Source organism: Solanum dulcamara, chromosome 9 (genome assembly GCF_947179165.1).
Source record: "Solanum dulcamara chromosome 9, daSolDulc1.2, whole genome shotgun sequence".
NCBI lineage: Eukaryota > Viridiplantae > Streptophyta > Magnoliopsida > Solanales > Solanaceae > Solanum > Solanum dulcamara.
This window is the reverse complement of record NC_077245.1, coordinates 53,615,718-53,687,806: the sequence shown is the minus strand read 5'-3', so window position 1 is coordinate 53,687,806 and position 72,089 is coordinate 53,615,718. Positions and strand designations below refer to the sequence as shown.

General features: G+C 33.8%; 2 protein-coding genes across 2 annotated transcripts; one reads left to right on the top strand and one right to left on the bottom strand.

Annotated features, from left to right (window-relative positions):
- Nucleotides 1-6,001: 6,001 nt before the first annotated feature.
- On the bottom strand, nt 6,002-10,300 carry LOC129903694 (uncharacterized). Its single transcript, XM_055979241.1, has 10 exons — nt 10,114-10,300; nt 9,833-10,020; nt 9,701-9,761; nt 9,088-9,274; nt 8,182-8,377; nt 7,830-8,021; nt 7,582-7,719; nt 7,192-7,362; nt 6,279-6,332; nt 6,002-6,175 (listed from the first exon to the last, which is right to left on the bottom strand). The coding sequence occupies exons 1-10, from the start codon at nt 10,298-10,300 to the stop codon at nt 6,002-6,004; spliced, it is 1,548 nt and encodes a 515-aa protein (XP_055835216.1).
- A 46,691-nt stretch (nt 10,301-56,991) lies between these two features.
- On the top strand, nt 56,992-60,258 carry LOC129904470 (protein LATERAL ROOT PRIMORDIUM 1-like). Its single transcript, XM_055980037.1, has 2 exons — nt 56,992-58,557; nt 59,771-60,258. Exons 1-2 carry the CDS (start codon nt 57,807-57,809, stop codon nt 60,112-60,114), a joined length of 1,095 nt encoding a protein of 364 aa, XP_055836012.1. The 5' UTR covers nt 56,992-57,806; the 3' UTR covers nt 60,115-60,258.
- Nucleotides 60,259-72,089: the final 11,831 nt, after the last annotated feature.

Sequence of the window (72,089 nt, the reverse complement as noted above, 5' to 3'; positions counted from 1 at the left end):
ATTTTTATCCGAGTTTGCTCTCCAAAGTCATTTCCAATTACTAGTAATAGTAGTTTTTCGTATACAAATCAATGGTATTTTTCTTTTGTTTTCTTCCTTGTTTTTCGAATTCATATTAGTTGTATTCATTGTCATAATTTTTCACGAAACATGTTCATTATAAAATGATAATACAAACTTATGGGTAGTTTTAATAGTTTTTAGAACTGATAGGTATAAAGCATATTTTTTAAAAAAATTAAATATTTCTTTCAAAATCTATGATAAAACGCATGGTGAAACATGACACAAAACTTGAACCAAAAATAACTTGCAAATATATTTGAAAATTTATGGCAAACTCTAGCTTAATTTCAATTTTTCACGTGACATGTTTAAGACGATAAGATCAAACGATATTTTGATACATTTGGCATCTTTAATTTAAGATCATAAAAATTAAAAGTCTTATCTAATTTTTTAAATTTCACGCCAAGTCAAAAAAAGACAAAAAATTGAAATGGTGGAAGTCTAATTTTTTACCTTTGGTATTCTTACTATTTTACTGTCATTATTTTCATTATAGCTTTTTACTCCTATATCTTTTTCAAATTAATTTCGAAAAATGACTTTTTTGAGTCGGTGGTCTATCAAAATTATAATAGTATATCTACTCCACAAATTAGAAATAAGATTTGTGTATGTCTCACTTTATCCAGACTTCATTTGTAAGATTTTACTAAATATATTTATTTTATATTGATGCAATAAGAGTTTAGTTCCGGGGGGCCTAGTGAAATTCCACTTAAATTGAAAACGTTAAGCTAAATAAAGGAGCCCGTGCAATATATGTTATTTTCTTTGTTTTAATTTATGTAACATAAATGAAATTTGGAGTTAACTTAATTTTTATATTTTAAAAAATATTTAAGTTGTTAATTATTGTGAGTTATAGTATTTTTTTTACGTAATCTTCAAATAATTATGTTAATCCTTCTGTCCCGATTTATAAGGCACATATCAAATTTGAAGAGTCAACCAAATTTTTATATTTTTTCTAAATATTCTAAATTATTATTTATTTTGATTTATAGTACTTTTTACGTAGTTTAAAAAAAATGTTAGTTCATCTTCTCAATTTATAGTGGAGTATTGTCTTGTTTGTTAGTGTTGGTCATTGTACTAACCGTATTCTTGTAGTTCTACTTTTCGATATCTATCATCATCTATTTACTAGGTTTCTATTTCTGCACTATTTTGTTGTTATTCACATTCTTTCTTCGAAAAAGGGTCAAAAATATCCTCAATTTATTCAAAATAGCTCACATTTATCCTCCGTTTGTATTGGATATCAAAAATGCTCTTCTCACTATTTTTTGGACCACAAATACCTTATGACGTTAGTCTTGCCACATAAGACATTTAGATGTTGATATAGCAGTCCAACATGGCAAAAAAAGGGATAAATTTTGCCCTTGAACTATCAGAAATAGCTCAATTTTACCCGTTGTTTAATTTTTCTTTCAAAAATACCTCTGTCTTTAAGGGGTCATTTGGTACAAAGATTAATAACGTACGGATTAGTAACACATGAATTAGTAATACAAGTATTATTTTTTATCAAGTGTTTGGTTCATTACGTCCAACCCAATCTTGTGTTTGGTTTAAAATTTTACAAAAAGCTTTTTTCTAATTATACCCTTAAATTATTATGAGATTTTCTATTTCATATAATTGGATCAAGGTAGGTAATTGTCGGACAACATTTTTTTTTTGGCCGTCTAACTAGGTAGGAGAAGAATAATTTTGTCTCCATGTTTGTTATTTGATCACTTGAATTATTTAAGGGTAAATAATTGTCATCTTAATAAATTGATCACTTACAAAACGTTAATTTTCAATTTAATAAAGCTAGACCATCTATTTTAAAATTGAAAAGACGGTAAACAAGAGTGAAATCGACTAAACCATGTACATTTACACATAAAAATTGCAAGTTATAATTTTAATATGGAGTTAATATCTTAAAGATCATTCAACTTTGATAATTTATCTAGCAAAGTCAATGAACTTTGTTTTGTATCAACAAAATCACTCAATTAGACCTCTATATCAACAAAATCACTCAACTAAATTAATTATCAAAAATAATTTAACATGACAAAATATTTTTTTACATTATGTAAATATGAACCCATAAATAAATAAAACTTGTAGGCTAATTTTTTAAAATAAATTTACTAGTACAAAACTACCAATATAAAACATAAAACCAAAAAAAGAAAAAAATGATTAAAAAGATTTGAGGGGATTGAGGGATAGTTTAGTCATTTAGGGTTTGTTTGGAAAGCTACATGGTAATTGGAATTGGTGTAATTACTAGCATAGTAATTACACAGTCTAGTAATTACTATGACTCGTTTGCTTGCCACAGTGTAATTCAAATGTAATTAAAATTGTTCTGTTTGGTTGCACAAGTGTAATTACAAGATTATATTAAATTTTAAAAATAAAAGTTAATTTTCTAAATTTAAAATTTATATTAGACAAATAAGGATCTTTATAAATGACTTTAAATTAAATATTGATAAACATAAGTTCTTAACTAATATTATAAAAAAATAATTTATTTATATTTTTTAAATTAGTATATTTTAAATAATTTAATCAAATAAACTAAAAGTATAAGATTTTCATAAATATCGTGAAATGTATGTTTGGAAAAAATGTTAATATTATAAATATAATGTCATAAAATTATTAAAATATTTGACAAAAAAATCTATCAAGTTTAACTAAAAAATCAATATTTTGCAATGTGAAATATCAAGTCAATAGGACTAAAACAAATAAAATTGAAAATATGACATAAATCCTAAATTCAAGACAAAAAAATTAACATAATGCTCTTATATCAAATTTTAACTTAACGTACATAAATATGATTTTAAAAGTTAGAATACTAACAAAATTATTTTAAAAAATAAATAGAATAATAAATAAATAAATAATATGAAAAATTGCATGGAATGAAAAAGTAAATTTAAATAAAATATAATAAAAATAATATATATATATATATATATATATATATATATAGAAAATATTATAATTGTTTTTAAAAATAGTAGAAATAAAAAATAAATTAAAATAAAAAAATATAAATATAAATTAAAAAATAATTAAAAAGCTTCATATAATTATATGATGTAATAACACCAATTCTTTACCGTCCCTTAGGAATTGAAGAGTGTTATTACTCCCTTCAATTACACCCAATTCCTCTCTTATCAATTAATTACTTGGTCTATCAAACATGTCAAAGAATGTAATTGCGCCAAATTACACCAAATTTTAATTACATTATGACTTTTCAAACATGCTCTTAGAAAACTTATTCAAGGACTGTTAAACCTCGGATTAGTTATCCCTCCATTTTCTAGGAATAAAATAAAACCTCACATGGTGTATAACTAATTCATGAATTAAGTTAAATAAAGTAACCAAACAATGAATTTGTTGGACTAACTTTTAATTCAGGGACTATTCTTATTAATACTGACTACCAAACAGATCCGAACTGTTTGGTGCATTTTATGGAATCATTTTCTTTTGTTAGATTTTTTTGTCAGTTTAATAGGATTATTTTTTAATGCCAATACTAGAATCTAATTTTACAATTATAGGTTCAACTAAAACTTTTCAAGTTAAAATGAATTCAAGTATTAGGAAAATAAAAATTATTTAAAATTAAGACATATTTTTAAACCATCACAAATTAAGTTCGAGTTCAAAATTATCTCAAATTTTATAGGATGAAACTTATCATGAAAATAAAGTAAGATTGTTTGCATGTTGCTCAATAAGTTAAGTTGCATGCAGCAGAAGATGACACTTAAAAGTGTATTTTTGACACCAAAAAGTAAAAAAAAAAAAGGAAGATAAAATTGAGCTATTTCTGATAGTTCGAATGTAATTTTACCCCTTTTTGCCATGTTGACTACCATGTCAACATCTAAATGTCATGACCCCAACCAATTGTGATTGACACTCATACTAACCCTTCGGTAGGAAAATTATTTTTTACAGTCCACACAAACACACTGAAAAGATATAACAGTTAAAGGTTGCAGAAGCAGGATTAAATTAAGGAATAATATTAAGTCCCTATAAACTCAGAAAATATTCTAACATATTAAAAATGCGAAAATATCCTAGAAACTGAAAGTCATCATACCAAAACTCTAACTAAACAAGTCTAGAAAGGGGAATGCAATTCCCAAAAGAAATCATTAAGAATAGCAATTGTTAGAACATGTAAGTCCCAAAAGAAGGACTAGAACGGATGAGAGAGTCCATAGTAGCATGACAGAATAGCTCACCCTTGGACTCGAGAAAGATCACTAATCCTCTAGGTGAGGTCTTTCCGCAACTGGCTGAATATACCTTGTACTCAACAAAAGACAGAGCAAGTATAGGATCAGTTTACAAAAATAATGGTACTGGTAGGATCACACAGTTAGCCAGTAAGCGGATTATCGACAAGTAAACTCAACATAACAAACATACATATACAAAATAAGTTAGCCAATATCATCCCCAACGATATTCAGCAAGATCACAGTTCAATAGCATCAACATGATATAACTTCACATAAGGGTCCTCTCATGGGACCTACAAACATTCAACTTTATGTCGAAATGTGACACCCGATCCAAGGTTTGTATCAGAATGTGACACCCGATCTAATTATGTGTTGGAATGTGACACTCGATCCAATTTATGTATCAAAATATGACACCCGATCCCAGCATACAAACAACCACAATTTCATTCACTATTCAACATTATATCCCCAAGAACATGTTCATCATACAACAGGTCAGCAAGTGATCATTTCACACATAATCTAGCACTTTTCCCTATTCATATACGCATATGCATATCATGAAGCAATTTAACAAGTATATGAAACACATACGGGAAACAAAACCATCACCTACCTCGATTACAAGCTTCAACAACTCTAGGATGCAAGAGCTTTTCCTTTTCAGGTTCTTTCTGCTAATTCTTGGTCTAGAAACAAGTCACATACACACAAGGATCAATAAAATAGCCTAATTTACAAGAATTATAACATAGTCCCTTCCTAGGCCAAAACCCATGATCCTAACCCCACCCTAGAGCTATTTCCCTCCATTAGTTTCAGTTTCAACCCTCCACCAAATGATTACCAACCATAGTTTCTAGGTTCTAAGAATCAAATGATGAGTTTAGGGAGTAAAATCCTTACCTTAACCGTGGAATTCCATGAAAACTTGATGAAAATCTCCCTAGGTCGCCTCCTGTCATTTTAGAAACTGTTTTTGCAGAACTGGACTATTTTTGAGGTTTTTTCTAACTTAAGTCGCAACTGTGCCATTCTTATGGGACCATCTCACTTTGGTGAGAGAAATCCTGATCTAGAGGGTTGTATGGAAACAGTGAGCTCAGATTTTGTGCTCCAAGCCCCCATTTCACAACACACCCCTTCCAAAGACGTATTGAAATATACCCTTTACGCTAAGTACAATTTTGGGAGTTTTACATGCTCGAATACATTTTACGAAGACATAAATGCTCTGCATCGTCTTGTCTATCATATTACCTAATAAAATTAGAGATTTGATCCCCTATCATTCACAGGGTCACTCTAGACCTTATCTGACTCAAAATTCATCCAAGTTTGGCCTAGGCTAAATTTTTTCGAAGTTACTACCCAAAGTTTTTTGGCCCAAAATTATTTCCCACTAGCCTATCCATAACAACGGGGATAGGTCATTATAATAGATATCAATTTACCCATCACTCATCCTCGAGTGACTAACTAGGAAAAATAGGGCTAAAGTAGAGATAGAGTAGTACCTATTTCGACGAACAGTTGATGATACTTGTCTCCCATGTCTTTTTCAGTCTCCCAAGTAGTTTCTTCTTTCGAGCGATGTTTTCATTACACTTTAACCATATTGATCTCTTTAGTCCTCAATTCCAGATATCACGATCAGGGATTGCAACTGGTTCTTCCTCATACTGAAGGTCCTTGTCTAATAACACCAAGTCCCAATATCTATGGTACTTTTTCAGCATCAATACATAAAGCACCGGGTATCCTTTTAGACAAGCTAGGTGGTAAGGCCAATCTGTACGCCACTGGCCCTATACAGTCAAGAATTTCAAAAGGGTCAATATAGCGAGGACTGAGTTTTCCATTCTTGCCAAACCTAATTACCACTTTAATTGGTGAAACCTTTAGAAATACCTGCTCACCAGCCTCAAAATTCACATCCCTCTCCTTACAGTCAGCAGATTCTTTCTAATGACTTTGAGCTGTTAGAAGCTTAGCTTGGATGGTCCTTACCTTATCATGAGCATCCCTCACTTAGTCTACCCCTAATGTCTCCACTTCTCTAGCTTCAAACCACCCTATGGGAGACTTGTATCCCCTTCCAAAAAGAAATTCAAATGGTGATATTTCAATGCTCGAATGGTAGCTATTATTGTAGGAGAACTCACGCAAGAGCAAGAAAATTTCCTAATGCCCCACAAAGTCAATCACACATGCCCTCAACATGTCTTCCAACACTTGTATAGTGCTTTCTGATTTACTATCTTTCCGCGGATAAAAGCGGTGATGAAAGTGAGTTGAGTAGCCAACTCTTCATACAACTTCCCCCAAAACTTAAAGGTGAACTGTGTGCCATGGTCTAAAATGATAGAAAGGGGAACCCCGTGCAGCCTTACTATCTCTTTCACATAAATCTTGGCCAGCTATTGTGCATTGTAGTCCACTCTAACCGGAATGAAGTGTGCTGACTTTGTCAACCTTTCCACCACCACCCAAGTGGAGTCATACTTTACCAAGGTCTTGGGAAGTCCCACCACGAAGTCCATGGCTATTCTCTCCCATTTCCATTCGAGAATGAGCATTTTTTGTAATAAACTTGTAGGTCTTTGGTGCTCATATTTCAACTGCTGATAATTCTGAAACTTGGCTATATATTCAACTATTTCTTTCTTCATACCATACCAACCAATATAGATGTTTCAATTCTTGATACATCTTAGTCACTCCGGAGTAAATAGAGTATCGTGAACCATGAGACTCAAACAAAATTTTCTGAATTAAGCCATCTACCTAGAGAAAAATAATCCTCCCCCCCAAAGTGGAGCACCCCACCTGCATCAAGTGTTGAATCTTGAGCCTTGCCCATCAACACATTTCCTCTAATTTCATTCAAAGTCTCATCCTCAAATTGCTTGGCTTTGATCTCTTCTATCTCAATATTGGCCATTACCCCACTTTTCTCTGAGATGCCTAGTCTCATGAACCTGGCCTCTAGGGCCTGAATTTCCTATCTAGGGGTAGCTTTAGGCTCCCAAACAGGTTAGACTTCCCATACTAACCATTTTCTGGCTCAATGCTCTACTACCACATTCGCCTTACCTAGATGATACTAGATGGTGACATCATAGTCTTTGAGCAACTCCATCCACCTTCGTTGTCTCAAATGCAAGTCATTCTAGGTGAACACATGTTGTAAGATGCAGTGATCAGTAAATACCTCACACTTGACTCCATAGAAATAATGCCTCCAGATTTTCAGTGCAAACACTACCGCTGTCAACTCTAAATCATGAGTTGGGTAGTTCCTCTCATGCACCTTCAAATGTTGCGAAGCATAAGCTACAACATTCTTATACTACATCACCACAACACCCAGACCTAAATGTGAAGCATCACAATAAACAATGAAGTCTATACCTTTGCCAGCAGGGTCAAAATTAGTATTGTGTTCAAAAGAGTTTTAACCTTTTGCAAGCTCTCTTCGCACTTGTCAGTCCACTCGAATGGCACCTCATTTTTAGTCAGCCTAGTCAAATGAGCAGCAATAGAAGCAAATTTCTTCAAGAACCGGCGATAATAACTGGCCAGTCTCACAAAACTTCTAACCTCAGTCACGGAACTAGGCCAAGCCCAGTTCTGCTTCAATCTTTTGCGGGTCTAACATTACTCCTTTCTTTGAAATCACATGACCTAAGAAGGGAACTGAAGGCAGTCAGAATTCACACTTAGACAATTTTGCATACAACCTTTGTCTCCCTAAAACACCTAAGATAATCTAGAGATGGTCTGTATATTCCTGCTCACTCTTAGAATAGACCAATAAATCATCTATAAACACGATCACAAAAGAATCCAGGAATGGATTGAACACCCCATTTATAAAACTCATAAAAGCGGCAGGTGGATTAGTCAACTCAGAAGACATCACCAAAAATTCATAGTGTTCAAACTTGGTTCTAAAAGTTGTTTTGGGCACATTCTCAGGCCTAATTTTCAACTGGTGATATCCAGACCTGAGATCAATCTTTGAGAAGATTGATGCACCTTGCAACTTTCAAAAAGGTCATCAATATGAGGCAAAGGGTATTTATTTTTGATGGTAACCTTATTCAGTTGTCAGTAGTCAATGCACATTCTCATACTACCATCCTTTTTCCTAACGAACAACATCGGAGCACCCCAAAGGGAAGCATTGGGATGAATAAATCCCTTTTCAAGAAGCTCCTGGATCTAAGCCTTAAGCTCTCTCAATTCTTCCTGATTCATACGGTAGGGATGAATAGAAATTGGATGAGTTCCTGACTCTAAGTCCATGCAGAAATCTATATCTCAATCAGGAGGAATACTAGGCAAGTCTAAGGGAACACTTCTGAAATTTTACACACTATCGGGATAGACTCAATAGAATGATACTCTACATCCACATTTTGAATATGGGCCAAATAGGCCAAACATCCCTGCCCACCATTTTTCTAGCCTAGAGAAAAGATATGACCTTAGTTAGCTTAGGCTTGTACACCCCTTTCCACTCTAAACTTTTTCTTCCCCAGATCTCTAGAGTCACAGTTTTTGCATTACAATTAAGTACTGCAAAATAAGGGGATAGCCAAGTCATACCTAAGATTACATTAAAATCTGTCATATTTAAAATCACTAAGTCAAAAAAAGTCTGGTATCCCATAAATACTACAGAACAAGCATGATAAACATGGGCATGACTGACTCTCCAACATGGGTATAAAAAAGGACAGGGGCATCTAGTATATCACACAATGCATCAAAATCCAAGACATATTTCACAGACACATAAGAATAAGTAGAACCTGAATCAAACAACACAGTAGCTATCCGATCACAAACAAGAATAGTATATATGATTACTGCGTTAAATGCCTCTGCCTCGTTCTTGCCTGAAAATACATAAAACTGAGCCGATCATCTTGACGGGCTACCTCCCTACCTAACTGAGCTTCTCTTCACCTACACTACCATTACCTCGTTCCTCATGACCTCTTAGATTTCCTCATCGCCCAACCTGTGAACGTCCTCTACCATTGCTTTCCCTAGCTGCTGGTACCACTGCTCGGGCCTACTGGGTTGCTGAAATTATCTCGTGGGGGTGATCCCTTCATATATTCCTAGGCTCTCCACAATTAAAGCATACGTGATCAAAAGATAGCTGCTACCTAGGAATGATGCTCTCTGACCCTCACAGGACAGATGTTGTTATAGAGTACCCGAAAAACTGCTAGTAGAAGCGGGTAGTGCTGACTGAATTGGCCAGGCTGCAATTACCGGCCTGCCTGACCCTCTAGAATCGGATCACTAAAAATTACCTGTGCTTTTGGGCTTCTTGGCCAAAGCTTTGGCCTGTTCATCTCTTCTCACACCTTCTACCTTTTAATTTTCACAAAGTCAGTGACTTCGTTGAAACTCCTGCCTGAAGTCATCATATGAATTGACAGCACCTGCAACTCGGGGTTCAACCCTTTCATAAAAAACTTGATTCTCTCCTCCTTTGTAGTGATTAGCTGGGTAGCATACCTGGACAACGCATAAAACTTGGCCTCATAAGCAGCCACTAATAATCCTCCCTGCTCTAATGCCATAAAGTCATCCTTGTTTCTGTCCCTTAAGGAACAGGGCACATACTTTTCTAGGAACAGGGCATGAAATTAAACCCAAGTAAGTGAGGACAATACTGGCGAACGACACTCCACATAGTGCCTCCACTATTGATTGGCTTTACCTTGCAGCTGAAATGTCACAAACTCTACTCCATATTGGTGCACTATACCCAGCTTGTGCAACCTCTCATAGCAGTCAAGGCTGAACTCATAGGCATCCTTATTCTTAGTGCCATGAAAGACCAGCGGCTTAAGCATTAGGAACTTGGTAAGCATGTCATGCTTAGTACCAATCATCACAGGACCCATTAGTGGTCTAAAAAAGGCATTTGTGCCTACCACCTCATCTTCTTATAGAGCTATAGCAGAAAAATGATGAGCAACAGGAACTGGTGCTACGGGCATAGTGGGAATGACTTTTGTACCAGCAAGCCCACTCAAAAAGGCCATAACCTGCTGTGCAAGAGTAGGGTCCAAAGAGGGAATACTAACAACCCAGTCTGGATGTCTTCCTCTTGTTCAACATTCTCCTCTTCTTCTCCAACCTCTACATCATCCTCTAGCTCATTCTGGGGAGAAGGAGGGGCCTCACCTACTGGCACCTCTTCAATCAAAATCTCCACCCTGGCGGGTGCTCCTTTCCCTCTGCCCCTATCGCGTCTCCCTCTTTTTCTCCTACCTCGGCCTCTTCCTCGAACAATAGGCTTTTCCTCTAGACCACTGGAGCTATGGGACGTACATCATTATAGCGTATATTAACTATCTGCGGACAAGAGAGTGAAAGAGATTAGATACCAATTTGGATTACTAGATACCAATTGGAATCAAGTTATAGCACGGAGAAAGGAAGACAACAAAACTTTTCCTAAAATTCGGTAGACTCTCAAAGAAAAGTACAGATGTCTTTGTACCTTTTCGCAAGACTCTACAAGACTCATTTTGGTACAATGAGATCACGGAATCTAGGATCTAATACCAACTTTGTCATGACCCCGACCCGCTATGACTGGCCCCCACTCTAACCCTCCGGTGGGAGAACCATTTTCATAGCCAAGACTAACACACTGAGAAGATATAAAAGTTAAAGGATTGTGGAAGCAGGATTAAATTAAAGAATAATATTGAGTCCCTATAAACTTAGAAAACATTCTAAAAACAAACTAAAGATGTGAAAACATCCTAGGAACTGAAAGTCATTATACCTAAACTCTAACTAAACTAGTCTAGAAAGCGGAATGCAATTCCCCAAGAAAATCATTAATAATGGCAATTTTCTGAACTTCTAAGTCTCGAAAGAAGGACTAGAACGGATGAGAGAGTCCATGACAGCATGACAGAATACCTCAACCTTGGACTCGAGCAAGATCACTACTCCTCTAGGTGAGGTCTCTCCGCAATGCCTGAATATACCCTGTACTCAACAAAAGACAGTAAATGTAGTATTCATACACAAAAATAATGGTACACTGGTAGGATCACATGGTTAGTCAATAAGCAAATCATAGACAAGTAAACTCAACATAACAAGCATACATATACAAAATAAGTTAGCCAATCTCATCTCCAACGATATAAATAAGCAAAATCACAATTCAATAACTTCAACATGATAAAACTTCATATAAGGGTCCTCTCATTGGACCTACAAACATTCAACTTTGTGTCGAAACGTGACACCCAATCTAAGATTTTTGTCGAAAGTGAAACACGTTCCGATTATGTGTTGAAATTTGACACCCAATTTAATTTAAGTATCGGAATGTGACACCCGATCCCAGCAGACAAACAACCATAATTTCATTCATTATTCAACATTATATCACCAAGAACAGGTTCATCACACAACAAGCCAGCAAGTGATCATTTCACACATAATCTAGCATGTTTATCTATTCATATACACATATACATATTATGAAGTGATTTAATAAGTATATGAAATACGTACGGGAAACAAAATTATCACCTACCTTGAATTCAAGTTTCAATAACTCTAGAATGCAAGAACTTTCCCTTTATGGGTTTTTTCTGCTAGTTTTTGGTCTAAAAATAAGTCACAAATACACAAGGATCAATAAAATAACCTAATTTACAAGAATTATAATATAATCCCATCCTAGGCCAAAACTCATGATCCTAACCCCACCCTAGGGCTATTTCCCGTCATAAGTTTCAGTTCCAACCTTCCGCCAAATGATTACCAACCATAGTTTCTAGGTTCTAGGAATCAAAGAAAGAGTTTATGGAGTAAAATCCTTATCTTAAGTGTGGAATTCTGTGGGAAATTGATGAAAATCTCCCTAGGTTACCTCCTGTTCATTTTAGAAACTATATTTGCATAATTGGATCATTTCTGGGGGTTTTTCTGACTTAAGTCGTGATTGTCTCACTTTGGCAGGAGAAATACCATTCTGGTGGGTTGCACGAAAACAATGAGCTTGGATTTTGTGCTCCAAGCCTCTATTTCTCAACACACCTATTGAAAAATACCCTTCATGCTAAGTTTAATTTCAACAGTTTTACTTGCCTGAATATGATTCCACGAAGCCGTAAATGCTCCATATCGCGTTGGCTATATTATTACGCAATTAATTAGATATTTGATCCCCCACCATTCATAGGGTCACCCTAGACCTTATCTGACTCAGAATTCATTCAAGTCTAGCCTAGGATAAATTTTTTCGAAGTTACTACCCAAAGTTTTATGGCCCAAAATCCTTTCCTATTGGCCTATCCATAACGATGGGGACAAGTCGTTATACTAAATGACTTATTGGCTATTTGCAATAAATTTTAATATGATAGAAAATAAACTGCAATCACAAATAAAATATGAAGAAACATAATTTTATTGATATAATATGTGGGTACAAATCTGTTTGTTCCTTTGATTCTTCTCTTTGCACTCTCCTTGATTCGAGGGCCGTTAGTGGTGCATTTCTCAAATTAGGATGATTTTAATTTGATCTCCATTATAATTCGAGGGCTGTTAGTAGAGTATTTCTCGAACTAGCTATAGTGATTTGAACTTGATCTCCATGAAAAGATTTGTGGATCTTCTTGAAGTATTGGATTATCAAGAAGAGTTTGACTTATTTTGATCTCTTTGTGAATATTCCATGAATTTATGGAATTTTTGAGATGTCTTTTCAAGGAATATAATATCCTTTATATATGCATGAATTATGGTTTAGGATAGAGTAGCCTCTAAGAGACTAACTAAAATTTGACTCATCTTGTAGAGTCCTACAAAATTTGATATCTATAGTGGCAAGACTAACGTTGTAAGGGTATTTGTGGTCCAAAAAATAGACGAAAAGGGTATTTTTGATACCAAATACAAACGGAGGGTAAATGCAAGCTATTTCGAATAGTTCGAGGGTATTTTTGACTTCTTTAGGCTTTATACTGTCTTTCTTATTAGTTGCTATGTTTTCTTCACTATTTTTTCTTTCTTATGCCTAAAATTGTTGCACTTGAGCCGAGGGTCTATCAGAAAATAACTCTTTATGTCACAACCTAAAATCGTGTGTGATGGTACTCATTTTAACCCACCGAGATGAGTCAGCCTAAAACCCAACGAAAAGTAAATACGGAAGTAGTAAAGGTAATACAAGGCATAACTTAAGCAAAATGGATAAATATAATCAAAATCTCCCAAGATTGCTTGTCACGTGTACAAGCCGTTAATGTATTACAAAGATTCGCAAAGAAATACAGTCTTAAATGTCTTGGTCTCAGAAACAAGATTAAAACATAGTAAGAATAAGAGGTATTCGCTGAAAGAATGCAATAGCTATCTCAAAACGACTCCAAATGACAACCTCAGATATGGATAGAAATAGGAGGAAATCACACTAGTCCGAGCTCATAACCTACACAAGCGTAGAAGCAAGGATTGAGTACCAAACAACGCGGTACTCAACAAACACACAACTAAACACAAGTTAAGCTAAATAGAACTCTAATGCCCCCATCACATTTACCAAACCTCCTCAATTACAACCTACACGCAAATCAGCCTAACCTAACAGTTTATATTCCACGTAGCACATAAGTTAATAACAGTTCCTGAAAATTTTAGATAATCCAGACATGTATCGAATGTATATCAGTCACAGGAGAACCAGAAGGTAAACACAAGTCTTCAGATAATCAATGACATGTTATGCAATGCAATGAAATGTTAAATAAGATGATGCATGTCTATCCTATCAGTAGATATCCGCTGAATCTCAGCCCGAAACCCATGGGCGACATTTATGTCCATGTAATCTGCCATAGAGCGTATGATTCGCCCCCTCATATAGAACCTGCCATAAAATGTGTGGTCCGATCCCTCTTTCTCATAGTATATGCCACAGAGTGTGTGGCCTATCTCCTATTTCTCATCATTTCCACAAAGTGTCTCAACCCAGCTGTGCCACAGAATCAATCCAACCAGGCATGTTTACTCAACAAATGGAAATATGATGATATCTATAGCAATACACAATTCATATTAAGATATTCACGTCAACACTCCTCAAGTGAGACAATATCACAAAGCATATCAAACACATCAATGAAATCCATCAAATTGTTTTTTATTCCCCTTACGTTATCCTTAAGTTCATTCCAAATTCACAAGTAATACCGAAATCAAATCACATTATTCCCCAACACAAATAACAAGAAGGACATAATTCTACAATCTTACGAAGGTTTAGAAATATACTTGCCTCAATTCAAGCACAAACTACTTCGTAATTTGTGCCTTCGCCTTCCGTCAAGTATTCGAATCAAAAAAATATATTTAACTATGAATTCCTAATAAAATTACAAACACAACGACATCTAAATCATCAATTTTAGAAATCGGGCCGAAATCAACCCAAATATCCAATTTCAGAAATGGAGGGATAAATCTGAAAAAATTTATATGAAAACGTTCCTCAAAGTATTTTAAATCCATTAGTGAAAACTATTTTGAAAATGGGGTTGTATTCAACTCATAATCACCATTTTAAGAAAAGTTTGGTTCTTGAACAACCCCCAAAATTTAGAGTTCAAAATCATGAATTAATGGCCAAAATCAAGATATAATAAATGGATAATGAAGGTTTAGGGTTAAAGTTGCTTACCCAATCGAGTCTCTCAAAAAATCACCTTAGAATCGTCTTTCGCGAGCTCCCAATATTCAAAAATGGTGAAAAATGGGTCATTTCCCGACTTTGGGAAATTTCATTAATTGTTGACCACCCCTTCTCTGTGATTGCGGCCTGGGGCATGCGAACACGAAGACCGACCCCAAAAACACTTCGCAAACGCGGTGGGACTTCCATGAACGTGAAGCCCAGTAGACGACATCCTTCACGAATGAGGTTAGGCTCCCGCAAATGCGCAGGCTAATCCTCTGGACTTTCACGATCATGGTCAAGCCTCCGCGAACACGGAGGAACCACAAGTGACGGACACCAGAATCAACTCAACATCTCAAATGATTTGAATGAATTCTCGGGATTTGTTCGGAACTCCAGACACACAAACCATATATGCTATCCTATTAAATTCGACGTTCCAAACTTAATGAAATTGTCAGAGTTCTAATTGGAGGCCTCCTTGACCCGATATTCGATTAGTCGCAACTAAACTAACCTTAGGCTAAAAAATACCAAATCAAGCTCGGAACCTTTGAAAAATCAACCAGAAATTCTTCTAAACCTAAAATCATCCCTTGAATCTAACAAAATTGTCGAAAATCTATTCTGAGCATCCGAACTTCGAATGTTGACCAAAGTCAACACTTAGTATAAATTTTCTCAAACTTCCAACTTAAGAACTCAATTATACGATATGACTCCAAAACTCAAACCGACGGCTCTTCCGGACGAAATTCCGCATTTTAGAGCTGGTGGAACTGACAAAATTTCATTTCGAGACTCGTAGCTTCGGTTGGTACCAAAAAATACTTTTAAACAACTTAAACCTTTTGAAACTCAAAACTTCCAAAAATCTTAACTTTTTAAGAAATTCTGAAAACAACTTCAAAAACATATCAAATATGATTCGGGACAACTATTAAGAGGGGCAAAACGGTTATTTTACGAAAATTTCTAAAAATGACCTTCAGGGTCATTACACTCTACATCCCCGTTATAGTGATAAGATCTGCGTACACTCTATCCTCTCAGATCTCACTTATGAGATTTCATTAAATATATTATTAATGTTGTACCGTCACATAAAAATAAACATATCGACGAACGGTTATTTGCTTCTAGCGGCTTATTAATAGTAGTAAAGTGATTCGCTAAATGTGGGTATTTATTTTTATACAATATGTGGGAATCTCCATGCTTACGTTGGTTTTATTTTTGTTTTTTTTAGAGGATATATTTTTGGTTGTCTATTTGAGTAAATATATTAACATATTTTATATTTGAATAAATTTCAATTTGATATTTTAATTTTTACATTAATCATGACTCGTTTAAATTATAAACAATTATAACATAGTTAAAATTACCATATAAAAGCACTTTTGATTTGTGTAATATTTTTATTCATTATTAAACACCCGACAAACCAAAAAATGAAATACTTCAAAACATTTTACTTCTCACATTTTTATTTAACATTTTCCTTAAGTAACTTTATGTGTTTTATTATTATATCTTTATTTATTATTTTTAACCATTTAAATATTAACTCTCTTCAATAAATATTTCCTCTTTAATCTCTCTTTAATAAATAAAAAACGAGTGAATATAAGCAATCACAATATTGAAGAAGGTGTATATGTTCTTCACTAAGATTGTCTATGTTAATTAGTTAATATTCATTACTTACAAAAATAATTAATACTAAAAACAAAATGAGAAGAATGTGCTCAATTATGTCTTAATTTCTTAAAATGACAACTACTTCCTCCATCATTTTTACTTGATTTGGCACACTCCTTAAGGTGTGAATAATAAATTGATATTTTTGCTATACTCTTTAAATATAAAAAATTCAGCGTTTGAGGAAAAGCATTAAAAGATGATTATCATCAGTAGTAAATTAAGAGTTAAGAGATAAATTTTGTTTCATTTTTTTAAAATTGGATAAGTAAAAATGGATATCTGTTTCTAGTATAGTAAATAAATAAAAATGGATGAAAGAAAATACTTTGGATCATCTATTTTTTTTTATAAAAACGACAAGTAAAGTAGTCCTAAAAGAGTAATAATAACTTATAGTATATATATATGTGAGGGGGATGGTAAATTAAAAGCATATAGGTTTTTTTATTATTATTATTTTTATTATTATTATTATTATTCATTAGATGTTTGATTTCAGCATTAAAATCGACTAATCGAATTAGAAGTATTTGGATTGTCTTTTTTAAGTGACTTATAATCTAAAAATTAAAAATCTCATGATAATCAACTTTTGACTTTTGACTTTATTTACTTTTTAACCTAAAACAGATACTTAAAAATATTTTTTGTATTTATTAAATACTTTCAAAACTAAAAATTATTTAAAAGCCAAAAGCCACTTAATAAATTAATTCAAATGCCTACTAAGAGCCTGTTTGGATGGGCTTTAAGTTGGTCAAAATCAACTTAAAGCCCTTTTTAGCTTTTGGACGTATTTGCCTAATGCTAACTTTAAACCATAAAGTTCTTAAAGTCAATCAAAAATGAAAAGTTAGGATTCCTAACTTTTTTTTTCTAAGTGCTTAAAGTCATTTTCTTTGACCATAGAAATTACTTTTATATCACTTATATTTTAACTAAATTCCCAAACTACCCTTTTTATTCTTTTAATCCTAAAATTCACATCATTTTCCTCATTTAAGCACTTTTATCCAAACACTCAACTGTTTATTTATAAAAATAACTTTCAATATTTCATACATAAAAATTATTTTTTTAAGCTCATCCAAATGGGCTCTAAGCCCTGAATAGGTCTCATTTGGGGCAATGTTCTTTATTACAAAATTTTCAATCACCCAAAAACTCAAAATCAAGATATTTGGTCAAGATGAAAGGAGCAGCCAAAGAATGTAAGAGCATATACACATTAGCAACATCTAATAAAATAAAATATAATACTCTCTCCATTTTTATTTACTTATCAAATATTTTATAATTTGATTTTTCTTTTTACTTATCAATTTTGACAAATCAAGAAAAAATAATTTTTTCTTCCTATTATACTATCAATTTATTAACATTGAGTTAATGTCTTTAAAAAAATATAGTGAGTAAATATATTTAAAATTCTATTAATTAATAAAGGTAAAATGATAAACAAACTATAACAATCATTATTTTTTTTAATAAGTGTGTCAAATCAAAATTTGACAAATAAAAAGAAATAGAGAAAGTAGAAGAAAAGAATATTAAGACATTTATTAGATATTACTTTTTATTTTTTTTATTAATTATTATCAAATTATTCTTTAGAATCATTATACATTAATTAAAGTTTGTTGAATTCACCACTTAGCAAATCCAAATGAAATGTAAAAATGAAAAAAATTCTAAAATTATTTTTAAAAATTAAATAATTAAGTTAATTTAAAATAGTATGAAAAATATATGAACAATACAAGGAGAAAGTATACGCATTCACATATTATCATTCACTACGCGACAAATATCGTTATCAAAGTGAGCATGTGAAGAAACGACCCTAAAAATCTACATTGTTAAGGAGAAATGAAAAAGTTGAAAGAAAATTGAAAATTAAAGTAAACATATGAGTACTACTCTCTTTGTCTCATTTTATTAGATATTTTTCTTTTGTCTATTTTTTTTAAAAAATATTATTTTATTATAATTAAAAATAATTTAATTTTAAAATTATCTTTTATCTTTAATAAAAAGAAATCACATAAATATTTTAAATTTTAAAAGTTGTTTTTTTAAACACCATATAGTATATAATATGAATAAAATATATAGAAGAAAAGAGAGCACGGGGCTCAAGAAAGAAAAAGGAGGGGGTGTGGGGTGGGGGTGTAGGGGCCAGAAAGAGAAAGTGAGACAAGTGAACATAAATACACGGAAAGAGTGAAGCGTGATGCCGTACAACTTCTAAAGTTATATGAGAGTGGGACCCATCATCCGCCTTATCTTTTTTTTCCCCCTCTCTTCTCTCAATGCTATGGTACTATTTCCTTCATTTAGTCTTAATCAGCATTTAAGGCTTCAAATATTTTGACCAAAAAAGAAAGGAAGTAAAATGAAAAGTAGAAATAAAAAGTGTAAAATATTAAAAACACAATTAAACTTTTATTTTTTTCCGATCAATTATATATATAAATTATTGAAAGTTTGAATTTCATACATAAATTATTATTTATTAATTTAAAAAACGCATTTCAAACAATATGTGTTTATATATTAACTACAATCTCTTTTTTATTTAAATAGTTTTGCCACATGGTATTTTACATTAAAAAAAATTCCACCTTGACAAATATTGAGCAAAGGATAACTTCAAATCCAAATAATTAATCTCAAATCACATGTAGAACTGTCAAAATGAGTTTTGGTTATAAGGCCGACCCAACCCAACCTTCAAATTAAGTGGGGTTGGACTAAAAATTTTCAGCCCATATAGGAATGAGCCTTTTTTTTTTCAGCCTCATTTGGTCCGCTGGCCTCATAGGCTTAGCCTGCGAGCCTTAGAGGCCAACCCGTGGATCGTAAATTTAAAAAAATAATTTATTATATATATTTTAATTAATATTTTATTTTGTCAAATTTTCAGCAATTAGGCAATTAAAGTTATTGTAACTATGAATCTTTTTAACCTCTTTTACTTTTGTATTTATGCTTAATTTTTCATTTCTCATTTTTTGTCTAGTTTATGACAAAAAATGATCATGTAATGTATGTTGTTCTGATAAATTCTATAATGTTGACTGTTGTAACTTACTTATTCTATTGTTTTGTAAGTATTCCACTAAAGTGTGTGCAACTCATGAAAATGTAAATTTTAGACGTCTTGATGTTGTGTTCATGAATGTTCGATGGTCTTTCTAAGAATCCAATATTATCAATCTTTTGATTGAATGGTCAACCTGTCCCAACTCATAGCCTGGTTAGGGCTGGGTCGGGCTGCTATTTTATAAGCTATTTAGTTAGAAGGGTCATTCTGTCCTAACTCATTTAACACACTAGCGCTTTATGGTTGGGTTGGGTTGGGTTGAGTTGGATTGGATTTGGCTAGCCCATTTTGACAGCTCTAATCATGTGCTTGTCATTTAAACTCTTTTCTTTCCACCTTTTTTCTTTTGAATGTTTTAGTTTAGAATTTTTTGTTTTTTTATATTCGATATGCAAGTAGAATTTTTTTTTGAAAGCATTTGTATATATTTAACCCAAAATAAAATATATATAAATTCTCTTAGGGGGTGGGGTAGGAATTTTTTTATATAATTTTTTAAAAAAAAATCTCTAATTTTTAATGGGAGAGGAGGGGACGGTAGGGGTGGGTGGTTTGAGGGGGGCAGGTAACAAATTTTGTTATAAACTTTAATAAAAGAATTTTAAAATTTTTGAATTTTATTTTTCTGAAAGGGGAAAGGGGAGTGTCATGATCCGAGTCTACACCCTGAATGTGGCCGATAGTCGGAACCATTATTGGACCGAGCAAACTCTTGGCCCGACATTGTAATGACCTGTCCTTGTCATTATGAATAGGCTAATGGGGAAGGAATTTGGCCAAAAAACTTTGGGTGTTAGTAACTTCGGAAAAATTGAGTCTAGGCTAGACTGGATAAATTATGAGTCAGGGGAGGTTTAGGGTGACTCTGTGATAGGTGGGGGATTGAATTGGTAATCTGAGTTATTTAGCTGATAGCGAAGACGATACAAAACATTTATGACTTCGCAGAATTGCATTTGGGAGAGTAAAACTCTCGGAATTGGACTTAGCATGAAGTGTATAATTTGAGACATCTTGGGGAGGGTGTGTGTTGTGAAATGGGAGTTTGGAGCTCAAGTTCTGAAGTATCTGTTTTCGTGAAACCCGCCAGAGTAGAAAATTCGCTACTTAACGATGAGAAAAAACCCCAAAACAGTTATTTTGACTCCCACTTCATTTTTAAGAGACCAGAAACAACCTAGGGTGAATTCTTACGGATTTCCACCATATTTTTCATGTAAGGTAAGTAAATCACTCCCTTACTTCATAATTTGATGTCTAAAACCTAGCAACTATGGTTGGTAATCATTGGGGGAGGCACTGATGCCTTCTTCAGACAACCATGCCCGCAATACCAGCCCCTGTTGCTCGTCTTTTTGCTACTGCAGCTCCGCTAGTAGATGAGGTGGTAGGCACTGATGCCTTCTTCAGACCATTTATGAGTCCTATTATAACCGAAACTGAGAACGACATGCTCACCAAGTTTCTAAAGCTTAAGCCTTGAGTCTTCCATGATACCGAGAATCAAGATGCTTATGAGTTCATCCTTGACTGGTATAAGAAGTTGCATAAGTTGGGCATAGTAAATCAGCATGGGGTGGAATTTGTGACTTTTCAATTACAGGGTGAAGCCAAGCAATAGTAGAGGGAGTATGTGGAGTGTCGTTTGCCAATGTTGCCTTACTTGGGTTATGTTTCATGCTCTGTTCCTGGAGAAATATGTGCCACGTCCCTTGAGAGACTGCAAGAAGGACGAGTTCATGACACTAAAGTAGGGAGGTATGTTAGTGGATGCTTATAAAGCCAAATTTCATGCGTTGTCCAGGTATGCTACTCAGCTGGTAAATACAGAGAAAGAGAGGATTAGGGTATTTGTGAAGGGTTTGAACCCCAAATTGCTGGTGCTGTCAGTTTACATGACTTCGTCAGGCAGGAGTTTCAACAAAGTCACGTACTTTGTGAAAAAGGTAGAAGGTGTGAGGAGAGATGGGCAGGCCAAAGCTTTCTCTAAGAAGCCCAAGAGCACAAGTAATTTCAGGGATCCTATTCTAGAGGGTAAAGTAGGCCGGTAATTGAATCCCGACAGATTCAATCAGCTCTGGCCACTTCTACTGACAGTTTTTCAAGTACCCCACAGCAGCATCCGATCCATGAAGGTCAAGGCGAATTGTTCCTAGGTAGTAGCTCGTCATTTGATTGCGACTGTTTTAATTGTGGAGAGCGGGGGCATATAAAGAGAGAATGTCCTTACCCCTGTGGGACAATTTTAATACCCTAGTAGGCTAGAGCAGTAGTACTCGTAGCTGGGGGAGGCAATGGTAGAGGACGTCCACAGGGTGGGCTAGGAGGAAATCAAATAGGTAATGGGGGCCGAGGTAATGGTAGTGTAAGTGAGGAGAAGCCCTGCCAGGCAGGGAGGTGGCCCATCAGGATGACTGAGTTCCGTTTTATGCATTTCCAGGCAAGACTGAGGCAGAGGCGTCCAACGCAGTGATCACATGTACTATTCTTGTCTGTGATCGGATGACTACTATTTTATTTGATCCGGATTCTACTTATTCTTATGTGTCCGTAAAATATGTCTTGGATTTTGATGCATTGTGTGATATACTAGATGCCCCATTTATTTTTCTATCCTTGTTGGAGAGTCAGTCATGGTGACCCATGTTTATCGTTCTTGTTATGTGATGTTTATAGGATTTCAGACTTGGGTTGACTAAGTGATTTTAGACATGACTAATTTTGATGTAATCTTAGGCATGACTTGATTGTCCCTCTATTTTTTATACTTAATTATAATGCAAAAACTGTAGCTCTAGATATCCCGGGGAGGGAAAGGTTAGAGTAGGAAGGGGTGTACAAGCCTAAGCCAGCTAAGGTCATATCTTTTCTCCAGGCTAGAAAAATGGTGGGCAGAGTTATTTGGCCTATCTGGACCATATTCAGAATGTGGATATAGAGTCTTATTTTATTGAGTCTATTCCGGTAGTGCCTGAATTTTCAGAAGTATTTTCTTTAGACTTGTCTGGTATGCCTCCTGATAGAGATATAGACTTCTGCATTGACTTAGAGATGGACACTCTTCCAATTTCTATTCCTCCCTACCGTTTGGCTCCAATAAAGTTGAGAGAGCTTAAGGCTTAAATTCAAGAACTCCTTGATAAGGGATTCATCTATCCTAGTGCTTCTCCGTGGGGTGCTCCAGTTTTGTTTGTTAAGAAAAAAGATAATAGTATGAGAATGTGTATTGACTACCGATAACTGAATAAGGTTATCATTCGAAGTAAATATCCCTTTCCATATACTGATGATCTTTTTGATTAGTTGCAAGGTGTATCAATTTTCTCAAAGATTGATCTCAGGTCTGGGTACCAATTGAGGATTAGGCCTTAGGATGTGCCCAAAATAACTTTTAGAACCAGGTATGAAAACTATGAATTTTTGGTGATGTATTTTGGGCTGACCTATGCATCTGCAACCTTCATGAGTTTGATGAATGGGGTGTTCAAGCCGTTCCTGGATTTGTTTGTGATTATGTTTATAAATGATATTTTGGTGTATTCAAAGAGTCAACAGGATCATGCAGACCATATCTGAATTGTCTTAGGTGTTTTGGGAAAACAGAAGTTGTATGCAAAACTATCTAAGTGTGAATTCTGGTTGCCTTCAGTTGCTTTTTAGGCCATGTTTTTTCAAAGGAAGGGGTAATGGTAGACCCACAAAAGATTGAGATAATTAAGAACTGGGATCGCATAACACCCCTAATTATTTAAACTAATGTTTACATTTAAGTGGATATTTCTTGATGATATGATCAACTCCTACTTACCGATTTCTTGACTCGAATTGTTTTACGTGAGAAAAAAACTTGATTTCATTAAATCATGACAGTATTGTGACGGATTGTCTTAGAGTAGTTTAGTAAATGTCCATGGCATTATATATATAAGCATATCCTTCTGATAATGGTAACAAGGTGTGATTGATTTTTTTTTTAAAAAAGACAAAGTTGGGCATCCTTAGTGACTTTTTGGACAACCACCTGATTTTCAGCAACTTTAATGATAGATATAACTTCTATATTATATCTTAATAAAGTTCCACTAAGAAGTTCAGTTATTTTAGACTAAAGGACATATATAAGTCTCTTACAATGAGTTATTTCACAAAAATCACAAAAAAAGCAGGTTCCACATAGTTAAAACTCAAGATACACCTTAACTCTTGATAAGTGGTCAAATCCATTGTTAAAACTAAGTAGCTATTAGTAATTTATTCATATCTCATTGTGTAGACCTGTTATTTAGTAAATAAATATATTTTTGTAGCATAATTCTGTAGAAAATATTCTAGGCTTATTTTTGATGATAAATCTTATATTATGTCAATGTTATGGAGATTCTACAAATTAAAGAGGATATTTAATGGTATTTTCAAGATTGTTTATATCGTGTACAAGTTGAGAAACTTGAGACATTGGTTGGTCTACGGTTTAAACTCTTGAAGTCGTGTTGGACTGTTTGTATGCTAAAAGGCTGAGGTTTATGTATAAAATTGTTCTAGTACTCTTGCTACCTGTTGGTATATTTGAAAGCCTATATTGGTACATTGTTTATTTCTTATTACTTTATTGTTGTGGTTGTATCTTGGAGACTTGTAAGACACTTATTTAACTTGCCAAGTTGTACAGATTACTCGATCACTTGACATTCTTGTAAACTTTGTCCTTCTTGTGGCTGTGACTTTGTCACTATTGGCATGCCTCTTGCTTTGGACCCTTTTCCATCTTGATTATGGATTTTTAGTTCGTCTTAAGTATGGAAATTGTTCATTTTGAATACGAAAAAGCCATTTTTAATATGGTTCTTGATTCTCTTGATTAGTGGGTCTTTACCCTTCTTGATACTTGATCATGTTTGGTGTGACGACATGACATACATATTGGGCCAAACTTGTTATTTAATTTCTTGTAAATGTGGTTCTATGAACTCTTGACACTTAAACTTTGAAATATTGAACTTGATACTTGTGATATATTTATTGGCTTGATGTATTTATTATGTATATATTTGTGCTACTCATGATCTGAGAAAAGAAATTGGAGAACCTAAAGGCTTCAAACTTGTAGTTTTGCACCACTAAGTTTTATGCTTAGCGATAACTATTTCTATCATAGGAAATATCTAAGGGAATGCTTGAAGTTAACCATTGGAGATAAAGTTTTTGAGAGCTTTAAGGAAGATCACATTTGCATATAGGCATCTATATTTTGTAGTAGTTTTTGGGACATATATATGATCCATGGGTTGCTTGCGTATATGTATTTATGTACTTATTTGTGAGAGTTGATCCATTCATGAGACCATGGGCTGTCACTTAAAGTTAGTTGCTTGTTTTTTTTTTATTTTGGGGCATTTAAATCCAAGTCTTATGATTTACTAAATTTACCACTGGAGTTAAAATGTTTGTATGAAGCATGAATTAGTTAAATTTGGTACTTATAAATTGATAATAGTTTATAGCATGAATTTTAGTGATATGGAATGATACATGGATGTCTCATAAGGTATTTTCTTAAATTATTTTAAAAAATTGCCCTGTCATAAATTGGAACTTTATTTGGTTTAATTGAGATCAAAAAGATTTTAAATGACAAAATCTTACACCTTTAACTATTGTACATGAGCCAAATTTTACTACTAGATTATATAAATATGTTGTACGGAAAGATTTTTAAATGTCACAAGTATTATATACGGTTTCTTTCAAGTAGTAGCATCCTCCCAAGAGGGTTGCTATAGCTCCGCCTAGTTTCGTGACCGATGTTAGAAGTTCTGTTGGACTGGCCAGTTATTATTGTCGGTTTGTGAAGAACTATGCTTCTATAACTACTCACTTGACCAAGATGACTAAAAAGGAGGTTCCATTCGAGTGTATTAACAAGTGCGAAGAGAAGTTACAAAAGCTTAAGACTCTTCTGACCACAACACCAATTTTGACCCTGTCGATCGAAGATAAAGACTTCATTGTTTATTATGATGTTTCACATTCAGGTTTGGGTGTTGTGTTGATACAGGACAAGAACACCGTAGCCTATGCTTCATGATAGTTGAAGGTTCATGAGAGGAACTACCTGACTCATGACTTGGAGTTGGCCCCGATAGTGTTTACACTGAAAATCTAAAGGCATTATCTATATGGTGTCAAGTGTGAGGTATTACTGATCACTGCAGCGTGTAGCATGTGTTCACAGAGAAGGACTTGAATTTGAGACAACGAAGGTGGATGGAGTTTCTCAAAGACTATGATGTCACTATCCAGTATCATCCAGGTAAGACTAATGTCATAGCAGATGCATTAAGCCAAAATCTGGTTAGCATGGGCAGTCTAACCTATTTGGGAGCGGCCCCTGGCTAGAGAAATTCAGGCCTTGGAGGCCAGATTCATGAGGCTAGGCATCTCAGAGAAATGTGGGGTGATTGTCAGTGTTGATCTAACGCTTACTTTTATAGAGGAGATTAAGGCCAAACAATTTCAAGATGTAACTTTGAATGAGATTAGACAAAACGTATTGATGGGAAAGGCTCAAGATTCAACACTTTATGCAGGTGGAGTGCTAAACTTTAGGGGAAGGATTTGTGTTCCCCAGGTGAATGGCATAGTTAAGAAAATTTTGTCTGAATCTTATAGTTTGGGATACTCTATTCACCCTGGAGTAAATAAGAAGTATCAAACTTGAAACATCTATATTGTTGGCTGGGTATGAAGAAAGACATAGCTGAATATGTAGCCAAGTTCTAGAACTGTCAATAGGTGAAATATGAGCACGAAAGGCCTGTAGGTTTACTTCAAAGAATGCCCATTTTGAAATGAAAGTGGGAGTGAATAGCCATGGACTTCATGGTGGGACTTCCCAAGACTTTGAAAAAGTATAACTCTATTTGGGTGGTGGTTGATAGGTTGACAAAGTCAGCACACTTCATTCCGATTAGAATGGACTATAATGCACAACAGTTGTCAAAGATTTATGTAAAAGATATAATAAGGCTGCACGCAGTGCCCCTTTCTATCATCTCAGGCAATAGTACACAGTTCACCTACAAATTTTGGGGAAAGTTTCGTGAAGAGTTGGGAACTCAACTCACTTTCAGCAAAATATTCCATCCATAGACAGATGGGAATTCAGAAAGGACTATCCAAGTGCTGAAAAATATGTTGAGGGCATGTGTGATCGACTTTGGAGGACATTGGGATAAGTTTTTGCCCTAGTGTGAGTTCCCCTAAAACAATAATTACCACTCCATCATTGAGATAATACCATTCGAATCTCTTTATGGAAGGGGATGCAGGTCTCCCATAGGATAGTTTGAAGCTGGAGAAGTGGCGCCATTGGGGGTAGACTTAGTGAGGGATGTTCAGGATAAGGTAAGGAGCATACAAGCTAAGTTTCTAGTAGTTTAAAGTTGTCGAAAAGACTATGTTGAATGCAAAGTAAGGGATATGACATTCGAGGTTGGTGAGAAAGTGCTTCTAAGGGGTAATGAATTTGATAAAAAGAGCAAGCTCAGTCCTTGCTATATCAACCCTTTTGAGATTCTTAACTGTGTAGGACTAGTGGCGTACATGTTGGACTTACTACCTAGCTTTTTTGGAGTACATCCAGTATTCCATGTGTCAATGTTGAAGAAGTACCATGGAGATAGGGATTACCTTATTAAATAGGACTCAGTCTTATTAAATAAGGATCTTCAGTATGAGGAAGAGCCAGTTGCAATTCTTGATCGCGATGTCCGAAAGTTGAGGACTAAGGAGATCAACATGGTAAAGGTGCAATGAAAGCATCATTTAGTGTAGGAAGCTACTTGGGAGATCGAGAAATACATGCGAAACAGGTATCCTCAACTGTTCATCGAAATAGGTACTACTTTATCCCAAAAGTCCACTCGATGCTAAGTATAGTCCCAACAGAAAACATACATAAAATTGATACAGTACTTATCTGATAAGATTGTACTTCTGATAATTTGATAAACATATAGAGTAGGTCCTAAATCTAAATTTAAAAATCTTACAATAACTGAAGACACTTTATCTGAAAGCATCATAAATCATGATAGCTCATCATAACTAAAGACACTTTATCTAAAAATATTTAAAATCATGAAAATCTGATAAATTTGAGACATGCTTATGAAAATAACATAATTTTAATCCTGAAAATACTTGCATGCTATGGATTTATGAAATTATCCTAAACAATTTGTAATTATAACTAGAATCATGGAATTAAAATCAATTCATGCAATTTAAGATCAATCATGAAGAAGAAGAGATTGAAATTCAATAAGAATCCATGAAAATTATAAAACCCTAGGTTTTAAAAAATCATAACTCGAAGAAATTGGGATTTCTTTGGGACTCAATGGGTGAACAAAGACTCATTGATGAAGTTCACATATACCTTTAATGAAACCCTAGCTTAAATTTGGAGAAGGAGACTTGAAACTTGAAACCCTTAATCTTTCCTCGAGAGAGAACTTGTGAGAAAAGAAACTAAATTTGGGAGAATGAGAGTGAATAGAGATATTCAGAGACTTAGGAATCAATCGAACCCGCTAAATAGGCCGAAAATGATATAGTATAGGATTTAAAAAACTGAAAAAGACCAAATTGACCCTGACTTAAAACTTCTGGAACCCAGTTTATGGACCACTATATGGTCCTTACAGGTGTTTGTAGAATAAAGGTGGTTTGGGCTGGTGTATGGCCTGTGAAGGCTTTCATGGTCTGTAAACTCATCTATGTAACTCCCCTCCAAACTTTCAAATGCTGACCTCAGGTCCACGAATCCCTTCACGGTTCGTGTTTCCTTTCATGGTGTAACACCCCTTAAAAACATTGTATATGATGTCCAATTCTCGATGAAAATGATATCAATTCTATATTTTGGGCATAACGTTTAATCGGATGGTCCAAATTAGGTGATTTAAATTTTTAAATAAACTGAACATCATTACCTACAACTTTTGTAGGCCATATTTTAAGTTTTGGAGGTTAATTAGATCAAATAAATTAATTGTTGCAAGACATGGTGCTGTGACGAAATAGAGTATTTGTAGAAGAAAAATCATATCTCAATGTAGGATACTCTAAGTTAGTTGATTCTTGAACTACATGAAAGTATATTTCTAGTGCAATAATTCATATGATACATCAAATCCTAATGAGGAAGTTATCATTTTCAAACGCATAGAAAAAGGGTACAAATATTACGTTAAAAGAAGGTTCATCTCACCAATCATAGAAAGATATAGATCCATTTGACATCACCTATGACATTAATAATCCTCCATTTGACATCACCCATGACATCACAATCTCCATTAAATTTTCAGATTTTTCTTTATAATTATTTTAATTATTGTTAGGTCCCTTCTTTACACCTATAAATACCCACCTTATTTCATTATTTTGTTCATCAAGCTTTCTCAAGCAACTCTTCTCTCTATATACTCCTTTACTCATTCTCAAAATATAGTTTTAGTTCTTAGTAGTATACAAATATTATTTTGGTGATTCATATACTTCGGATAGTATACAAAATGCTCCGGTGAGGAGAAAATGCTAGAATTCAAGAGTGTTTATTAAGTCCTTCGATTCTGAGTAACGCTTTGGATTCCAAATATGTAAAGCTTCAATGAGAGTATTCCTTCCACTCTCATGCCTAAAGTATTTTGATTATATGATAAATTATGTTTATTTTCTTTAAGCTTTACTCTAAGTTATGTGGGTGTTTATCCATGGGTTCTTCCACCCATATAGTCTAAAACTCTTTCAATTAAATCTCTTGATTTCAAGTAATATTTTCTTATGGGTATTTCTTATTTTTACTTAATAGCATGAATTATAGTTAAACTAATGTTTATTGGTCTATTTTGATGCAACATGATTTTATATGTATGAATTGATGGTTTGCAAGTAATTTCTCTATTTATCTTTTTAAAGGTTCTTGAAATTCATTGTGGATTGTTTAAAATATGATTTTTAATTAATGGATTTCAAAGTATTTATACATATTTATTTACATACATGTTTGTAAGTTGAAGTTATTTGAACCCACCTAGTTTTACTATATTTTCAATAAAGTTTGACTTGAAAGCTTTGACTCCAAATGAATATTTATAAAAGCAATGTCTATGATAAAAATGGAGTCTTATAAAATAAAAGAATGATGAAATGCTATGAATGATGGATTCTTTATGCTATAAGGATAATTATTGCATATTTGAATCACCAAATATTTTAATGAGCTATTCTATTGAATATCTTGTTTTGAATTCTCAAGCTATATGCTAATGACTATATTTGAAGTATTAAACTATTCCGTGGGATTGAATTAGCACCGAATGGATCATTGAGGTGAGATTCGGTAAGGGAATCCTAGTAGCAGCCCCTTGTCTCATTAACTATGTGCCAACATAGGAGCCCTTGTAGTCTTAGGCTAATGGATCCATGAAAGCCCTTAAAGTTAAAGTTAAAGAAATAAATAAAGTTGACAGAGTTCTACTTGGCAAGTTGTCTCCCCGGCTAATGTAGGGGCTTATGTTGGATTCCATGTAATAGCTCGCATGGTCTTAAATATCGGTTATGGTCATTTTCCCACAAAATGAATGCTTTAAAGGATATCTATATGATTGATTATGCATACATTGCATTATGTTTCATATAACATAAATGTTATAATGTTTCCTCAACGTTCATACATGCTTACATACTTAGTACATTCAAAGTATTAATGCATACTCTTTTGCCTACATGATATCACCATGTAGGGACTGGTGCTCCTCCTCGTTCTCCTTCACGTGGCTAGTTGAGATTTCATTTGAAGACTACTTTTGGTGAGTTCTCATGTTTCGGGAACAATACTCATTTATCTTTCTAGCTTATGATATGTTGAGATCTTTAGACACTTACTATGTCATTTCTTTCTATTATGATTAAGGGTGAGCTAGGGACTTATCTTAGCCCCATTAAATCAAAAAGTTAGAGGTACTGTTGGACATATCTAAGTTGAAGATTTACTATTATGATTTCTGCTTATTTATTTATTGTCATTACCCATGAAAGGCTAAAAGAATGCTAAGAGGCTTGTTTGAGGTACTTTAGGGTTCCTCATTCTCCATGTCATGTCTGGGCCGTAGGCTTGGGTCATGACATATGGTATGTGAGAGGGTTCGTATAAACCTATTTTTGCAACATTTTAGTTCCTTCTGATTTTCAAGGACTGATTCGGGCTTAGTAACTTTCGGTTATTATAATATCTCTCTTTTGGAAATATTCGTCCTCGAATGGAGTCTGATTAAGCTAAAATGAGTAGAGAAAAGATTTGCAACCCACCACTGAAGCTAAATACTGAAAACTAAAGGAATGACTCTGAACCAAAACATGAATATTGAAACATGAGAAAACTAAGAGATATGAATATGAAAGAGCATTATGGAGTAACTATTACCTCATACTTGAACTGAACTAGGAGGAAAGAGTTGGGGTTACTTAGCCCTCATATATTCTTCGTCTTGCCTAGTAGCTCCCACAACTAACTGATTCCTCTAAAGATTTCACTGAAGTAATTTCTTTATTCCTCAACTTACGAACCTAAGGCTCAAGAATCTCAACTGGAACCTCTTTGTAAGAGAGATTTTCCTTCACACCAATGCACTTCTTCAATAGGGACACATGAAACACTATATGAACTGATTCCAATTCCGCATGCAAATTCAACTCATAGGACACCTTGCCAAAACACCTTAAAATATAATAAGGGACAACATATCTTGGACTGAGCTTCCCTTTCTTACCAAACATCATCATACCCTTTATAGGTGAGATTTTCAAATAAACTCAATTATCAACTTCAAATTCAAGTTTTTTTCTCCTCACATCAGCATAGGATTTTTGCCTACTTTGGGCAATCCTCAACCTTTCTAATAAGTCAAACTTTTTCCATAGACTCATGAAACGACTTAGGCCCTATCAAAGCCATTTTACCAACCCTAAACCATCCTATATGAGACCTATACCTCATACCATAAAGCCCCTTAAATAGATCCATTTGAATACTAGAATGGATCCATTTGAGTGGTAACTATTATTAAGCAAACTTAATCAAAGGCAAATGATTATCCCAATTACCATTAAATCCAATCATGCAAGCTCTCAACATATCCTTCAAAGTATGAATAGTCCTTTTGGCCTAGTCATCTGTCTGTGGGTAAAACGTTGTGATAAGCTTAATCTGAGTACCAATGCTTTTCTGATATGATCTCCAAAAGTGAGTTGTGAACTGAGTGCCTGCATCAGAAATAATGGATAATGGAACTCCATGCAATTTCACTATCTCTCGAATGTAAGGTCTAGCATAATCCTCGGTTGAATAAGAAGTCTTAATCGAAAGAAAATGTGTTGACTTAGTCATTCAATCTATAATCACACATATAGAATCATGTTATCGATGCATATGGGGAAAACCTTTGATAAAGTCCATATTTAAATCTTCCCACTTTCAAGTAAGACTATCAATATTCTGAGCCATACTGCCTGGTTTTTGATGCTCAATCTTAACTTATTGTCAATTCAGACACTTAGCTACAACTTCTGCAATTTTTTTCTTTATCCCAATCCACCAATAGACTTCCCACAAATCACAGTACATCTTAATGACTTCTGAGTAAATAAAATATTGAGAATTGTGGGATTCTTCTAGAATATGTTTCCTCAAACCATCAACATCTGAAACACACACCGGCCCTTATATCGACACACACCATCTCCCCCGTGGAAGAAAGCCTCCACAGTCTTTTTAAGAACCTCTTCCTTTAGTTCAACCAAGATTGGATCCTCACTTTGTTTTGCCTTACCATTCATCACAAGAGATGATTCTGAATTATTTTGTAATATAACTCCATCATATTATGAATCCACCAAATGAACTCCTATGGGTAAGTCTATGAACATCACAAACCAATTCCCTTTTCTTATCCTCAATGGGAGCAACACTGCCCATAGAAAATCTACTAAGAGCATCTACCATAATATTAGCTCTACCCGAATGGTATAAAACACTCATGTCATAATCCTTCAACAAATCAAGCCACCTGCTTTGGCATAAATTCATTTTTTTCTGATTAAGCACATATTGAAGACTCTTGTTGATAGGGGAACATATCTACATGAACAACATAAAGATAATGCCTCCAAATCTTTAAGGTAAAAACCACAGCCGCCAACTCAAGATCATGAGTCGGGTAATTCTTCTCATGAACTTTAAGTTGCCTAGAAGAATAAGCTTGCTTTGAGAGCACCTTGATAATGTTTATTGCTTAGAGAGTACCTTGATGCAGTTTATTACTTCAAGAACATTTTAGTGATATTATTGCTTTATGGGCATGTTTTACATGAGATGCCCGATTTAGGGGCTTGGGTTGACTATGTTTATTTGAAATGCCTAATTTAAGGGCTTGCAATGATATTTTTTACTTTTCAAAATGAGTTAAACTTCTTTTAAATAATTTTCTTACACTATCTTACCAAGTAAGGGTGCGTACATTGATTTATCAAGATTTCGGGATTTTAAGCTCTTCTTATGTATTTGGGCTATCTTTTTGAGAAGGAAAGTGAAACACCTTACAACACCCTTGACCATGATCTAGGTGGCAAGCGAGTAAGATATTGAGATTATGAGATATTTCATATATGGACTACAAGTCCCTGGTGAATCTTTGTCTTGAGATATAAATCTGGTGATATGTGCAAACCAAGTCATGTGACAGCCTTGTACCTATCATCCTATCATCATATGAAATGTATTTTATTGGCCAATCTTGCTTATTGGGGTAATTAGCTTCCTGGTTCAAGAATTTATGTGTAGAATTACCTATTTACTTTACTTGCATTGTTCATATATTTATTATTGCAGCATCAATGTTGATGTGCATCTTTTTTGTATGTAGGTGGAAGTATTTCATAGTTTATTTTATAAATAAAGATATACTATTATGCTCAATCGGTCTAACGTAATAAGTACAAGTAGATCATACTCACCCCTACTTCTATAAACTTTTATTGCAGCTCTTAGTATGTGTGGTACTTGAGATGGCTGAATTGATCATACAATATTTGAGCTTTGAAGGTGTGGTGAGATCCCAGGTCGGGTCATCATTCAAGCTTCATCTTTCATTTCCTTCTTTATATATATTTCAAAGACAAGTTTTTAATTTTGAATAGTATTTTTATATATATATTTTTATGGGAAATGGACCTTGCTTTGAGATTTCCACCCTCATTGCGGTCAGGGGTTGAGCCGCACATCCCCAAACTTTATTATACATAAAAACTGAAAAATACAAGAAGGATGGCATAAACCTTACCTCTGAAATTTATGTGGTTCATAAGTTGACCAACCTACTAAGTTTGTCAACTCATCACCAATACAATATAGTGACCCCTAGGTAACTATGCACCTACGAGAAGACTCTTCTAAGTACAAAGCGTCTAGAAAAGTATTAAATAAGGGATACTCTCCTCGTACATGTGAAAAAAAGTAACCTATAGTAGTCCTATTCAAGAAAGCTATATTATAACATAGCTAGATTGAAGAAGAGGAAGTATACAAAATTTTCTAATTTCCATGAATTAAAAGTGCATCATTGTCACACCAAGTTTGTCTAAATGAGGTTTAGATGGTGTATGTTGTTGACGATAACTTCATTCAAAGCTTACCAAACAAGAAAAAGACCTTTTTATCTATAAAAGAAGCTCTAAATTGTGTGATGTATTCCAAATCTGGTTGGTGGAAGTTGTTGTTGAGTGTTGTGCATCCAAAGTTATTGTTGAGTGTTTTGTACCCCAGCTACCTGCATTTGCATAAAAAAGAAAAAAAAGGAGCCCTGCTGCACATTAGAAGATCTCCAAGATCAGCTGTTGCACCTCCAAGGAATGTTGCAGGAGTTGAAGTTTGAGCTCCAAGAGTGTTGCATCCTGTATTGGATGTATAATTTGCTACAGCTCAATAGTAGTATTTTATTAGAATTCACTTTAATGCTTATGATAACAAATTTTGGAAATTATTTGTTGTACCTCAGTTTTTCTTTATTTATGGCCTTATTTTGATTTAGAAGTCTCATATGTGTATTTGCCTTATTTTCCACAACATTTGAGATAATTCTTGAGTTGGATTCTTCGACTTACACATCAGGTTAGGTTTGAGATTCATCATCATGACCTTAATTTTTAGAATGTGAAATATTGGTATCAGAGAACTAGGTTCATCGGTTTCATATGTCAAAAAAAAGGGTGTCTAGTAAAGTCTTAGGGGTCAGTACATAGATGTCAATACCCATCTTCAAGAGGCTATGCGGTGCTTAATAGGATAATTCATTTCATTGATTATTTATCATGTGAGTTGTTCATATCAAATATTGAAAAGTTCTAATCTATTATTTCCATGTTAGAGATAAAGGTTAGGTTTGAGCGGACATCTCCTTATCGAGGATGATCTAGTAAGGCCCCTTCTCAATCTTGATTAGATTAAGAGTGTTGGATTTCAGATTTTGGGTATTTATTAAGCTCTTCTTGTTATCCATTTGAAATTTTTGGCTCCACCTATTTCTGCTAATGTTTCTATGTCTGTATTGGAGTAGAGGAGTTTTGAGAGATTTGTCAGATTATTGTCTCTCGAGTTTGATAGTTGACCGGTGAGGAGGCTTATGATTTTTTGACCTAGTGATAAGACAGGTTGTTCAACCTGGGCATTTTGGATGCACATGGAGAGCCTTATACCTCTTTTCAATTCACGAGTATAGCCAGAGAGTGGTGGAGATCAGTGCTACTCGAAGGTCCTTTGGTTCTCCTCAAATGACTTGGGATCAATTTACTGAGGTAATTCTCAAAAGATTTGTACCTTATAGCCTACGTGATTAGCATAGATACGAGTTTGATAGATTGGAACAGGGATTTACGACAGCTTTTATAACACCTCAAAAGTTCCAAGATCTGATCATATCAGAAAAAGCTCAAACAAAATTGTAACTCTACAGAATTTTGGGATTTACGGACACTATCTATGAGTCTTAAATGGAACTATAGCTCATAACCCTTTTACGGGTTGTAGATGGTCTAGTAGAATAGAGTATTGAAACTAAGAAATTGGCCTATTTCTATGGAAGGAGTTTACGAGTCATAAAAAGGAACCTGGACCGTAAATGGGTCTCGTGGTTTAAACTTCAAAAACTCAAATTTCAGCCTGATTCTTATGGACCTCATTTATGGATCATATATAGGTTTAAAAAATATAAATGGGTCTCATAAACCAAACATCAGAGATTCAAAAAAATTAGGCCTGAATTTCTACAACAGAAATCTACGACTCGTAGATTCATCAACGGATCGTAGATGTCCCTCGTAGATGGTTTCTTACAAGTTTCTTTCAAGGTCATTTTGGTATTTTTCTAATCTTTTAATCCCTATACCTTATTAGCCTATTCTAAGTGGGGTTAAGGGAAATTTGATGACTTTAAGCCTTCCCTCTTATGCACAACTCCCAAAATTAGATTTCTTCTCTCTCAAGTAAGAACTAAGATTTTTCATATTCAAGCTTCAATCTAAGAATTCAACTAGTTTCCTCACTCCAGGTATGTAGAATTTTATTAATGAGTATCCTTTAACCTATTGAGTCCCAAAAGAAACCTCAATTTTTAGTTTATGATCTCTACAAACCTAGGGTTTCTATAACCACATGAATTTTAATTGTAATTCAGTTCTTCTCCATGAATAGCCTTTACATGCATTATTTTACTTATAATTCCATACTTTTCAATATACTTTCATGAACCCTCAGTGTATAAGTATTTTTATGACTCAGAATTATTTTCTTTCAGATGCATGTTTCAGATTATGAATTTCATGTTTTAAGAAGCTTTCACATATAGTGTCTCTCATATATTCTTAGTACTTATTCATTTTATCATGATTCATGATTTACTTAGTTATTATCAGTTATCAGTATAATTTAGTATTTATCATATTATTTACTATCCTCAGTTTAATTGCATATTTTCATTGGGAGTTTTACTTAGCACCGAACGGATTTTGGGATGAAGGCTCACAATCAGAGTCCACTGAAACCGTTAATAGCAATCCCTAAGTCCCAAAACTACGTATCACCATAGGATTATAAGGTCCACCTATTAGTTGAGGACTGAATCTCCAGTCTTTTACGGACATTAACTTAGTGGGTCCATATTATCTTAGTTCAACCTTTATATTTGGCAAAGTATATTGGGCCCTTTTAATGAGGATTATATATCAAACTCCATGTAGTAGCTCACATGGTTATATATCGATTTTAGTATCTCCCACATTTCAGTCTTTCAGTTATTGCATGGCCAAGCTTTCAATTATTTCAGTGCAACATATATTAGATTTATTGTTATTTACTTGGCCAATGCATCCGTTATGTCATTATAGTTCAGCATGTTCAGTTATTATGTTTATTACACATATTGTGCATACTCAATACCAGTGTTTTAAAAGGCGGGGGTGTGAGGAGAGGCATTTTACTTAGTATAGGGCGAGGCATAAGCCTCGAGACGTGGAGAGTAAACCCTATGGATCTTTAAATTTTTAATTTACAATATGATATAATAATATAATGTACAAAATTATAAAAATACATCAATAGTTTGAATTAATTACAAATATAATTAAGAAAACTCATAGAAATTAAAACTTCTAACATGACTATAAAAGTATAAATAATATAATATCTTAACTTTTTAATAATAAAAGAATCATTATTTCTCAAAATATTTTTATCATACTATACAATTTACCCCTAAAAGAAAATAATTAATAAGGCTTACTGGTATTATAATAAAACATCACTCCATCATGAATAAAATAAAATTATTTTCAAATAGCTAAATAAAATATGATAATTTATAGACATATGACAAAATCATGAAGACCAATGATAAATGAAAAACTAATATTTTGCTGCGTATTTTTAAAAGAAATGCTACATAATATATAATCACATTTATAGTGTTATCAAATAGTACAAATGTGATACTACAACTTGTTATTTGAGTTACTATCAATCTTCTTATCTCTATCGATTAAAAATTATTAGGTATCACTCATTTATTCAAGAATTGCGAAGGTTAACAATGTTAACTAAAGATTTTAACACATAATTTATGTAAGATCTGTTAGGCGTACCCCAAGAGTTGGGCATTGGGCGTGCTTAAGGCGTACAGATGGGCGCTTAGGCCATAAGCCTTACAGAACTAAGTCTCACACTTGAGTCTTTAGGCGATTTGCTAGAGCCCCGCCCTAGGGCGAGCCCCGAGACGAGTGCCAATAGAGTCTTTTAAAACACTGCTCAGTACATTCAAAGTACTAATTATATACTTTCTCCCTATATTGTTTGATAATATAGGTTCAAATGTTCAACACTCAGGTCGCCGTTAGCTCAACTCCGATCAACTCAGTAGCCTACTTGGTGAGTCCTCATCTTTCGAAGACGACCTTTATATTTTTATTTGATTATTTCTATTTCTGTTTTCATACAATTAGAGTTAGTTAGCAACTTGTCCTAGCAACTCATATAGTAGAGGCTTTCAAATAGTCATATATGCAGTACTTGGATTTAATAAACCTATTTCAGTTTAGCTTCTGCATTTAGTTATCTTTAGATATTATTTATGTGAATCTTAGTGTCATGCTAGACCATGAGTTAGCTCGTGGTCACCTGTGGATCTAAGCACCATATCGTGATTAGGGGTAGTCTTCGATTATGACAAGCTTGGTATCAAAGCATTATGTTTAAGGTGTCCTAGGGTGTCTAAAAATTGTATTAGGTAGAGTCTTATTCATGGGTGTGAAGCATTCCACATCTATGAATAAAAGGCTATGAAATATTTTAGGAAATACTTCACTTCTTTCATACTCTTAATCGTGTGATAGAGTTTAACTCTATACAATCTCCTTCTAGTTTGTGATCTACGCATTTATAAATCATGCCTCCCAAAAGAGTATATGTCAGAAGGAATAGGAACAAGGATCAGCTAGCACCACCAGCTCTAATACACCCTCGAAATTAGTAACTATCTCATGTCGAGTTTAGGGCTATGTTTCATGTTCTAGACTAGGCCATGACCACTCAGGTCAATCAGTAGGCTATTGCTAAGGGTAACCCAAATGAAATACAATGGCAACAGGGGTACGAGATTTCACTCAGATAAATTCTCCAAAATTCCATGGTTCTAAGATGGAAGAGGACCCCTCAAGTATTTATTAAGGGAATCAAGAAGATTACTCAAATTATAGGTATCACTCCAATTAAGAGTATAGATTTGGCTACTTATCATTTGAAGAAAGTGACTCAAATATGGTACAAGCAATGGAAGTATGACAGAGCTATTGATGCAGAATTAGTTGATTAGGACAAGTTTGAGGATGCATTTTTGGAAAGATTCTTTCTACTTAAGATGAAAGAAGCTCAGGCCCAAGAGTTTACTAATCTAAAGCAGGGTAACATGATAGTGAAAAAGTACTCTTTGAAATCCAGTCAGCTTTCAAAGTATGCTCCAACAATGATGGCCAACTCTAAGTCCCGCATGAGTAAGTTTCTCTTCAGTGTTTTGAGATGGTGGTAAAGAGTGTAGAATAATGATATTGATTAAGAATATGGACATCTCCTACATGATGACTCATGCTCAGCATATTAAAGAGGAAAACATTGAGAAGAGTTCTAGGGAGAATAAGAGGGGTCGAACAGATAATGTGGACTACTCTTATTAGCAATTAAGAGGTGGAAGTCACTCTCAATTTTATCAAAAGTATTAAAACTCAGCCCCATATTCTGCTAATACTCCAATGTGTAAGTTCATATTAAAGAGCAAGTATAAGGCACTAGGCTCTAAGTCACGTAGCAGCATTACTAGCGTTCACACTTTTTCGATTTGTCAGAAGTACGGTAAGAACTACATGTGGGAGTTTATGGCCGGTAGTGGTGGATATTTTTGATGTGGAAATATAGGTCACAGATTGAGGAATCGCCCATCGACCCCAGGTAAAAGAAAGGATGTTTGTCATCAGACTCAACCTAACACTTCAGCAACTCTAGCAGGTTACTTAACTCAGTAAGGTACCTTATCTAGTATTGGTGGAAGACAACGCCAAGGTAGGTTCTATGTTTTTTAGACTAGAAAGGATTAAGATGATTCCCTGATGTAGTCACTAGAAGTTGTGAGTCTTTTACTTTGATATTTATGCATTATTAGATCTAAGAGCCATACTTTCTTTTGTGACTCTTTATATGGCGGTAAATTTTGATGTCATTCCCAAAATCTTATTAGAACCGTTCGTAGTCTCTAGTCTTATTGGTGAATCAGTTCTAGATAACATGTATACAGAAATTGCCAGTCTTTGTCTTTCAGAAAATCACCATAGTTGATCTAGTAAAGATAGACATACTGGATTTTGATATCATTCTTGGCATGGATTAGTTATATTCTTTTTATGCCTTAGTTAACTATAGAACAAGAGTTATTAAATTTCAATTTCAAAATGAACCAATCATAGAGTGGAAGGGTAGCACTTCAGCGCCTATAGGTCAATTTATCTCTTACCTTAAGACCAGAAAGATAATTTTTAAGGATTGCATCTATCATCTAGCTCGGGTTAACGATTCCAGTTCTGAAATTCCAACCCTTCAGTTAGTTTTAGTAGTGCATGAATTTCCATAAGTGTTTTTCGAAGATATTCAAGGAATTCCTAGAAAGAGAAATTGACTTTGGAATATACCCTCTTTTAGATACCCAGCCTTTATCCATTCCTCCTTACATAATGTCTCCAGCTGAGCTTAAGGAGTTGAAAGATTAGTTAATGGACCTTTTAGATAAAGGTTTCATCAGACCCAACATTTCTCCATGGGGTGCTCCAGTTCTCTTCATGCATAAAAAAGATAGTTCTGTTAGAATGTGCATCAATTAACGTATGCTGAACAAGGTTATAATCAAGAACAAGTATCTTATCCCTAGGATTGATGACTTGTTCTACCAACTTTAGGGTGCTAGCTTCTTCTCTAAAATAGACCTCAGATTCAGCTATCATCTCTTAGAAGTTAGAGTATGTGACATTTTAAACATAGCCTTTAGGACTCAATATGGTCACTATTTGTGGTTATGTATTTTGGACTAACAAATGTTGTACCTCTATGGACTTGATGGATAGGGTGTTCAAACAGTATTTGGATATGTTTGTCATTATCTTTATATATGTCATTTTAATCAATTCTTAGAGCGAGGATGCGCATAAAAGCCATTTGATAATTGTCTTACAGATTCTTAAAGAGCGCAGTTATTTTCTAAGTTCATAAAATCTGAGTTTTAGTTGAGACCAGTAGCATTTTTTGGCCATATAGTCTCTAGTGAAGGCACACAGGTTGATCCTCAAAACACCGGAGCAGTTAAGAACCTTTCTTCCTCAAATATCAAGAGTTTCATAGGTTTAGTTGGTTACTACAGATGGTTCATTGAAGGATTTTTCTTTATTGCTTCTCCTTTGTCCAAATTAACTCAAAAAAAGTTAAGATTTAGTGGTTTGAAGCTAGTAAGAAGAATTTCTAGGTTTGTGGTTTATTGTGATGCCTCTAGAATTGGCTTTGGCTATGTGTTGATGCAACATAGTAAGTTCATATCTTATGCTTCCAAGAAACTCAAAGTTTATGAAAAGAACTACCCGACTCACAATATTGAGTGAGCAATAGTGGTCTTTACCTTGAATATTTGGAGGCACTAACTTTATGGTGTTCATATGGATGTGGTTATAAATTAGAAGAACCTATAGTATATTTCAATTAGAAGGAATTAAATCTTCTTCAAAGGAGATAGCTCAAGTTGTTGAAGGACTATGTCAATACCATCTGAGTAAAGCCAATGTAGTGGCATATGCTCTCACCAGGATGTCTATGAACAATGTTGCTCATATTGAGAGAGAAGAAGAAATAGTTAGTTTGTGAGATTTACAAACTTGCTCGTTTGGGAGTTTGTCTGGTAGATACAACGGCTAGTAGAGTTATCATTCAGAATGGTTCAGAATCATCTCTTGTGATAGATTTTTAGGCAAAGCAGGACGATGATCTGACCTTGGTTGAATTGAAAAAAGCAATTCTTCAAAACTATGTTGAGTCTTTCTCCTAAGGGGGAGATGATGTGCTTCTTTATCAGAATAGGTTGTATGTTCTTGATATTGATGGTTTGAGGCAGCAAATACTAGTAGAAGCTCATAGCTCTCGATATTCTATTCACTTGGGAGCCATTAAGATATACCGTGATCTACAAGAAGTCTAATGATGGAATAGTATGAAGAAGAATATTTTGGAAGTAAGTGTCTAAATTGCCAACAAGTTAAGTTTGAGTATTAGAAATCGGGAGGTATGACTCAGGATATATTAGAAATTGGGAGGTATGACTCAGGATATCAGAACTCCTACTTGAAAGTAGGGGGATTTGAATATGGAATTCATCATAGGTTTGCCTCGCACGCATCGACTACAAGATTCTATACGTGTGATTGTAGATCGAATGACTAAGTTAACATATTTTTTAGTAATTAAGATATTTTATTTAGCCGAGAACTATACTAGACTTTACATTCGGGAGTTGGTAAAATTGCATGGACTTCCCATATCCATTATCTCAAATAGGGGTACTCAGTTCACATCTCCCTTTTGGAAATCATTTTAGAAAGGTCTTGGTACTCAAGTGAAGCTTAGCACAACTTTTCATGAACAGACAAATTGCCAGGCCAAACAAACTATTCAAACCTAGGAGGATATTTTGAGAGCATGTGTAATTGTTTTTAAAGGTAATTGAGGTGATCATTTGCCTTTAATTGAGGTGATCATTTGCCTTTAATTGAGTTTTCTTATCATAATAGTTACCACTCCAATATTCATATAGCTCTATTTGAGATACTTTATGGTAGGAGGTGTAGATCTCTTATAGGATGGTCTGAGATTAGTGAAGTAGTTTTGATAGGGCTCAAGTTAGTTAATAAGACTATGGAGAGAGTTTGACTTATTATAAATAGGTGAGGACAACTCAGAGTAGACAGAAATCACGACGACCCAATTGCAAGAGCGGAGCTCTACCAACTGAGCTATATCCCCCCGAGCCAAGTAGAGTATATGTGAAGTAGTCAGATGTTTTTTTATTCTTTTTCCTAGCGTATGCAGATGTGAGGAGAAGAGAGATTGAATTTTCTATTGATGATTGGGTATATATGAAGATTTTACCAAAGAAAGAAGTTATGAAAGTTGTTTGCTTGTAGAAGTTCAGGCTCTGAAGGTGTGTAACAAAAGAAAATGGAAGAACAAGAGAAGTTGAGAAGCATTTTAATTTTCACTGCTGAGGCAGTTTTCTAAAGTTAGAGGCTAAAAGTAACCTTTTATCTGCTGATTTCCCCCTAAATGGGGGCTAAGAAAGATCCATAGTGATGACTGATTATTATTTAACTATTACTGCAACTAATAAACTTTGAAATGAGAATTGATTTTAACGTATAAGATATGCCTATTTTCTTTGAGTATTGACTTTACCGTATATATTTAATCTATAATTAGTTTTTTGGGGGTCTAAGTGAATTAATTTAGGGGTTTGGGGTTATATTTTTGGGTGTGGGTATTATGTATTTGAGTGAGTTTTTTTTTAATTAATATGGGTGAGACTTTTAATTTCTGGTAGAAATAAAATAAATATTGGATAGATCAATAGAATTAGAAAACATGTACCACCATTAGTATATATGGTATATACGCTTTACAATTTAGACGATAAGGACACTAATATACTAAAAGTATATATGCGTAACATTTACGATAATTCAGAGGAATATTTATCATTTTTCCTATTATTTTATGTAAATCTTAGTATCATGTCAGACCATGGATTAACTCAGGGTCACTTGTGTCTTTGAGTACCGTGTTGCGACCATGGAATAATCTCGAGTCATGACAACTTTGTTTTTTGTGGCTCATTTTCATGAGGTGTCTTGTTATGTTTTGTCGAGTATTCCACCGAGTGCGAGCATATTTGTGATTTAGTAATGGAATTATCTGGTTATCTTCAGAAGGCAACAACCATTTTAGTTTCATCATGTGGTATCTTTTGGAGCATTATCGATCATGTCATGATGATAGAGGGTATTACACAAGCTAGATAGACAGTGGTGCGAAGAGATTTAATCGTCAGAGTCACTTTGGTGGTCATTCATCTAGGGGTCAAAATAATTTGGATTAGTTCACACATGGTTATCAGGATTGACCAGTGCATGTAGTGATTCAGGGCACAGATGGTAGAACTGCAAACTCTGAGAGTCTAGTAGACAGAAATCCAGCCAGATCTGTCATATTTGCCCAGTGGATAATGACATTGATATGTTGAAATGAGGTTAGTAATCTATAGACTTTCCCCACTAGTATGTTTGAAGCATTTGATTTCGTGTTGTGGCCTTTGTCTAATTATTATGAATTTTGTGTATATTTTTATTTTTGTGATGCTTAAGATGTGTAGTTAATCGGAATAATTTTTGCTAGGTTGATGTAGTAGGCATGTGCTAGTGATGGGTGATAGAAGTTATGAGTATAATATCTCTGATAATTAAATTTTTAGTATGTTGTGAAGTGAATGATGTAAATGATAATTATACATGGGCTTATTATTCTTGTATATATATATATATATATATATATATATATATATATATATATTAAGCTAACAAAGAAATAATGCAAATCTACTATAAGGGCTATGGCAAAAGGATTATCTGCGATTGAGTAATGAAAGGTGTGCAAATTAATATGTTGTTCTTGCTGAATTTATTATGTGTTGCATGAAATTGATCCTAGTCGGACTATGATGCCTATCAGTATATGTGGTGTAATGATACTAATTTTTCTACACATTTTTTTGGGTGAAGGTATATTTCAGGTTGTTTGAAAGCATGGGGATGACAGACATTCCTCATCAGCTTCTACCAACTCTTTCTTCAAGTAAAAGTTGTGTTTTTTTTCTAATCAAATACTCTTTATAAAAGCTCTTATACATGTCTAGACTAGGTCTTTGATAAGTGTAAAAAAGCTTGTAAATAAAAATGAGTATGGATATATATGTTGTTTATTTATGATTGTCGTGGAGGTGTTTCCTTTTTAAAATATTCTATCATGTATTTGAGGCATTGAGTTGAAATTATTTGAGTTTTCAGCCATAAAGTTGATTTTGGTCAATATTAGGGGATCGGATATACGGAATCGAATTTCAATGACTCTGTTGGATTCATAGGGTGATTTTAGGCCTTGGGAGAGTTCCGGTGTAATTTTTGGAAGCTCCAAGTATATTTTGTTCTTTTTGAGGTTTGGAATCAGTTGCTTGTGACTTATCGAGTTCCGAGTGAAGGAGACCTCAAAACAAAATTTCAATAATTCTGTTGAGTCCGCAAGGTGCCATTACTTAAGCGAGCCATCACTTTAGCAACATCCTCTTAACTGATGCACCTGTTGCTTTAGAGAGCAGGGTCACTTAAGCGAGCAAACCCTTGTATATGAAAGCAAACCTCCGCGAAAGCGAAATCCAAGTGTTATATCCCGTACTTCTGTACCTTGAGACGCGTTTGTAAGCTTCTTGAAAATCGCTATATGATTCCTAATATCTATCATGTTACCAAATAACTCTAAGGAAGGGAGGATGTGATGCCTCGTGATAGTGAAGGTTGGAAATAGAGTTATAAGTATTTGAAAGGAGTTGGAGACCAACTAACAAATTATGGAACTCGACTTGCTTGTGTAAGCTACTAACTTAGAAGTCCTACACACTTAAGCTACTTGAGTATACGTCGAGCTTAAGTAGCAAGGAGTGCATGGACTCTTAAAATGAGACGAGATGACAAACCTACGAAAGGGAGCAAAAACTAGTTTCTGAACTTACAAAAGTAAAAAAAAGTAGGTGAAAAGCAAGCTGGTGACAAGAAAGCAGGTTACTCACCTACTTGGGATGGACACCACGCTGCCATGTGGCAGCTTTGGATTAGAAGCTTGGACGAGGTGGCACCCTAGGAGGCTACCACGTGTCACCCCTAGGGGGCTTCCACGTTTCACCTCCTAAGGAGGTGTATATATACATGTTGGCTGACTATTAATTCATTTTCCATCCAAAAACATTAGCCAAAAAAGAGGAAAAATGTGAAGAACCCAAAAAGAACAAGGCAGCCACAATTTTGAAGAATTAAAGGTGAGTTCTTTGATTTTTCTCTGTGAATTAATTATCTACGGTGTTCCTCAAGTATGTAAAGGTGTATATATATATTTTATGATGCCTAAGGAATCATACCTTCAGCTTTACACTTGGAACAAACAAGAGAAAGTGTGAAAGAAGAAGAGGAAAAAGTTGGAGGGCAAGAAGAGGAGCTACGGGTTTGGGGCTGCCAAGGTAAGACTCGGAGTTTTGTTCCATGAATTAATTATTTAAGGTATTCCACAGTTATGTAATGGTGTTTTATAACATAAAATTCCAATTTGGGGCAGCAGAAAAGGGGAACAAACAGTCCGCCCCAATTCAGCATACCAAGAAGTTTTCGAGATGCAGGTTTGGCAAGCTTTGGCCAATTTCGGGTAAGGTGAGACCTTTGTCTTCAAATTGGAGTTTATGGTGTTGTTATGAAGTGTATTATATGTTGTTTAAGTGGATGGAAACGTGAAAACATCATAGAAATGCTTGACCTTTGAAACAAGCTAAATTGGAATCGCTATAGTTGAATTGTCGTCGAAGTAAAGTGTTGTGCTTGTGGTGTACTGCTGCAGGTGTGTGGGAGTTTGTTGCAGGGACTAAATGTGTTCTAAAAGGGGTGTGTGTTATGCTGGTAACAGCCACATGACCCCTTGTTTTGTATAAATAAAGGCTTTGCGAAATAAAGACTAGAAACCCTATTTTGGTGTCGTAATTTTCAGCAAGTTGTTTGGAGCTTGTGTTGTTTTATATTTATATGATGCAGGGTGTTGTTGTTGGTTGTCTGTAGTGATTAGGGATATAATTGGAAATTCGGATAGGACACTTTATAGGGGAGGTGTTGCCCAATTTTCGTTAATGCCTTAACTAATTAAAGAATTAGTCGAGGAGACGAATAAGAAAATAGGTTCCATGAATGATAAGGTGCAATTGAGGGCACTGAAAAGTTAAGGTTGTTGATACTCGCATTTCTTCCATGTTAAATAGGTTCGTAGGACGACGACGTGGACGTGATTAAGAGAAGTCCATACGAGGTATGTGAAGCTTTCTTTTGGCATGTTTTTGGCATAAGTATGTAAAGCTATTCTTCTCTTTTTTGGCATGTCTTAGACGTAAGTAATGAATGATATGTATATGAGCTTGGGGTAATTCCATTCATAAATTCCAAGCATGAGCCATGAGTTTCATTGACTTCGTGATATTAGAACTCCTGTAGTAATTGAGTTTTTGCCTTTTAGGGCTTCTATATGACTAAAGGTGGTATGTGTAAAGCCTTTCTCTTCTTCCCTTTGGAATGTCTTAAATATAAGTGAATTGAGGTATGATATGAGTGTAAAGGCAATTCCAGTTGTAAGTCCTGAGTATAACTTGTGACTCGAGTTCACTCCTAAATGCTAAGGGTCTTGAAGTAGTTAAACTACGACCCTCGAGCCTTCTATAGGCTGAATAGTGATTGGGTGTGTAAATTCCTAAATCTGGGGTTTCTTAGGCATATTTATGATAATGGTTGGGGGATGTCTAATGTGTTACCAAGTCTTACATGCACGTATATGCATTGTTGTGTGATATGTGGATCGGTCCATCGTTCCTCGGTATTATTATATGATATGCATGTATACGGATCGGGCCGTCGTTCCTCAGCACTAATATATGAGATACGAATCGGGCCGTCATACCTCGACATTATCATATGATATATGTATCGGGCCATTGTACCTTGGCATTATCATATGATATATGGATCGGGCCATCAAACCTCGGCATTATCATATGATATATGGATCGAGCCGTCGTTCCTCGGTATTATTACACGATATTTAGATTGGGCCATCGTTCCTCGGTATGTGCTTGCTATATACATGGATAGGGTTGTATGTTCCATAATAATAATAGCATATATATGCCTATCATGATAGATGATGTGTTTGTAACACCGAGTCCCCAAGCAGGCCGGATACGGTATGTGATAATGGTATACAGGACTTTATTTTGTGAGGTGCAGGTACAGTACCCTATTAAATGCTATACTTGGTTTCCTGCATCCCTATTTCAGTTGTTATCTCAGTTATGTTATGCTTATATACTCAGTACATGTATCATACTGACCACTCTTTCTTTGGGGGGCTGCATTTCATGCCCGCAGGTACTAACGTTCATTTCAGAGATCCTCCAACTCAGGATTTCCGCTCACCTATGATTGGAGGTGATCCACTATTCCGGAGCCTAGTTTTTTTATACTGGTCCTCTGGTGTATATGTGTATTTGTTTATTTAGGGGTACGACGGGGGCCCTATCCCGCCATATGTTACCGTATTATTTTTAGAGGTATATAGACATATATGTGTGGGTTGTTCATGAGTTTATTTTGGTTGTGCCTATACGGCACATTATAAATGCTTTTATGTTATAGTAGCCTTGTCGGCTTGCATTCTCTTCTATGATACGATATGAATGAAGGAGGCTACATGAGCATGAAAAAGTTTTAACCCATTGGTTTTTTTGGGGTTTTATCATATTATCCATAGTTCAATTTGGTTATATTTGAAAGTTACGTATACGGGGGTCCAGGTCAGACCCCAGTCGCAGCCCACGGGGTTTGGTCATGACACCAAGTCACTTAAGCGACATCTGAGAGGGCTTAGACTGGGGTTTAAGCTTTTTATTCCATTTTTAGAGTTCTTGAGCACGAGATAAACGATTTGAAAGAGGATTTTTGCATGGAAACTATTGGGTAAGCTCATTTAACTTCAAATCTTCATTACCCATTGATTAATTCTGAATTTAAACATGAAAATTGATGATTTTAATTGGTGAAATTGGTATTTTTCAAAAACTTTGGAAAAATGCTTTCAATGATGATTGTGATTTTATTTGAACTTGCTGCTTACAGGTATGCATGAGACAAGCAAGAGTTTCTAGATGAGGTGTAAGACAGCTTGAGGAAGGCAACAAAAATAATGAAGAAGTATGCAAACAAACATCGACGTGCTTCGAAATTTCAAGATGGGGATAAGGTGTTGCTAAAACTTACTCCCCAAATCTGGAAGAAAATCGATAATAAGATGATTTATCGTGGACTGATTTGAAATATGATGGGCCTTTTGAAGTCATAGAGAATGTGGGTGAAGTTTCTTATCGGTTGAACTTTCCAGAAAGATTGAAAATTCACCCTACATTCCATGTGAGTTTTTTGAAGCCTTTTTATGAAGATGCTCAGGATCCAACAAGGTCAGCAACTAGAAATGTATAAGAAAGCAGTTTGAAGAACAACTTGAGAGGTTCTGGATCATAGGACTTTGGGTCAAAGCAAGAATAATCGACAAACAAAATTTCTGGTTCAATGGAAAAGGAAGCTAGTGTGTGATGCTACATGGGATAAAGGTTCATCATTGTGGCAGTTTGAGAACGAGATCAAGGCATACTTAGTTTCTGCCTCATCAAGGATAATGAACTCATCTAGTGGGGGAAGTTTGTTACACCCTCAGCTTGATGGGTTGAGTGGCTCGGGCATGGTTAGGGATTTACATGATAAATCAAGTCAAGGCCCAATGCAATCATTCAAGATTAAGTTTAATTGACAAGACCTTAGCAATGCCATGGCTAAGGCATATAAGGCAAGATATGGCTAAGGCATGACAAGGGCTGCGCAAAGGTAAGGCAAGGTAAGGCTATGATCGTGGCAAGGTCGTGGATAAATAAGTTCGTGGGCTAAGTGATGGACAAAGGGGTCAAAGGATTAGGGGACTGGACCACAATGGCAAGCTGTGTGAGGTAGGACCTGGGCACAGTGCAGGAATATGGACATGCGTGAGTTTGGGCGGCCAGAGGCAAATTTTGTTGCCAAAATTGAAGGCTACCCACGTGTGCCTCGCACATGCGTGGGCAGTTGGGCAGTTTCTAGTCATTTGGCCTTTGTCAGTATTTTAGATAAGCTTGTTTCATTCGAATTTTGAATTGGCCTATTTGTTGGGGATGTCAATTGACTATGTAGGCTCATGACTAGTTGTGACTGGGTGTTGTTTCCTATTTATTGGCATAGGCAGACCAGTCACAAGTAGAGAGTCATTAGGTCAAATTTTGTAAGGTTGATTTTTGTGTGCTTTTTTATGGCGTGAGTTTAATACAAAGTTGAAACTTGTTCCTATACGTGCTTGTGTGTTTTTAATTTTCATAGGCATTGTCTAAGTGTGAAACGAGATTAAGAAAAACAAAAAGGTTGAGTCTACATGTTAGGCTATCGAAGTGGATTAGATCATCGTGAGTTGACCCCCTTACAGATTGCATATATGGTTTGTGTTTATGAGATTTCGAACGAATCCTAAAGGTCATTTCGTACACTTTGAGACGTGGTGAATTTTGGGATTTTGCTGTGTTATGTTGTCCCTGTTTTAGCCAGGGGTGTTGCTTTAGCGACTCACTTAAGAGAGGTGCCCATCGCTTTAGTGACATCCGCTTAAGCAATGAACCCATCAATTTAGCGAGTAGGGTCACTTAAGCAGCAAACTCCTATTCGCGAAAACGAACCTATGCGAAGGCGAAACTCGAGTCGCTTAAGTGACATCTGAGAGGGGTTCGATGGGGATTTAAGCTTTTTACTTCATTTTTGGAGTTCTTGAGTACGAGATTGGCGATTTGAAAGAGGATTTTTACGTGGAAACTATTGGGTAAACTTTTTTAACTTCAAACCTTCATTACCCATTGATTAATTCTGGATTTAAACATAGAAATTAATGATTTTAATTAGAGAAATTGGGGTTTTTCAAGAACTTTGGAAAAATATTTTAAATGAGGATTGTGATATGATTTGAACTTGTTTTTCAAAATAATTTTCACCAATGAGTTACTAATTCTTAGAGGAACATTTCCATGTAAAAATTTCCGGATGTAAACCCATTTTTCCCGAATTTCGTATTCTTGGTATTATTGGACTTGGTTTCTGATTGTGAAATACTATTTGAATAGATTGTGGAGATTCGGAGTATATTTGGAAGGGGAAGACTCTTGTTGATTGTTAATCTCGATTTGGCTAAGGGAAGTGGACTTCTAAAACTCCGTGAATTTTTTAGAATTCCAAACTTTCCTTGTTGTGTTTATTGGGGAGTAATGGGGATGAGGTTATGGATTGAATTATGATATGAACTAATCTAAACTAATTGACGGGGTTAATACAAGATAATAGGTGTTATTGTAGAGATTTGAGTATGCCATGTCGTGATCTATATATCTATGTATATTTGATAAAATACTTTGATAGTTTGATTATGATTACAGATTGCTTGACTTGATATATTTCTCATTACTTGTGTGAGCATGCTGATTGCATTTATTCTGAAACACGATGGTGAGATGCACATGATTGTGAGGTTGAGGTCATTTTCGGCGAGAGATATTATAATGCCGAGGTCATTTTTGGTGGAATATTATGATGTCGAGGTCATTTCTAGTGAGATTATGCTGCCGAGATCCTTTTTGATGAGAGATTATACGGTTGAGGTAACACGATGATGAGATGCACATGATTGTGAGGTTGAGGTCATTTTCAGTGAGAGATATTATAATGCCGAGGTCATTTTTGGTGGAAATTATGATGTCGAGGTCATTTCTAGTGAGATTATGCTGCCGAGATCTTTTTTGATGAGAGATTATACGGGTGAGGTTATTTTTTTCGGTGAGAGATTATAATGTTGAGGTCATTTCTGTCGAGCAATTATGCGACCAAGGCCATTTCCGACAAGATTATGATGTTGAGGTCTTTGTCGGTGATTACACACATGCATGATCGTTGAGTGTGCATAGATATTTCTGCATATCTTTATATGACAGACTTGATACTTGTATTTGACTTGTGATATTGAGTTGTGATTTGAGCATTATTTGAACTGTTTAGCATGAACTGTTAGGTTGAGCTGATTTTTTGTGCAGATTGTAGTTATAAAGGTTCGGTTGGATTGGTAAGGAGTTCGTGTATCCTATTATATTTATTTAGTCTTGTTAGTTGGCTTACTGGTACCGTGTTGTTTGATACTCACCCCTTGCTTCTACACTTGTATAGGTTTCGATCCTAGACTTTGATTACTTATCTTTTTGGTCATCTGAGGCTTCTAGGAGATTGAGAGAGGTTGCTATTGTCATCAGACGGACTCTCTGATTTTATGTACATTTATGCTTTACTCTGTTTGAAAGTTGAAGACATATTGAGACTTGTATTTTTCATTTATGTCCTGTTTTAGTGACTTGTACATATGACAATCAATCTTTGAGGGTTATTTAAGTTGAACGACTTTTGCTTTTGTTTATTACTTGCCTATTTAAACTGATTCCACTTTATTTTTCATGAATGTTGCGTTTTAGGCTTACTTATGAGGTGGAAAAGGACAAGTTTTATGTCATGAACCGACCTAGGGCCTAGTCGTAACACGGTGATTGAAACCTCAAAGGGCTCCAACCAAGTCTCTTTTACATATCATAAGCATTCATAAGGTAAAGCGAAAGCGAAAACATCATAAGAGAATCTAAATCATGAATAGAAATTTAAGAACGACACATGACAACATAAGCTCGAAACATTTGTCCAACTAGATGCCTCTACTCATGAATATGGGCGAGGGCTAAGACATGTTCCTAGCTCATCCTCAATATGAAACATAGAAAAAATCTTTGAAAACAATAACTAACTCTATAACTAGTCTCCGATAAATGAGGATTCACCACAACCGCAGGATAGGAAAGCTTAATTAGCCACGTAGATGAGTGTGATCTTCAACCTCGACCCCTACATTATGAGACAATGTAGGCAAAAAATATGCATTAGTACGTTGGAATGTACTAAGTATGTGGGCATGACATGCAACGTAAATCATGAAATGCAATGATCAAGCAAATCACATGGTAAGATGAGGTAAGTAAAGACATGAAAAAAATCATATTAACCAAAGCATTTAAAAAGCATAATTTAAAATCATAGCATACATAAGAGATCATACATATGTGGGATAAGAACCATAACCGGCAATAAGACCATGCGAGCTATAACATGAAATCCCGTTGTCTCTCCATACAAAGAAGAAAAAGGGAAATCTACTTGCCAATGTAGACTCTATCCCGCTAAGCAGGTCATGCATATGCTATATGTGGATCCACTAGCTAGGCCATGAAGGCAATCCTACGGTGGCACCTAGTTATGAGACAAGAGACTTTATATAAGGACCCCGTATTTCGAGCCCCCACCTCAACATTCAGTGCTAATTCAAATCCCACAGAATACATACATAGCATAGAAATTATAATTTCATATATCATAGTCATTATCATAGGTTTGAAATCATAGAATAGCTCATTTTCATAACATACTTGTAATGTGAGAATTGTCCTTTCATCGTTACAATCATATTTGCATAATTCATATTGTTTGGCCTTAGGTCACCACATAGGACCCTAAGTCACCTTACTTTATAACTTGCATGAAAATCATCCTTCGAAACATACTTATAGTCCATGATCATAATTGAAATACATAATCATAATTCATACTTGGAAATTCATGATCATAGCTTATACTTGAAATTTAGGTAAGACATGAATGCATGATCAATTGATTTGAAAATTATGTAATTGACTTAAAAACATGCATGATCATAAACTTTATATCAGCCCATACATAATTCATATAGATAATATCATTAGGAAGTATAATTGAAAATAGTCATAATTTTCATCATGAACCCTAGAGATCAAAATAGGAGAATTCATGAAAAAACTTTTCAATTTAATGCAATAACCATCAATTTATATCAAAATAGACTCATGATCATACTTTGCATCATAATTTATGCAATAGGAGTAGAGATCATAAGACCCATAAAATACCATACTTTAATTTGATAGAAAATCTTGAGAAATTTATTTGGCTTCATGGATGAAAGAATCCATGAATCAATACTCACATACCTTAAGTGAAAATACCAAATAATTTGGAAGAACTTGAGAGTTTTGATGGAGAGCTTGAGTGAATTTACTTGAAGTCTTCAATGGAGTCTTTGAGAGTCTTTTGTAGAGAGAGAAATATTTGAGTAGGTGAATTGTAGAAGAATGAATAAAATTAAATGTTTAGGTTAATTTCTAGAGTTGAATTAGGTCCTAAAAACGTCTAGGTTCATAGCTAACAATTTAGGGAAAGATCTAAAGTGTCCTTACTAAAAACTAAATTAGGCCAAAAACACACAACCAGGTCCGCGACGCGGAGACAAGCAAGTCCATGATGCGGACTTGTTCGCGGACCTTACTGGTTTGCACAGTTCCTTGAGAAATCTATCTTTCGATCTATGGGCCCTAAAAATCCACCGAGACTATTTTCCTACAAGTTTTGACCACCTGATCGATATTCCGAACTCAGATTTTTCAAAAAGATTAATGATAATACATTACTTGAGTGACCTATTTCCAAGGCATTCTTAAGACACTTGTGAGCATTTTGAGGGATATTACATTTTATCACACTCGAATTCAGATCGTGACAATTTTACTCTCTCGAATTCAACTAACAATTATCTATTTATACTATTTGTCGTGAAGCAATAGAATAGTAAGCTTAATATTAAGAGACCAAAATGTAATGGTAGAATCTATATTAACAATCTATATATAAACTATTATTTTCATACAATGAGCATAACACTGGAGAAATAACTTTTAGCCACTCATTATCTGATTACAAAAGCTATAATTCATGTAACAAGAAGAAATGAAGCTAAAGTAAAGAGATAAACAAGCAGCTCTAAGAGAATTACAGCTTTGTTCTTACTTTGTTCTTCTACATTGTTTGTCTGTCTCTAAAACTGAGAATGAGCAGTTATAATATTTAAAAACACCTAGAAGAGACCTCTACGTCAGATTGGGGGGAAATTGGGAATTTTTCCCGTCTTTGGCACCTTGTAGATGAGGTAGTGGCCGACATCGCGATGGGAGATCTTCTTGCTCACCCTCGAGGACCTTCTGTAGAGTATGAAGCTTTAGAGAGGGTGAAAATTGACCCCCCCCCCCCACCCCCAACCTTCACCTTGGACCTCGCGCGGCTTGGCTTGGAGCTTTGCCTTGGGCTTGGCTCGCTAAGTCCTACTATTTCGTTTTATACTTGGGTCAAATTTTCGCCCATTTTACCTACTAATCACCAAACACCTTACATAAATCAAAACATGAAAATGAATATAAATTAATACTTGCTTAGATTATCTTCAAAACAAGATATAAACATGAGAAAAACATGACTAAAATAGTATAAATACGCCCCCACAATAAGGGGGAACCTCTGTGGCTGATAAATCCTTTGTTTTTCTTCGTTAGAATGAAAGTTTAAGCTCAATATCATGTATAAATCAGTTTGTCCATGAATAAGATTTAGAATATTTGAAAATTTTGAAGGTGGAAGATATGTTTAGGAGTTTTTAAAGTTCCCTTTATAAAAAAAATAATAAAAAAAACTTCACTCATAAAAAGTTTTATTTTTATTTTCATGTCCAAACACAACTTAATTCCTAGTATACTTTTTTTCAACTAGCTTTAAATACTATATTAAAAAAAATCAACCAAAACATATACAAACGGATGGCTATAATAATATATCCACCTTCAACTTCACTCGTTTTAAAAATAAAAAACTATAGACAAGTTATAATTAAACTAATTAATTTACCATTTAATATGACACCACAAAAGGGGTAAGAAAAAGTAAAAGAGTGGTCTGATTCTTCTCTCTTTTTCGTCCAAACTGTTCTTTGGATTATTCCAAGGGTTTCTTTAGACTTTAGGAAGTAATAACAAGCAAAAGAATATGAAGTGAATAAAACATAGAGATAAAAGTTAAGAAAATATAAAAGAAAGATTCTATGCATGGTTGAAAAAGGCCAAAGTACCCTCCCCTTTATGTACTCTTTTACATGCCCTACCATCTAGTTTTCTTTCAATGCTTCCTAATTCCTCCACATCTTCTCCATATTTGTCTCATTGCAACAAGCAAGAATTGAACCATAGATACCTTACGATTATTATGGTAGATATTATTTTGTCTAGTTTTGAGGTTGGTAAATATTGTGGTAGATTGACAAGGAATACATAATTTAAACATTATAAATGTTGAGGGTATTAGAAATATAATTAATTAAATAAAAATAATGATATGTTAGATGAAATAGTTACTTCATCACAATAATAGAGCAAATAGATGTTCTATTATTAAATTTCATCACCGTTTATTATTGAAAATAGTAATTTTATTTGTTTGATTCATAGAAGATTATGACACACACGTAAGTTGCATTATTGAAGATATAATTAAATAAATATAAATATATATTTTATTTTATATTATAATATATCTAGATAAGATGGTTCAATAATAATCAAAAGCAAAAATAGTCGTAAAATATATCTAATTTTATTATACAATAATGAATTGTGCCAAAACTATATTGGATGAATTCAATATAGTAACGTGTGCTAGTAATTGTAGCCAGGTTGAGTGTTGTAACATGCAATTCAACTTAGGGAAGAAAAGAAAGCTAGCTAGTCATGTGACTTTTTTTAGACCTTTGAGATAATGATGCAATTACTACAATACAGAATGCTCCCTCTCCACTCCTTCCAAATCCCCCCTCCGCACCCCTAACTCCTCACCTCACCCACCCTTTTTTTTTTCTCAACTATTCTCTCTCCAATAATATTAGTTTATTTCCTATATAAGAGTAGTTTTTTTTTTTTTAGTATAAGAGAAAAAGAATCCTTAGAAAAAGGAGAGTGGGATAAAAATAAAGCTCAGAGCAAGGGCAAAAAAAATAAGAAACTATCTAATAATAACCAGAAAGAGGAAAATTATAGCATAGTGCAAGAAGTGAAGAAGAAGAAGAAGTAAGTGCCCAACTGAGGAAAGGTCGTTATTGAAGCTGCCTTTTAGCTTATTTTTAGTTTACAAGTCCCTCTCTTTGAAGGTCAAAAAACCTTTTTTTTCTTTTTTCACAAGAAAAAAAAAAGTTAATGTGGCAGACTGTAGAAGAAGTATTAGTATAGTATCAGTAAGAAGCTCAGAAGCAGCAGCAAGAAGAAGAAGAGAGAAAGAAGACTCAGTAGCTGTTCTGCCAACTGTTTCACCAGTCAGTAATTAGAGCAATATAGACCTAAAGTCCAATTTTTCTATAGATCTTCTTCTGAAAAAGAATTTCAGACAAGACCCCACTTCTTTGCTTCTCTCATTAAAACAGACAGACAGAAAATTGCTCTGAAAATAACAATTTCTTCAAGATTTGTTCTTCTTCTTCTTGTTGGTAAAGAAGAGAAACATATTGCAATATTTAGTGGAAGAAATCTGTTAAAAGTTGTCTGCAGCTGTGGCTACTGCTAGGAGACTGTTGCAGGCTTCAGATTCTGGAGCTTTTGCAGACTGGGTAGCTAATTCTTCTAATACATCAGCTGCTGCTGCTATTGGGGACCTCTCATTAGGTTTCAACGCTGGTACCACCATCGGCGGTGGTGGTGGAAATGGAACTACTCCCGGTGGAGGAGAAGGAGGCCATATGTGGTCTGCATCGTCGTCTCGACAGATGCAGATCAACTATGGCCTCCAACCAGAAATGGGTATGTTTGTTGTACATCCAGCATCCTTCCAACACCATCACCAACAACAAGAAAATACCATCAATTTTGACCCACATCATCATCATCATCATCAGTCAATGAATGGTAATAATTCCAATCTCTCTAATACATGTACCACCAACACTTCTCTTGGCGTTGGTGTTGGTGTTATCCCACTCCTCACAGCCACCCCTTTAACAAACATGGTTAGCTTTGATGATCAAGATTTGGTTAGTAGAAATAGTAGAGGAGGAAATGATGGGTTTCAATTCTTTTCAAATCAAAATTCTACTAGTAATTATACGAAAAATAGTACTAGTAACAATATTGTTGGTGGTGGTGGTGGAGGTTCAGTTTCATCAACTACTTGTCAAGATTGTGGAAACCAAGCAAAGAAAGATTGTACACATAGGAGATGTAGAACTTGTTGTAAGAGTAGAGGTTATGATTGTAGCACTCATGTAAAAAGCACTTGGGTACCAGCTTCAAGAAGGCGTGAGAGACAACTAATGGGTGCAACAACAACAACAACAAATGTTAATGTTGTAGCTGCTGGATCTTCTTCTCAATCTACTTCAAGTGCTAAGAAACCTAGACTTGTCAATTCTCACACTACTACAACAGCTTCACATACTTCTACTTCAAATAATACTCCTCCAAGAAGTTTTGACACTAGCTCTAGTCATCAAGGTACCTATTTATTTTCACTTTGTTCTTACTTTATTACTAGTACTAGCCATCAAGATTGTTTAGTATTGCCATGATCATCCCATTTTGTAAGAGTTAATTTGGATTTGGAAGTGTGGATGGTTTTAATGTGTTACTTGGGGTACTTTGGTAGTTGATTAGAATTATGCTTGTATTAATTATATATGTGGATATTAGTTATTTTAGTTTTGATTTCGCATAAGATAATATACATTTACATGTATTAGTTAGGCTAATTTCTAAATTGACATGTATAATTTATTTACTAATTAGCTATCAAAGTTTTACATAGATACTCTCTCAGTCTCTTTGCCCAACCTTTAAGAAAAGAATAGTTAGGAGGGTAGTTTGATTAATATATTTCTGATGAATTCTTTAATTTTCATGTGTTTATGTGTTTTTTAATTTTAGAATAGTTAATTCTAAGTGCAAAGTTAAAAAATAACAATTAATTTTTTTTTCGATTATTTGAATTGATAATTATTTAGAACAAGTTACATGACAATCAAAATGGGACGGGGACGGAGGAGTAAGTTTGTTTGTTTCTTTATTAGCTATCAAATGATGTCTTAATGTTCCTAATCATGGTTACTTTGTATCATTTTCAGGATTTTAGAAAATATTAGTTGTACACATTATTGTTTACGTGTGGAATGTCATTTTTTAGTAAATTGTGTTATATATGATCTTCACCCCACAGCTAGCAACCTAAAACTTTGAACTTTTTATTTTTTAGTACTGTTACAGTAGGTATTATAACATATGATGTTCTTCATCCCCTCATAACCAACAATATCTTGAACATTTAAGCAATTTTGGCAGGACTTTAATTTAACTAATTATTTACTCTTAAATTGTTTCTACACTAGGATTGTATAGCTTGCTTTCATGCTACCATATTTGGTAGAGTGCATTAGGAAAAATAATACATGCATTAACTTTGTGTATTAATAGTACGTTGCTTTGTTTACTTTTTCCATTCATTAGTAATACACTTTATTGGTATTAAAGTATGTATAATTAAGACATAAAAAATTATTTTAGCAGTAATGCAAAAGATTTTAATGCATGCATTAGTATGATTAAAGATATAATTATTTCTCAAAAAATCTCACATCATCTCCAATGTTTTTTTTTTAGAAATTATGTGATGCATGTTATATAGATTACTTTTTGTTGACTTTTACTATTGTAGATGCAAGTTTTAAAGGGTCATTGCCAGGACAAGTGAGGGCACCAGCTGTATTCAAGTGTGTAAGAGTGACTTCAGTAGATGAAGGAGAAGATGAATATGCATATCAAGCTGTTGTGAGAATTGGTGGACATGTTTTCAAAGGTTTCCTTTATGATCAAGGTCTTGATGAACCAAAATATAATAATAATAATAATAATAATAATAATAATAATAATAATTTCCCAAATTTATCTGACTTGCATTTGGGTGGTGCTGCTAATGAACATAATTCTCATCTTTATGCTGCTTCTACTGGTGGAGGAGGGTTACTTGGAGGATCTAATTATGGTAACCAAATTAATTGATTATTATTATTATTATTATTATATTCATTCCTCTTTAATTTAGTTGAGGAAATGATCATCATGAGTACTATTTGTAACTTAATCTTTAATTTCTTTCTTCCATCAAATTATAAAAATGACATTAGATATATTTTCTTACATGTAACTTGTCTTTTGAGTTTTTATTTTATGTGTTGAACTTTCAACAGAAAATAGAATATGCATTTGCAAGAATAACCAAGTAATTTTTCCCTTTTATGGAAAATTTTGGAATCCTTGAATTATTGTACGTTGCTCTGACCTTTTGCCCCTCTGCCTTGTTTCAACTTTCAAAGCTGAGGGCTATTGTCATGAACTCTCTATGCTGTAGTATATATGTGTAACATAAGTTTGGGGAGTGTATAAAAATAATATTAAATAGAGTATCAAAGTATTTGATTTGTTGTATTAAATAAATTGGGTGTAGTAAAATAAAAATAATATTGAATATAGTGTATTAGATAGAAAAAGTATTTGGTATTGTTAATGTCATAATTTACTACTTTTAAGAATAGTATTGAACGTAATATATAACTAATACACATAAGTTAGAAAACAATACCATATAAGAAATTAAATAATATCAAAGTGAATATATATTATAATTTTCTCTATGTTAATTTACTGGTATTGTGGTTTTTGATTGATCATTACTTGTCATTATTTCTTTATGGTTTACTGTTGAAGTAAACCAGAGTGATGTTCAATGTCTTAAAACTTTTTATTGCTTTTCTGCCGGAGTTTAAATAAATATAATACTAGTAAATTGTGTTTCTGCCTTAAAACCTATTGTAATGCTCTAGTGTTTTTTTTTTGCTGTGAATAATAATTCTCTACTTTACTGCTTCTTTGTGTCTCTATATATATATATTTTCTTATTTATATAAACTTTCAAATTTTATACTTTTTCTATTAGACCTTTGTTAGTGATGTGATGTTTTTTTCTTTGATACATGAACTAGTCATCATATAAAATTATATTCTGTTTCTTTTTGTGACAATATTTCTACCCATTCCTCCGCTCTTAATCATGTTTTGCGCATTTTTCGGTTTTTGTCGATATTTTCAACTTTTTTTTACTTCCCTTTGATGTAAGTGGCTCATTTGTCCCACTTGCCTAAAACCCAAAAGATCAATTGTATTTCACAACTGTTGTTTTGCTCTTTACCTACTTTGGATTTATATATTTTTTGAGTTAGAGGGTTTGTTGAAATTAGTTTTTTTTTTAATTATTAAGATTATGATAAAATTTACCTATATTTTGATCTCTTGGACATTGCTTTTGTGGGATTCTTTTTGGTATGTTGTTATTGTTTTACTCTTTACATTATTTACTATTTTCTTTACATTTATTTGGTACTTCTCTTTTTTATTTGGTATTTAATGGCTAGTAAAGTCGCTGCATTAACAAAAAAATAGAATGATATTATGGCTATTTATTAGCTGTTGTTTATTATGGCGTTGGGGGTTTGGACTACTCTCAAGTGTTAGGTTTTTGGATGGCATGGATTTATTAGGTGAGTGACATGTTTTTATGTCAAATTCGAAAGTTTTATTTGGCAAAATTCAAAAAGATTGTTGAAGTAAATTGAAGGTTTGATGACATTAGTGGCGTTGGGGGTTTGGACTTTGGACTACTCAAGTGTTAGGTTTTTGGATGGCATGAATTTATTAGGTGAGTGACATGTTTTTATGACAAATTCGAAAGTTTTATTTGCAAAATTTCAAAAAGATTGTTGAAGTAAATTGAAGTTTTGATGACATTAGTGCTCATTTAATATTTTTCTATAGTTTAATTATTAATTATTATAATTTATAAGCTCGCAATGACATAATATTGTAATGTCCCTAAAGTTATGTACTTTTAAACTATTTTTATTTTTAAAAACTTTAAAGAAAAAATACGTTCAAATTTACTATTAAAATTTAAAAATTGGACCTTGATATTTTAATTGTGCCACGTGTTTCAAAACATGAATAGTTAATTTAGCTAGCACGTAGGGTGTGTTCAATATGATGATTTTTTTTTTTTAAAAAATAAACTATTTATTTTTTTGTGTTGAATAAATAAGCAAAAATAATTATCTTAGGTATCGTTTGATCCCAAGTTTTCAAATATTGTTGGCGAATTATTTTTTGATGAAGTTTGATCACGTGTTTGGTCATAAATTTTCTCAAATTTTGGTGAAGTTTCAAAAAATGGTATTTTAATTTATACTTGTAAATTTTAAAAATTATTCAAAATATTCATAAATTTATGTTATCATTTTATAATGAGCATGTCCCATTAAATAATTTTTTAATATAATTGATAGCAATTAACAATAACAAAATAACAATATGAGCAACATCAATATGCTAAATGAATTAAAAATAAATTGTTCTTTTTTTAATCTTGTCACTCAAAATATTCTTTTCCAAAGGAGGTAGTAACAAACTATTCTTTTATGAAATCTTCTCAATTTGTACGATCAATCTCTTTCAAACAAGTTTTTATTTCTAGATCGGATGACCGAGAAGACAAAACAATATTGTTACTATCAGTCGATTGTTCATTATTTTTATTAACGATGATATCATCACTTTCATATTCCATCACTGTTTTAATTTTCAAGCAAAAATATTATGTAATACGCATAAGCAACTACTATTTTCACTTGTATGTCTAAATCATAATTGTTTATGCCTTGTCGTAGTATTCTGAATCTACTTTTCCATGCACCAAATGTTCTTTCAATTACATTACGCAAAGAGGCAAGTCTATAGTTAAATAGCTCTTTGCCATTCTTAGATTTTTTTTACTTGTAGTTTTGCAAATGATATCACACTCTTTTATATGGAGCTAGAAATCCTTTTGTGTTTCTAAGACCAGCATCAAAACCGCAATATTTTCTACAAAAAATTAAAAAATGTAATTTAGATCATGCTTATACTTCTTCTTGATTTCTTCCTTTCTAAAATATTATTAAAAATGAAATTACTAATTTACATACATGTGGTGGAAAGGCAAAGTTAGGCGATGAGTCAAGAATTACGTTTTCAAGAACTTTACTATCATGGGCAGTATTCTTTCAACTTGCTGCAATAAAGGTGAACCTCATGTCAAAATCACGTGCACATAAGACATTTTGCGTAGTATTTTCTTTGCGGTTAGGATATGTCTGTTGCCTATTTCTTGGGACCTCTTCTTGAATATATGTTCCATCAATTACACCAATGCAATATTATAAAAAGACGAATACAAACATCATCGACGGTAAAGGAGCCCCCCCATAAAGAATATAACTTATAAATATTTTTAGAAATCAGTTCATAGAAATATTCGAAAAATTATTTTACCTTAAACCAAGGCCACAAACAGTTATTGTGTCGAATCTTTGGATGTACACCAGTTATATTTAATGATGTTGGTTGACCATATTAATGGAGTAAGGTGGTAAATAAATATTTAGTTGGAATTAATAAATGATAAATGTTTTTATAAAATATAAAAGTTTGGAGTAATTTTTAAATTTTTAAAATTTCCCAAGTTTCCAAGTTCTAGAAATAAGTTTTTTCTAGAACTTGGAAACTTGAGATTTTTGCTAAATATATTTATCAAGTAATAACAAATTATATAGACAAACACTAGTTTTCAATAATTTTTCAAGTTTTTCTCAAAAATTACTTGGGCCAAACGCTTACTTAGAAGTACTCATATATAATTTAGACAAATGTAACGAGAGATGAAAGTAGAAAGGTAAGAGTAACGGATGGTGGGGACGAGGATTATGGAGTAGAATGTGCAGGACACAATCAATATGACTATTAATATTGACATTTAATATAAAAGTTATTTTTTAAAATTATTTTTTAGAGTTTATTTTTTTAAAAAATATTCATAATATTTGATTCACCGAAGGTGATACAATTAAAAATTCCTTCGTACGAAAAACAACTCATAAATTTTGAGTTCTTATTTTTGGTTAATTTTCAGGTATATGTGGTTTCTTATTTTACATACACTAGGACATTGTTATCTGTGACCTACATATTAGCACTGCAAAGGTGACTATTATGCCTTTTTTACTGGGATGCATTGAGCCACTCAAAACCCTAAACAAGTGAGCCTATAACACTTGGGAAATGGAGATTCTGCAATCCTATCTTCCCTTTAGACTGTAAATTTCAAAACAAAATGGAAAATATTAATCCCTATGTTTTATTTTAAGGAAACTTTCAAAAATAGCAATATTTGGTCTTAAATAGAAAATTTTTAGCTACCATTTCATTAATTACGATTTGCGGCTGTATTTTAGTTTGCTATATATTTTATATTTTCACAGATTTTAGAAGAAGAAATAAATAAAAATAAACTGATTTATATTAAAATAAATATATTAAAAGGAGAAAAGCGAGCGAGATCGAGAGAGGGAGGAGAGGGACTGTATGCATGTTGTATTCATTATATCACGAATACAAAAATACACAATACAAATACAGTTGAATACAGATTTAGTTTTTCGAATATTTCGAATTTAAATAATATAAAATATAAATCTTTCATCTATATTTGATTGAATATAATTGATCCATAATATATTTGACAGAGAAAATGAATACATATTGTATTTGTATGACTACAAATATAGTTGTTAACAAAATCCAAATATAATTTTTTCGAATATAATTGATATAAAATATAAATCTATCATCTATATTTGATTGAATAAAATTACTTCTTTTAATATATTTTAATGAGGAAGAGAGAGGGCAGCGGAGAATATGCAAGGGATAGAAAGGGAGAGAGGAGAGAGAAATTTGCTATAAAAACAATATATAAAGTTTATTATAATTTTTTAATATATAGATGGGTTTCATAAATATATTGATATTTTTGCCTTATTCCATATTTTTTATATTTTTATAGCAAAAAATTATAAATATATTATTTAAGCACCTAAATAACTCCTATATAATAATAGTTTGATTTTTCACAAATATAGCATTAGATAAATGTAATGACCCTGAAAGTAATTTTTGGAAATTCTTGAAAAATTACCATTTTATTTCTCTCAATAGTTGCTCTGATTTATGTTTGATCATTTTGCGAAATTGATTTTGAAATTTTATCGAAAAGTTGTGATTCTTGGAAGTTTTTAAATTTTGGAGACTTTAAGTTTTTAAAAGTGGTTTTTAGTAACAACCGGAGCTATGAGTCTTGAAATGAAATGTCGTCAGTTAGAAAGAGATTCTTTAACCAGAAAGAATTCGGTTGGAGTGTTGTCATTTTCAATTTCGGAGTCGATGACGTTGAGCCCTTGAGTTAGAAGTTTAAGTGAATTTAGGTTAAAATTTGAATTTAGTCAACATTTGGAGTTCGGGCACTCAAATTGAAATTCTGTCAGTTCCATCAGCTTCAAAACGTGACTTTTGGGTTTAGGAGTATTGGCTCAGGTCTCGAGATATTTAGATGAGTTTTGAAAGAGTTTTGATGTTTTGAAATTTAAAAGCATAAGATTGTTGGCCAAAATCAACATTTGATGATGGGAAGCTTAGAATGGAATTTTAAGACTTTCGTTAGCTTCGAAATATGGTTTTTGATCTATATGGACTATTGGTTTGGTTTCCAAAGCTTTTGATTTGATTTTGAGCTATTAGACGAGATGGGGAAAAGTTAAAGTTAAAGTTTGACTTTAGTCAATATTTAATGTTATAAAGGTCATTTTTGAGTTTTGATGATTTCACTAGGTTCGAATGGTGATATTTAATTTGGTTGAAGGTTTGGTTCAGTTTTCGAACCTGTTGGATGAGTTTCATGTCATTATTTAGAAATTTGAAAATTCTTAAGTTAAAATGAATTTGCTCAACATTGTATTAAAGTGACCTCGTTTTTGTATTTTCATGATTTCTTTGAGTCCAAAATATCATTTTCAAGTTAGTAGCATATTTGGTTTTTGTTCGAGAGGTTTCAAACGAGTTTTAGGTGAGTTTATGAGCTTTTTGGGTGCTTTGGCGTTGTTTCAGCAAATTGTGTCAACTAAACAATTTCTTATTAGTTTTAAGGATCGAAAAATTATTTCGAAACTTCAAAAAGTTTGAATATGAATTATAGGACAAATCTATAAATTTTGGTACATTTTTGCTAAGTCGAGATTACACTTTTATCGTAAAACATGAAATAATTATTTATCGAGCAAAAATAATATTTGACTGAGCAAACAAACACGAAATTGAGTTTCAATTGAATGAGCAGACCCATATCATTATTTAAGACATTTAGGAAAAAAATTGGGTCATTTTGCTATCGTATGAGGAAGTCACGACTCTTTTACTAAAAAATTAAGTTGTTGTTTCTGGTTCAAAGTATTACTGTAAAGGTATATAAATTTCAGACTGTGTTCGTTTGATATTTTGAGTATATTGGGAGTTCTAAAGTTTGGAGTAGAGTGTTTCTTATGATTTTCTTCTCAATTTAATATGAAGGTTGGTATATGATCCTCAATTTGACATTTTCTCATGATTTCATCTAGTTTTCTTTCCATATTTGTGAATTTCTTGGAGAAAATTAGAGTTTTATCCATTTGGACTCTGTTTTTAATGAAAAAGATTTAAGATTCTTATGTTATGGGTAAATTGATTTTGACATTAACTTGTTCATTCATCAATTATTTTCATTATATTAACCACGTATAATTTTAAAAGATTTCGGTAAAGATAAAGTTTGATAAATTGAGGATTTCAAGGCCGATTTAAACTCAATTTTAGATGACATTTCATATTTGAATTTTCCTAAGCATGTAAGATAGTTTTCAAAATATTTCAGATTTGAGTCGGAATTTCAGATCCAAGTATTGGGTTTTCTCAAGAACATAAATTTTAATAAAATTGATGATTATGGACTGATTTCAATTCCGTTTTCAAAATAGTTTTCACTTTTGGTTTCCAAATACTTTGAAAAATAATTTCATGTAAAAATTTCCAGATTTACCCTTTATTTTTAAAATTGGATTTTGGGTTGATTTTGACCCAATTTTCAAAATTGATGATTTGGATGTCATTGTGCTTGTACTCTTATTAAGAATTCATATTTGAATAACTTTTGTTGATTCGGATACTCGATGAAAGGGGAAGACCTAAGTCTCGGAGTAGTTTGTACTTAAATTGAGGCATGTGAACTACTAAACCTTCATTAAAGCTTGTAGAGTCTTGTGCTTCTTATTATGTGCATTAAGAAGTAATGGGAATTGGTTTGGGTTGCTTTATCACTTTGGTTGATCTCAATAATGATGAAAAAGGGTAATAAAAATGGAAATTGATGACTTACATTGATGTGATGATGATTTTGATGCTTTAGTGAAAATGTAATGTGATTATCTTGATATAAATTATATATTTTTATGGTAATCATATTCTCGTATTTGTCTGAACATTGACTATTTGTATTGGTTCTACAATATTGTGATGAGATCTGTTGATGATTATGCAGAAGGAAAATGGTTTCGGCGATTGATGATTATGTCAAAGGTAAATAGTTTCTGAGATTTCAAAGAAAATTGATTTTGATGATTGATGATTATGCCAAAGAAAAATAGTTCCGATGGATACATAGACCATGTGAATCCCCTATGGGTTCCAGTCTGCTAGTCCGCGATGTGTATCATTAAGACATACATGCATCACTATACGTGACATCTCATTGTACATCATCTGTCATCTATGAACTTGTGTTTACCCATTGGTGTTTCTGTGATTGAAATACTTGATTTTGATATGGTTTGACTGGAGATGTTGTTGAGCTATTATCGACTTGAGTGCTACATAGCATATGAATTGCTAGGTTGGGTTGACTTCTATGCATGTTGTAGTTGAGGTGGTTCAGTTAGGATGACTGGAGTACTTGTGCTCTATTTTACTTTGCCTAGTATTTAATAGTCCGCTTGTTGAGTACCATATTGTTTCGTACTCAATTCTTGCTTCTACACTTGTGTAGGTTGTGAGCCTGGACCTGTGTGATACCTTCCTATTCCTACCGATATTCGAGGCTATCATATGGAGGTTGCATCCTTCCGGTGGACACCTCATACTCTTACTATATTTTGGTCCTGTTTTTGAGACAAGCACATTTTAGATTATATTTCTTTTCAAATGTTTTGTAATACATTAGTGGTTTGTACACGTGACAACCAATCTTAGAGGAATTTGAGTATATTTATCTGTTTTCCTTAATATATGACTTGTATTATTTTGTTTACTTCCGTATCTACTTCTTGTTGGGTTATAGGCTCTTTCACCTCGATGAGTTAAGATGAGTACCATCACACCCGTTTTTAGATTGTGGCATGATGATATTAAAGCATCAGTTTCATGGTCTCACATGTGTACAAGCCAAGTCTAATAGAGTGTCGAGGATCTATGTAGAGATGTCCATTACATATCTTCGAGAGGCTATGGTGATTTTTAGAAAAAATCTTCACTACTTGATTTTCTATCATGCGTTCTTGGTTTGATCTACTTTCTATCTTTTCACTCTATTCTCTCACTTATAGTAATGACTCATGCTTGGCTCTGTGTGTGTGCAATTGGAATATCATCATGGGGTTTTGGAGTTAGATCTGGTACTAACGCTGAAGTGATCGACTTATGAAAATAATGTATGGCTAGACTTGAAATGATATGCTCTTCGAAGAGATTAAGTAAGTTTATGGTTCAACGATGCATCTTGAGGATATTTGTATCATAAGGATGAACAATGGTTTGAGGGAACTTATGAATGTCTTATCTTTTTTGGTTAGTGAGTCAACATTTGGAATTGTGTTTGTGTGGCTTATACAATAGCTGAAGTGGTTTGACAATTGGGAGTGGTATAATTAAGGGAATGACTATGTAATGAGAACTGTAACTTTGGAGACTGCAATTAGTAAAGTTATTCTAACTAGAATGAGTTGCTTAGTGTATGATGAAAACGATGTTGTGCCAACCGGGATCAGAATTTCTAATGTGGTTTCATAGAATGGGTATATATCAAGAAAGATTATAATACTATTACTACTGTGGTATTGTGTTTACTTGGTTAAGGTTATGAACTGTGTTACTTCTTCTAGCAATCTGGCCTACAAAAAGGTGCATATCGCTTTCGATCGGAGGCTAGGCGATTTTGGTAATGTGTTGCAATTACTTATGGAGTGGAAAGGTATGGGCTATCGGAGTATGAACTTCTCGATGGGTATGATGCGTTCAAGTGGTGGATCTAGAGGATGTTCACGATGTGATACTAGTGATATATGGAAGTAGAGACATCGGTTGTCAAGTACGAATACTAGCTACTTAAGGAGTTATCAGTTGTTTCATCTACTCTGGTAATGAATTTCAATTTTGTATTCACATTTGAGAAACCAACTAGTTGTTACTACGGACGCTTGAGTTTAGCATTGTTTATAAGAACAATTATAGTGATGGATCTTTGGTAAGGTATTAATGCTTTTAGATGGTGTAGCGTATTTTGAGAATATAATTGGGGAATGGTGATTCATTATGAGCCAAAAGGAGTGGATTGATATTGAGATAATAATCTTATGGGTAAAGGAAGTCCCAACAAGTATACTTGTATGAGAGCAATTGAGAATGTTAGTAAGAAAGTGCATAGTTTGAGTTGTAGAGCTTTTGAATGTTAAAGGGCCTAATGAAGTGTTTCACTTGAAGTTTTTGGTTTAGAGTATGAGGTAAAATGTCATGGGGTTTTGGTCAAAGGATAGGATTGGTAAATGAGTTAACGAAAGGAACAAGAGTCTTGTACATTGAAGAGTTCAAAGTATTTAGAATTGTGTCATAGGTTCAACTTAAGAAATGTGAAGTAGAGATCCGTTGTTCAAAGTTGAAGATTGTATGGATTTTCATCTTTGAGTTTAGATATGACCATGTAATGTGGGATGGTTCAACATAGACTTATGAAGGGTTTATCAACGACTTTTGTAAAGATTTGATTTTGATTTTAGTGACAATATAGTGATATGTGGGAGATTCTACATTTTTATGTTGGGTCGGATTGTTAAGTTATGATAGATGACTTATGGGCGCACTATAGGAAGGATTTACAGTTCTACTGTATGACCTTGAAGGTCATTTTGAGTAATTTTCATAAAATGATTGTTTTACTTCTCCCGATAGTTGCCCCGAGTCATGTTTGATCATTATTCAAAGTTGGTTTTAGAAAATTCTTTGAAAAGAAAGGGTTTTTGGAAAGTTTTGAGTGTTGAAGCCCTAAGTTATCAAATAGTGGTATTCGGTGTCATTCAGAGTTTCAAGTCTCGAAAATGAATTTCATCGATTTCATCAGCTTTAGAATATGGAATTTGGTACAAAAGAGTTGACAAAATCAAAATTTAGAGTTAAATTGAGGATTTGAGGTCCTAAGTTGGAAATGATTGAGTTTATGAGTTTAGATATGACTTTGGTCAACTTTTGGAGTTTGGATGCTCAGAGTTGAATTCCGATTAGGGAGAGTTTCTGTGTATTTTTTGGAAGTTCTGAGGACATTTTAGTCTTTTTGAGGCTTAGAGTAAGTTTGATTGTGACTTATTGTATTTCGGTTTAATGAGGCCTCAAATTTAAATTCTGACGGCTTTATTGAGTCTAGAACATCAAAATTAGTATGGTACCAATATGGTTTGTGTATACGGTATTCCAAATGAATTCCGAGGGTCAATTTAGAGACTTTGTGACTTGTGAAAATTTCTAAAATTTTTGGTGTTGGTGCCTTCAATTTTATAAAAGTTGTGTCGCTTTAGGGGGAGACTCCCTCACAAAAGCGAAGGGGGTGACCCCTGTGTCGCTTTTGCGACATCTGAGGGGTTTATTATCATGGCTTTAGCCTTATTCTCTGTTTTTAGACTTTGGAAACTCGATTAGGTGATTTGTGAAGTGAAGTTTTAAGGATATTTGATTGGGTAAGTGTTCTTAATCTAAAATCTACATTACCCATCCATTATATAATGATTTTGACTTCGAATTAAGGATTTTGGATCCTAAATTTTGGGGACTTTACTCAAGAACGTCAAATTTCTTAAAATGGTAATTGTGGACTGTTTTGAACTCCATTTTTGAAATCATTTTCTTTAATGAATTTCTAATGCCTTGAGGATCATTTTCATCCAAAAATTTCAGGATTGAAACCCTATTTTAAAAAAATATATTTTTGAGCCATTTTATCGTTTTGCTTGAATTTCATAATTTTAGTGTCATTGGTTTCCTATTTTAATTGTGAATCACTATTTGGATAGAATGTGGTGTTTCAGATTCGATTTGAAAAGAAAAGGCTCAAATACTTGAGTGATCGGCTATTGATTAAGGCAAGTGAACTTTTAAAACCCCGTAAATCTTGTAGATTACTTAAACTTGCTTTCATATATGTGTTGGGGTGTAATGGGAATAAGGTTTGGGATGATAATATGTAAATTGTGCCTAATGAAAGATCGGAGTTATAAAAGGACTATGTGTGCTATGATATTGATCAAAAATGGAACTTCTTGACTTGAACTTGACATGAACTGATGAAATTCTATGATAGCCTAGTGATTATGAATTGATGAAATTGTCATTTGTTTATTGTTGATTATAGGAAGTGACTTGGATATACTTGTTCACTGATTGATCCTAAATGTGATAAAGGGGTAATAAAATAGAGACTTAATGACTTATATGATGGTAATGATGTACTTGTTGATGTTGATATATTATTGCTAGTATGACGTGAATTGCATTGATATGAATTGCATTTTGAGTGTGGATAGTATCATTCTCTCGTTATTTATTTGAACATGTTTATTTGCATTGGTTATGGAATTCTGTGATGAGACTCGATTGATGATTAAGCTGATGGGAAATAGTTCTGGTGGATTGATATATATGCTAATAGAAAATGGTTCCAGTGGATTCATACATTGAGAAAATAAAAAATTAGGCGACACATCCATAGCGCA

Bases quoted from the DNA above. Each gene is read 5' to 3' on its own strand.
- LOC129903694 (XM_055979241.1), bottom strand. From the start codon at position 10,300: ATGGGTCCTGTGATGATTGGTACTAAGCATGACATGCTTACCAAGTTC. The intron at 10,021-10,113 runs GTAAAGCCAATC...CCCTGTTCCTAG, and splicing joins TGTGACATTTCAGCTGCAAG to AAAAGTATGTGCCCTGTTCC. The intron at 6,176-6,278 runs GTATTTCTAAAG...TTGACTGTATAG, and splicing joins ATTTTGAGGCTGGTGAGCAG to GGCCAGTGGCGTACAGATTG.
- LOC129904470 (XM_055980037.1), top strand. From the start codon at position 57,807: ATGTGGTCTGCATCGTCGTCTCGACAGATGCAGATCAACTATGGCCTC. The intron at 58,558-59,770 runs GTACCTATTTAT...TTACTATTGTAG, and splicing joins CACTAGCTCTAGTCATCAAG to ATGCAAGTTTTAAAGGGTCA.